The sequence below is a fragment of the Mustela nivalis genome (assembly GCF_964662115.1).
Source record: "Mustela nivalis genome assembly, chromosome: 8".
NCBI lineage: Eukaryota > Metazoa > Chordata > Mammalia > Carnivora > Mustelidae > Mustela > Mustela nivalis.
The window spans coordinates 138,000,155-138,069,469 of NC_139027.1; the positions used below are offsets into that span (position 1 = coordinate 138,000,155).

The 69,315-nt window shown below is 50.3% G+C and overlaps 3 protein-coding genes across 4 annotated transcripts; 2 read left to right on the top strand and 1 right to left on the bottom strand.

The window, feature by feature from the left end:
* The first annotated feature begins 1,489 nt into the window (after positions 1 to 1,489).
* On the top strand, positions 1,490 to 42,318 carry RTF2 (replication termination factor 2). Of its 2 annotated transcripts, none has more exons than XM_082742947.1 (9): positions 1,490 to 1,693; positions 6,916 to 7,010; positions 7,768 to 7,861; positions 10,281 to 10,420; positions 14,055 to 14,133; positions 37,363 to 37,476; positions 40,180 to 40,234; positions 40,547 to 40,642; positions 41,582 to 42,318. In XM_082742947.1, exons 1-9 carry the CDS (start codon positions 1,625 to 1,627, stop codon positions 41,758 to 41,760), a joined length of 921 nt encoding a protein of 306 aa, XP_082599073.1. In that variant the 5' UTR covers positions 1,490 to 1,624; the 3' UTR covers positions 41,761 to 42,318. The 2 variants fall into 2 exon arrangements, with proteins under 2 accessions (XP_082599073.1, XP_082599074.1); XM_082742948.1 differs by having other exon boundaries at positions 41,585 to 42,318.
* On the bottom strand, positions 16,831 to 36,607 carry LOC309870573 (beta-1,3-galactosyl-O-glycosyl-glycoprotein beta-1,6-N-acetylglucosaminyltransferase 7-like). Its single transcript, XM_082742936.1, has 4 exons — positions 31,876 to 36,607; positions 25,664 to 26,683; positions 24,414 to 24,509; positions 16,831 to 20,537 (listed from the first exon to the last, which is right to left on the bottom strand). The coding sequence occupies exons 2-4, from the start codon at positions 26,631 to 26,633 to the stop codon at positions 20,314 to 20,316; spliced, it is 1,290 nt and encodes a 429-aa protein (XP_082599062.1). The 5' UTR covers positions 26,634 to 26,683; positions 31,876 to 36,607; the 3' UTR covers positions 16,831 to 20,313.
* A 3,067-nt stretch (positions 42,319 to 45,385) lies between the features above and the next one.
* Positions 45,386 to 48,247, top strand: LOC309870578 (protein FAM209-like). Its single transcript, XM_082742950.1, has 2 exons — positions 45,386 to 45,704; positions 47,088 to 48,247. The coding sequence occupies exons 1-2, from the start codon at positions 45,456 to 45,458 to the stop codon at positions 47,346 to 47,348; spliced, it is 510 nt and encodes a 169-aa protein (XP_082599076.1). The 5' UTR covers positions 45,386 to 45,455; the 3' UTR covers positions 47,349 to 48,247.
* The last annotated feature ends 21,068 nt before the right edge of the window (positions 48,248 to 69,315 follow it).

Consider the following 69,315-nt stretch of genomic DNA (forward strand, 5'->3'; position numbering starts at 1 on the left):
GAAACAGTGCCTCCAAATCCCCCAGTAGAGTCATGGTTTAATAAAGAGTGGTTATTTTTATTTTAATTTCTCCAAATGAACTTGGTGAAGGGAAGATTAAGCCGCCAGAAAAGAGCACTGGTTGGAGAGTCTGTCTAAAGATCTTTGCATTTATGGTATTCTGTAACCTGATTTTCTGTCCTGGGGGACAGAGGGGAGAAAACTAATCTTGTAACCTAGTCTCAGCTCTCCCTCTTACTAGCTGTGGGACCTTGGCTAAGTCCCTTAATCATTCCTGGCTTTTATTTCCTAACTTGTAAACGGATTCTCATAGCACTTACACCAGATTTAGGGACTGCCAAAACTGGACTTGTCACCCTCCCTGAATGTGTCTGTACTTCCTCTTGGTTTACTGAGGATATTGTGTCAAAGGTTCCACTCACCGAGGACACAACGGGGACTAAAGTGTAGTCCCTACCATCACAGAGTTTACAATTCCTGTGAGCGGCTTAAAAAATAAATCATAAGGCAATGAGAGACGAACTGATTAAAGGGGTTATATTGTTTTAATTCTCATTCATTGCAGTAAAAGATAACGCAATGTTACAATCCGTGAAGTTTTTATATCACATATTTTCCTTCCCAACTGGGGAATATTTTCAGATTTTTTTTCCTCTTTTTTTTTTTTTTTTTTTAATGTCTCACTTTGGTCAACAAGGTGACACCCAATTATGTAGGTCCACCCTGCTCGCCGTGGTTAGACTTTCCCCAAATATTCCTAATAAAGAAGGAACCACTGGAACGATCGTGAAGAGGATAGACGCGGACAGTCGTGGATTTTAGCAGGGGTTTTGCAAGGATCTGTGCGCTCGTTGAGACGCAGCCCGTCTCCGGGGAAAGGCAGGTACACATGAGTGTGGCTTGTCCAGCGGCCTCTCTTCACTGTAGCGGATTATTAGTAAACAGACGCAGGAGGCTGCGAACCGCACACATGCACGTACAGACTCTTTGCAACTTTCCCGCATCGACCGTACGCACCGCACGTCGCAGCTCCGGGCCTCAGAGGGTCGCACGTCCCCACCCTCCGCTCCCACTCCACGGCACAGGACACCGCGGCGCTCCGTGCCAACTTCTCGTTTAACCCCCCGGGCGTCCTTCCGCTGCAGCGTAGCTGCATTAACAAAATGCAGCCCCTCCGGTCGCGGCGCTCCCGCCCCGGGACGCGCCAGACCCACAGTCAGACACGCTAGGGTGGGACGAGGCGTAAGGAGGGGGGTGACTTGCTCCCGAGTCCCCCCGTCCCCCCGCAGCGCGGCGAGCGGTCGCCGGGGCGCGGCAGAAACCCTGCCCCCACCGGAAGGAGGGAGGAACGGGCCGGGCGCGGAGATGGGGACGCTCCGCCAGCCCCTGAGCCGGCGAGGACCCGCTCGAGTCCAGGCAGCCCGAGCAGCCCCGCCTCGCCCAGCGCCTCGCGACGGTCTCCCTGGCAACTGGGGCTTGGCCACGGAGCCGCCCCGCCCCGCCGCGGCGCGGCCGGCGCGTTGCGTCATCCCAGCGCGCCGGAAGTGACTGCGGCGGTCGCCAGGGACCTCCCGGAAGTGGTCGCTGCGGAGTGGAGCTGCTGACTCTTGGCTCCTGGTTTGCGATGGGTTGCGACGGAGGAACAATCCCTAAAAGACACGAGCTGGTGAAGGGGCCGAAGAAGGTTGAGAAGGTCAGAGACGTGGGTCCGGTGGGGACCCGCGGTAGTGGGGTCCCCAGGGAATGGGGGTGGGGGCGGGGAGCTAGTGGGGTTCCTGACGCCGTGCTCCTTTATCTCACTTGGAGAATTCCGAATTAGCAACAGTATTAGGATCGGACTCTTACGGAGTGCTTGCCGTTGCCGTTCACTGGCGGCGGGCTTAGTATGGGGTAGCGCGTACAGTTCTCACGGCAGCCCCGTGGACACGTATTGTCACTATCCTCGCTTTTCAGACCTTGACATTGAGGGCCAGGAGGACAACATTGCAACGCTGGTAAGTGGCAGGGCCAGGATTTACAGCTTATCTGCGCCGTCAGTTACAGTGATACAAACGGCCGCTGTTCATTGAGCTTTGTACACACGTACCTCCACTTTCTCCGGGAATTCGTCCCAAAGGTTCTTTTATCCACATGTGATCAGGTCCTTCTCGTATCTTGCCACCCTGCACACTGCCTCCGTGGCTGATTAGTGTCAGCCACAGATAAAAATAAGCTCCCTGTGGCACAGTCCTGCCTTTCCCCTGGACAGCTAGCGCAATTCCTGGCCCAGTAAATACGGTGATTAAATGAATAAGTGGATAGTTTTGGTTTTTTGTTTTTAGATTTCTTTCTTTATTTATTTGATAGGCAGAGATCACGAGTAGGCAGAGAGGCACGTAGAGGGTGGCGGGGAAGCAGGCTCCCTGCTGAGCACAGAGCCCGATTCGATTCGGGGTTTGATCCCAGGACCCTGAAATCATGACCTGCGCCAAAGGCAGAGGCTTAACCCTCTGAGCCACCCAGGCGCCCCATGAGTGGATAATTCTTAATTCTCACAGGTAACTGAGAAGAACTGTATATGATAATTTTCATGCTATTAACAGCAAAATTGAGTCAGTAACATAACCAAAATCACAACGGATAGGTAATGAAGCCAGGAGTGCCAACCATTTTTTTAATTCAGGAATTCAAAGTTAGCATTGATAACTACTTTACTTTCTTAAGCCTTTATTTATTTTTTTTAAAAGATTTTATTTATTTATTTGACAGACAGAGATCACAAGTAGGCAGAGAGGCAGGCAGAGAGAGAGAGAGAGGGAGGGAAGCGGGCTTCCTGCGGAGCAGGGAGCCCGATGCGGGGCTCGATCCCAGGACCCTGAGATCATGACCCGAGCCAAAGGCAGCAGCCCAAACCACTGAGCCACCCAGGCGCCCCAAGCCTTTATTTTTTAAATAATCTCTGTGCCCATCATGGGGCTTGAACTCATGACCTCGAGATAAAGAGTCAAGTGGTCTACCAGTTAAGGCAGGTGCCCCGCATTAGTGATCACTTTTCCCCCCTAAGATTTATTTATTTATTTAAGAGAGAGAAAGCACAAGCAGGGGAGCAGGAGGGAGAGGGAGAGGGAGAAGCAGAATCCCCACTGAGCAAGCAGCCCAATATGTGGCTCCATCCCAAGATCCTGGGATCATGACCGAGCCAAAGGCAGACTGAGCTATTCAGGTGCCCCAGTAATTACTTTTTACTAACAGAGGGCATGTAAAGTAGCTAACAGTGTGGCACACGTGGATGCTGCACATACTCTCCAGCAGCTAGAAAATCTTTATAAAAGGTGGATCTCCTGTATCACTACTATATTTGAAATCCTCCAGCAGCTTTTTGTCATATTCAGAACAAAATCATACAAGGTCCTGTATGATCGGATGCCTTGCCTCTCCACCGCAGCTTCTACCCTCTCCGGGCCTTTGTTTCAGCTATACCGGCCTCTGTTTCTCAGCCAGGAGTGTAAGTTCCATGACCCGATAATGCTCTTCACTGTTGCCAACGTACATCTCGCTTCCGTCGCTGCTTTATAGTGCTTGTCGCTCTTCTCGTTTGTGTATTGTCTGTCTTTCTCGGACATGAATGGAGACTTTGTGTCTTACCTTTGTCCACCACACAGTAGACACCTGGTAAATGTGTTGAATTTGAGAATGAATGAAGTCTCAAGAGGATGGAGTGTGTCCTCTCATCACACCTACAGATGCGTAGTCAGTGGCAGGTCGTTAGCATTCATGAGAGCTTTTGCCAGAAAACTGTTCAGCTAGTTTTGTTAACTTGTGGCCAGGGCTGAAGAGGAGTAGCTTAAAGTGAAGCTTGGCAAGGTGTCAGAAGGGGATAGAAAAGAAGAAAGCATGATCTGAGACCACCAGAGTCCTCAGGCAGGATGGATTTTTGTTATCCTTACTTATTCTACAAATACTTCATTTAATGCTTATCACAGACACCATTCTAGGCCCTGGGGACACAGCAGCAAACAGAGTCAGCCTTTGCATTGCTTACCTTTCATATAGATATATAATTAATATTTTTGATCACTCATATGGTATGTGTGGTCTGGCCAAACCATTGCTGTAATGTAAGTCCTTGCCCTGAAAAGAAGAGAGACCCAGGTTTAAAAAAAAAAAAAAAAAGGGTTTCAGAAGTTTTGGGGGGTTATCAACCTGGGTAAGGATTAGTTTATCACTTTTCTCCCTGTCCGCAGCTCTTCCAGTTATTTTTTTAATCAGCAAAGGACTATGGGTAAAGCAGGAGAGGGATTCAGAAAGGAGATCTTGAACTTGTTGGATATGGGTTTTTTGACTCTGCAAAGGATGTAGTAAATTGACTTCACCGGTGACAGGTTTCTCTGGGGCTCCGCTACACTGTGAATTTTGATTAAAGTTACTTAAGGAGCCAAAGTATAGCCCTTGGGTCTGGGGTGTAGATAGAATAACAGTTGCCGTAGTGTGGGTTTTGTTTTTATTTTGTTCTATTTGAAATAATAGAAAAGCGGTAGAAAGTAGTGATTAAAAGCGTGGTTTCTGGGGTGCCTGGGTGGCACAGTCGGGTAAGGGTCTGATTCTTGGTTTTGGCTCAGGCCGTGATCTCAGAGTTACAGGATCCAGCCCTGCTTTGGCCTCCGCACTCAACACGGAGTCTACTTGAGACTCTTCCTGACCATGCCCCTCCCCCGTTCTCTCTCAAATAAATAAAATCTGAAAGGAAAGAAAAGAAAACCAACATAAAGACATGGTTTCTGGAGCCAGCCACATGGGTTCTTAGCTTCTTCATCTACTTGCTCTGCGACCTTGGACATGTAACCTAACCTCTTGGTACCTCCCATCTCCTCAGTAGCAGAGTAAAAAGTACTAAGTTTGGGGTTTTTATAAGGGCTAAAAGATTTAGTCACAGAAACTGCTGAACATAGCACTTGGTACACAGTAAACAAGCAGTTGTTACTGCAAAAAGTAAATTTAAGGGAATTTTTCTGTATTTTTTTCTCTTCCTACTTTCTCCCACTTGTGCCCTTCTATTATATTATTCAGATTTGGCATTTTAGGAGGGGAAAAGAGAGGGCTATGGACTATTATATAGGTAAAATATCATTTGAGGGCAATAGAAGTTCTTGTGTTTGGATTTTCAGAGTGTGGGTAAGGATTTGAGATACCCCGTAATGAACAAGTTAAATTGGTGATTTTTTAAAAAAAGATTTTATTTATTTTTTTGACAGAGATCACAAGTAGGCAGAGAGGCAGGCAGAGAGAGAGAGAGAGAGAGAGAGAGAGAGAAGGGGCTCCCCACTGAGCAGAGAGCCCGATGCAGGGCTCAATCCCAGGACCCTGGGACCATGACCTGACCCGAAGGCAACAGCTTAACCCACTGAGCCATCCAGGTGCCCCTAAATTGGTGATTTTTATAAAGAATTATATTAGTCTTTATGCTGAACTTAAAAAAAAAAAAACCTATATTATAAATTCTTAGGCTTTAAATTCAGCTAAAACTTTATAGCCTTTCCCATTGATAGAAATTAACCTGTATTGCTTATTTTTTCAGTATGACTTTTTTTTTTTTAAGATTTTATTTATTTATTTGACAAACAGAGATCACAAGTAGGCAGAGAGGCAGGCAGAGAGAGAGGAAGAAGCAGGCTCCCTGCTGAGCAGAGAACCGAATGCGGGGCTAGATCCCAGAACCCTGGGATCATGACCTGAGCTGAAGGCAGAGGCTTTAACCCACTGAGCCACCCAGGCGCCCCTGTATGACTTTTCTAACTTACTGTTAAGGTACAAATGCTAGGGGACGCCTGATTGGCTCAGTTGGAAGAGCATGTGACTTGATCTCAGGGTCATGAGTTCAAGCCCCACAGTAAGTGTAGAGATTACTAAAAAAAAAAAATAAACTTTAAAAAATAGATGCAGGGCGCCTGGGTGGCTCAGTGGGTTAAGCCGCTGCCTTCGGCTCAGGTCATGATCTCAGGGTCCTGGGATCGAGTCCCGCATCGGGCTCTCTGCTCGGCGGGGAGCCTGCTTCCCTCTCTCTCTCTGCCTGCCTCTCTGTCTACTTGTGATTTCTCTCTGTCAAATGAATAAATAAAATCTTTTTTTTTTTTTAAAGATTTTATTTTTATTTATTTATTTGACAGAGAGAAATCACAAGTAGATTGAGAGGCAGGCAGAGAGAGAGAGGGAAGCAGGCTCCCCGCCGAGCAGAGAGCCCGATGCGGGACTCGATCCCAGGACCCTGAGATCATGACCTGAGCCGAAGGCAGCGGCTTAACCACTGAGCCACCCAGGCGCCCCAATAAATAAAATCTTTAAAAAAAAAATAGATGCAAATACTCATATGTGGCTTAATGTGAACTCTTTTGTTGTACCTGTCCTGTTTAGTGGGAACTTTATTTGACACGGTATTAGTTACGTGGACTTTTTTTTTTTTTCTTAAGATTTTATTTATTTATTTGACACAGAGACACACAGTGAGAGAGGGGACACAAGCAGGGAGAATAGGAGAGGGAGAAGCAGGCTTCCTGCCAAGCAGGGAGCCCAATGCAGGGCTTGATCCCAGGACTCCAGGATCATGACCTGAGCCAAAGGCAGACGCCCAGTGACTAAGCCCCCCAGGCACCCAAGTTACTTGGACTTTTTAAGTTTCAGCTTCATGTATCACTATCTTTTTTTTTTTTTTTTAAGATTTTATTTATTTATTTATTTATTTATTTATTTTAAGATTTTATTTATTTAACCCACTGAGCCACCCAGGTGCCCCCATGTGTCACTATCTTTGATATAAAAGACAAAAGATCATCACATGTGGTATAACTGAATAAGCCTTTATATGTAGAACTGTGGCCCATATTATCTTTCAGAGGTAAAAGTTAATTGAAAGGGTTTTTTTTTTTTTTTTTCTTTTCTCAGGTTGACAAAGATGCTGAACTAGTGGCCCAATGGAACTATTGTACTCTAAGTCAAGAAATACTAAGGCGACCAATAGTTGCCTGTGAACTTGGCAGGTATGATTCCTTTTACTTACTTAAGATGAGTTTTTATTAACTAATTTTTAAGAGAATTTTAATGTGGAAAAAAAAATAAAAGATTCTTAAGGTGTAAATGCAGTGCTTGATTCTTGAAATGTGAATCATCTCAAACAAATTCTTGAAGCCTAGGTTATTATTCCCTGTCTCAGAACATATGTCTGCATATTTCTATTCAGTTTGGTTTATTTAATCTGTGATCTAAAAGTTCAGGGGCCAGTAAGAACTCATAGCATGAAGGAGCTATGTGGGGTAGTAGGGAATGGTGGGGACTGGAGGAAACTGGAGAGTTCATGTCCTTTGTGAAAGGGGAGCTGCTGCTCATTTCCAGCCAGATGTTGCAGTTCACGAATGTGGGCCTAGTAGATTCCAGAGCTTGGTTTTTCCCAGGAAAAGTGGAAAATGCACTTTTATATTAAACTTCCCGATTTTTAAGATCCTGTTCAGATCACATTCAGCCCTCAGACCGCCAGTTTGCAACCCTTGGTTTAAACTAGTTCTTTCTTTGTATACTCTGGAAATAGTTGAGACAGGATTTAATTTACTTTTTTTTTATTTTATTTTATTTTATTTTATTTTATTTTATTTTATTTTATTTTTAATTTACTTCTTTAATAATGCAGGGCATTCCTGTTATCAGATGTAAATGACTTTGGATTGTACTGAATTTCATCTTACTCCTTTGTGTGGAGGTTGATTGTTGCTAGAGTGTTCTGACTCCTCCTTACTGTTGCAGACTTTATAACAAAGATGCTGTCATTGAGTTTCTATTGGACAAATCTTCCGAAAAGGCTCTTGGGAAGGCAGCATCTCACATTAAAAGCATTAAGGTAAGACCAGTGATTCTGAAGTTCTCCAGGGGTCTCAGTGGCTAACGTTTATTTTAAAGAATTCATGTACATTATAGACTGAACTTAGAAGTTTGGAATTCTGCTCCCACCCAGCCACCTAATGAAAGTGTAATTTGGGGCAGGTCACTTAAAGCTCAAGCCAAGAGTTCCCACGCCTATCGTTCCTGCCTTATAAATCTGTTACAATTTAATACATACAAAAGAACTTTGAAAACTTTTAATGTGATGTACAAATATTTAGAGACATCACTTTTGTAGTTAAAACTCAGCTACTTGAAGTTTTGATTTGGAAGACACTAATAGAATTGGAGAATTTAACAGGTAGATCACTATTAAGTCAGTGTGGTATTTCCTGCTAATTAGATGTTCTGATTGGCAGTTAAAATTCTTTTATAAAAATGGAAAAAATTAAGATTTTTGGTAAAGGAAGTTGAGAGGACAAAATCTTACAAATCGGTCAATGGGAGAAAAATCCGGAAAGGGGTCAAGAATTTGAGAGGCACTGCTTTGGCAGACACTTCATCTCACAGGTGAGAGTACTCACTGTCCTTGACATCTTGAGGCCCCGTAGCTAATGAGGTGCCTAACCCAGAACCAGAGTCCCTGCTTCCCCATAAAAGGCTTTGGGTTTTTTCTCCTCTTTCTTTGTAAATTTTTATTATATTAGGCCTTTTGTTTGAATTCTTGGAGTGATTACAGGATATATGCTATTTATAGGCAAATCAGCAGTTCTGGAATGTAGGTAAAATAGTGCTTTAGAAATAACCATGCTGGGGCGCCTGGGTGGCTCAATTGGTTGGGCGGCTGCCTTTGGCTCAGGTCATGATCCTGGAGTCCCAGGATCGGGTCCCGCACTGGGCTCCCTGCTTGGTGGGGGGTCTGCTTCTCCCTCTGACCTCTCCCTTCTCATGCTCAGTCTCTCATTCTCTCTCAAATAAATAAATTAAATATTTTAAAAAAAGAAAGAAAGAACCATGCTGATTTTTATCATCTTTTATTTGGGAAAGAGAATTCATTCTTTAAAAATCCATTATAATGAGGGACGCCTGGGTGGCTCAGTTGGTTAAGCAGCTGCCTTCGGCTCAGGTCATGATCCCAGCGTCCTGGGATCGAGTCCCACATCGGGCTCCTTGCTTGGCAGGGAGCCTGCTTCTCCCTCTGCCTCTGCCTGTCACTCTGTCTCCTGTGCTCACTCTCGCTCCTCTCTCTCTTACAAATAAATAAATAAAAATCTTTTAAAAAAAAAAAAAAAAAAAAAAATCCATTATAATGATAATTATTTTTGAGATGATTATCTTATCTAAAAAAAGTGATCATCTTTGAAATTAATTTATACAGTTTTATATTTAAAATAATATTCAAGGTACATGATTGAATTTTGAATTTTTTTTTTTTTAAAGATTTTATTTATTTATTTGACAGAGAAATCACAAGTAGATGGAGAGGCAGGCAGAGAGAGAGAGGAAAGCAGGCTCTCTGCTCAGCAGAGAGCCCGATGCGGGACTCGATCCCAGGACTCTGAGATCATGACCTGAGCTGAAGGCAGCGGCTTAACCCACTGAGCCACCCAGGCGCCCCTGAATTTTGAATTTTAATGCAAAAAAAAAAAAAAAAAAAGACTTCCAAGAAATCAGAACTGTAATGGCAGAAGGATTCAAATAAAACAGTGCAAACATGCAAGGTAGTCATTACTGTCAGTTGGTAGCCCTCACATGCTCTTGAGTGGAGAACTGGATGAGACACAGGAAGCTGACTGTACGGACGGTACACGTGGTGGCTTTTCTTTCGGAGCACTCAGGTGCTGTCCGGAGTGCTGACATCAGGGTGGCACAGCTAAATGTCAAGAATGCCCAAGTGCTTTAGTGGTGCCATTGCATCAGTCCTTGTGAAGGCGAACTTCTAAAACCCCGAACAGCCAGCTCTTGGAATACAGTGTTATTCCCTGGCTAATGTTCTGTGCTGGACTCACTGGACGGTGGCCTCATAGATGTTATTGTCTGTTCAGTTATTAAATAAACCTGGGCCGCCCGGAATATGGAGCAGCCTCAGTGAGGATTGGCAGGGAAAGAAAATGTTGCTTTCTGGATAAAACCGATTCAAAGCTCTCTCTCAGTGGAGTCATTTTTCATGTCCAAAGTTACTTTTCCTTAAATAGCAAAATATTTGTAAAATAGAAGTTAACTAATTCACTTGCCAGTCGGTGAATTTTAGAAGTCTTGTTTTGATTTAATTTTTTTACCCATGTTATAGTTGACAGCAGAAGGAAAGGAGCTAGGAAGAAGAGGTTTGGAAGAGAAAGGTCTGGAAAAACAGTTTCTCGATCGATTTAGGTGGTTATTGAGGCTAAGAATGATCCGTTTATCACATGAATTCATAAACTATGGATGGTTTTTCACAGAATGTGACAGAACTGAGGCTTTCTGATAATCCTGCCTGGGAAGGGGACAAAGGAAACACAAAAGGTGACAAACACGATGACCTCCAGCGGGCACGTTTCATCTGCCCTGTTGTGGGCTTGGAGATGAATGGCCGGCACAGGTCAGTAAGGGCTGTGGGGCAGCTGGTGTGGAGTCTGGTTAGATAATGTTGCTATAGCCATGTAATCACACAGTCCTCTTGAAGGGGTCCTTTGGTTTGGGTGGCGCCTTAGAGGTAGTGGTGCTGCCATAAGACCTTGTTCATTCCCTAACAGCTGTTTATAATGTGGTGTCCCACCGAGACCCTTAACTTCGGTGTCTCTGCTTTCTGTACTTGAAAGTAGGAACACCTCAAGAGGGATTTTAAAAAGTTCTCACGGGACACTTAGAAGACTTGAGTTGGGTTATTTGGTCTTTTCTTATGGGAAGAAAGCAGAGGACAAATGTTGCCCATCAGACAACTCCCATTTCCTTATAATTGCTGAAAACTATGCAGTGGAAAACAGTCACCGAATATGTGGTCAGTCAGTCACCTAAAGACCTACCTGATGATTATAGCTTGCTCTGAATTTGTAGCAAACGAATCCTCTGACACCAGAAATCTGAGGTCGAGAGTTCTATAGCAGACATAAGAGATGTGTATATTTCTGTCTTAAAAATTATGAGTGTTGAATGGTTAATCGGTGCCTTTTTATAAGATGTCTCAGCCAGCCAAAGCTTTCAGCTCTTTTCCTACCATTTAGAAATACCTTTAATAACTGGTGGTCCCATCTGCCATCTGGAATCTTCCATTTAAGATATTACTTGTTGAAAGATAGTATTTTTTTTTTTTACTATTTTCATTCAGAAAACAGGTTGGGACTGAGGTAGGGGGAGAATCTCAAGTAAAAACTTTGAGCTATAAACAACCACATAGGATCTGGAGCATTCTGGCGCATTTTACACATCTGTTTAACAGACGTGTGTGGCAAACTGCATCCGAGAGTATGACCACCATGCCCTGAAATGGTGGAACCTGTGGCTTTGTAGATTTGGGGAGAAATAAAATTTTAGGGCCAAGGAGCTTTTAAAGATTATATTCTTTAGATAGTCTGACTTTATTAAGCCTCTCAAAGTTTACCATGTAGTGGTGATGGATATGTTAATTAGCTTGATAGTGATGACCATTTGATGGTGTGTACATATATCAAATCATCAAGCTGTACACCCTAAGTATAGACAGTTGTGTTTGTCAGTTGTACCTAAATAAAGCTGAAAGAAAGAAAAAGTAATGAATTAATTAAAAAGCTGAAGTTCTAGGGAAGCAGACAAACGTACCTCACCTCATCCCACTTATGTGTGTGGTTTCGTATGTGGTGTACAACACATTATTTCAAGGTTAAAGTTGTAACATCAAAGTGCCCACTTTAGGGTACCGGTTTCAGAGGTGTTCGGTACAACCATAGTGCCGCGCGGCCACCAGCCTCTGTCTCCTGGCATTTCCCTCCACTTCTCTCAGCCCACAGGAAAACTCTGTAGCCACGCAGCAGCCTCTCTGCATACCCCCAGCCCCAGCCCCAGCCCCTGGCCGCCGCTGGTCTGCTCTGTCTTCGTGGATTTGCCTATTTTGGAGATTTCCTATATGCAGAATCACTCAGCATTTGACCTTTTGTGTCTGGCTTCCCACTTCTTTTTAGGAAAACCATGGTTTACCCCAAAAGAGGAACTTAGCAGAAAGACTCAACTCTGGGGTCTTGAGCAGGGGTTACCTATAACCTATTGTTCTGATTATGGGTTCCCTAGTTTTTCCCCTTTTTTACTAGTCTCCTCTCTTCTCTCTTTCCAGTTAATTGAGCTTTGCCTGTTTTGGCTTTGCCCTCCTGCTATTAATAGGGCCTCCACAGTAGAAAATTGATTAGGGGGTGACTTCATACGTTTATTAAAAGCTTATATAATAAAGATTTAAATACAGAGAAAAATAGAAGTAAATGACTTAATGTAACGAAAACTTTGAGCATTTGTTTAAAGAAAAATAATTTTCTAAATTACTAATAATTAGTAAGCATCCATAAAAAAAGATTTTTTTTTTGCCCCAAACACAGTAAATGAATGTAGTACAATGTTACTAATTGGGTTTTTGTTAAGGTAATCTGTATCCACTATAATCCCTAGAGAATTGGAGAGACCTTTTTTTTTTTTTTTAAAGATTTTATTTATTTATCTGACAGAGCACAAATAGGCAGAGCGGCAAGCAGAGGAAGAGGGAGAAGCAGGCTCCCTGCTGAGCGGGGAGCCCTGTGGGACTCGATGCCAGGACCACCCAAGCTGAAGGCAGTCATTTAACTGACTGAGCTTCCCAGGCGCCCCTTGCAGAGATTCTGTTGTGGTGTTTTTAGAGGACTGGAGGAAGTAAACTGTGAACATGACTTTCCCTTTCCCCCAGTTTCCACCTCCCATGTCATGATCTTAGTTGTTTGGAGTTCCACGCCCCCCTAGACCTGCCCAGCACCAACACACATGCTCTGTACTTCCGTACACCCCTGCCATCAGAAATAGAAACAACTGTGTATTCTTTTCCAGTCGTGGGAACGTGTTATACGCATCTTGTAACCTATCTTGAAACTTTTCTTTCGTACTTCTCTAATGAGCGTGTTTCCATGGCCGTGCACACGGATTGACCCTGCTCCTTTAATAGCTGTGTGAGTGTTCGTAATTTATGTAACCATTCCTCTGTTAATGAACATCTAGGTGCTTTCCTTTCTCCTTGTAAGAGTGGCACTGTCCTGGGGCGCCTGGGTGGCTTAGTGGGTTGAGCCTCTGCCTTCGGCTCGGGTCATGATCTCAGGGTCCTGAAATCAGCCCCGCATCAGGCTTTCTGCTTGGTGGGGAGCCTCCTTCCCCCCTCTCTCTGCCTGCCTCTCGTCCTACTTGTGATCTCTCTTTCTCTGTCAAATAAAATAAAATCTTTTTAAAAAAAAAAAAAGAGTGGCACTGTCCTATACAACTTCCTAAATACATATTTATGCATTTGCACACTTGTGAGCATGTTTCTATAGGCGATGCTCCGAAAAGTGATTCTTTGCTCAATACTGACACATTGTCCTTCCAAGATGCACAGTGCTGTGCCCACCACCACCGGCAGATGCACCTGTTTCCAGCAGGGTAACTCAGTCTCTCTCACTACTGCTGGATACGTAAAATGTGGTACATCATTATTTTGCCGTGAATTTCTTTAATTAACAGTTGAGGTTAAGCATCTTTGATATGTTTTGACCATTTATATTTCTCCCATGAATCGCATGTTAATGCCTTTGCCCGTTTTTCTAATACATTGTTTATTTTTGCTTTTTGAGACCATGGTGAATATTCATAAAACACTGAATCTCACATATATTTAAAATAGTCTCTCCCAGTGTTCCTATTCTGTCTTGTGACTTTTTATGTTTGTGGGGGGTGGTTTGTTGTATTTTTTTTTTGTAGGAGAGACTTTATTCTAAAGGATTATTACAAGGGATCAGGAATGGGACTACGGCCTGTATTTCTGGTCTGTGTAGACCAGAATATATAAAGTATATATAAAAAGTATATAAAGTAGTATGTAAGTAAGTATATATGGGACATACTAATTTCTTTTTCCTTAATAGGATTAAATGTGACCATTTTTCTCTTTATAGTTTCTGGCCTATGTACAAACTGAACAAATGTTAACTGATAATCTGGGCAATCATTTTTAAATTATTATTGAAGTCATGCTCCATTTTGGATTATTTCTCCAGGTTCTGCTTCCTGCGGTGCTGTGGTTGTGTGTTTTCTGAGCGAGCCTTGAAAGAGATAAAAGCAGAAGTTTGTCACACAGTGAGTAGTTGACATACATCGTTTGTTCCGTCTTGGTAGCTCAGGAAATCAGATGGTTTAGGGTCCCTGCCTTCATGCGGCATTTCATCATCCTTCAGTTCTTTCCAAAATACAGATCTACTTCGTTGTTTCTCTGCTTGAAACGCTTGCATGGCTCATCCTGGCTGCGTGTGGATTCAGACCACCTTTTGTGACGTGTCCCTGACTGTCTGACCAACTCAGGCTGAGCTCAGGCCGCTGCCTGACCAGCTCCCATGCGTGCCTTTGTTCCCTCTGCTCTGACCTGCCCAGCCTGGGGAGGTCGCACCCCCTGTGAACCTTAGCTGCAGAGCGATGGCTTCCTCTGCGAACCCTTGCTGCCAAGCCTCCCTCCCCATTCCCTGAGCACCTTGTTATCCCGCTGATCTCATCAGAATGTCATTGGTAGTTACGTTGTGGTTTCCCCACTGGACTGGGACTGTTGTTTTTTTCCCTTTTTGTTTCCTGTAAGACTATTTATTTATTTAGAGTCGTTTTCATAGTGAAATTAAGAGGAAAGTAAGGGATTTCCTCTGTTCATTCTACCCCCTCCCCCCCACACATAGCCTCTCCCATTATCAGTGTCCCCCTCGTCGGGGGACTGATGAGCTTCCATCCGTCCACCATCGCCCCCGATCTCTGCAGGTTCTGTTGGTGGCATCTGTTCTGTGCGTCTGGACGGATGGGTGCTGACATGTATCCGCCATCACGGTGTCAGGCAGAGTATTGTCGCCGCCTTAACGGCCCTCTGTGCTCCGCCTGGATGTGTGTGAGAGCAGGGAGCAAGGTGTGTCCGTCTCGCACCCGCAGAGCGCGTCTGTGCGCACTCACACAGGGCAGCAGATACTTGATGTAGGAGCTGCCCTTGCAGCTCACGTGCCGGAAGTGCCAATGGCCCTGCTTTCCTGCTGTCGCTGGCGCAGACCAGACATCTGTGTCTCTGGTGTTCCTTTGGCCATGGGAAACTGTTTAGTTTCATGTTGTGGATGCCAGCAACTCATGATAGTGTTTTCACCCACGTTAACCCTGTGGCTTTCACCGGGCCACTTGCCCTGCTTCTCCCTGCTGGGAATGCTCTTTCATTCAGCGGCTTTCACTGAACACCTGTGAGGGGCCAGCCTCTGTCCGAAGCACGGTACAGTGGGCTAGCCTGGTGGATAAGATTGCTACAGACTGGGGCGCCTGGGTGGCTCAGTGGGTTAAGCCATTGCCTTCGGCTCAGGTCATGATCTCAGGGTCCTGGGATCAAGTCCTGCATGGGGCTCTCTGCTCGGCAGGGGGCCTGCTTCCCTTCCTCTCTCTCTGCCTGCCTCTCTGCCTGCTTGTGATCTCTCTCTGTCAAATAAATAAATAAAATCTTTGAAAAAAAAAAAAAGATTGCTACAGACTCTGCCTTCACGGGACTCCCAGTCCCGTTGGAAAGAGGGGCTCAGATTGCTGAGCACGGCAGTAGGGATCGTGACAGCTGTTGGGAAGGAAACAGAGGCTGATGTCCCCGAGGGAGAGGGGCTGCTGCAGTGGCAAGGGCTGCCGCTTTGCTCTTTATGGCAGGAGAGTAAAGCTAGTGTTCAGAGTAAATTTAAGTAAAATTAGAAATGACGGGCATGTTTACAGAAATACATCAAGACACTGATGGTACATCAGCCCCCGCTGAAGCCTGAAGCTATGGGACGGGTCGCAGGTGGTGGGGCAGGACCTGGCGCAGGACGCAGGACGTGGGTGGGGCTCTGGGAAGAGGGGGAGGCTGTTGAGAAGAGGAGGGAGAGGCGCTGCTGCCGCGTCAGAAGGAGAAAGCGGCCTGGGGATCCGGCAGAGCCGGAGGTGCAGTGCGAGGGGTCTGCGAGGGGTCGTCCACACATGGGCAGGGCGGGGCATACAGGCCAGGAGAGAGGCCTGGGAAGGAATTTGCACGGGGTGGTGGGAAGTTCGAGGCCAGTGCAAGGAGCAGGTCCAGCTGCGCGTGCATTGTGGCGCTGTCGATGCCTGTGGGAGCATAAATGTAGTCCTGTGCAGGGCACGCAGAGGGTGCCGGCCCACCAAGGGGAGGAACTGGGCAGCAGGTGTGCGTGGGGCTCCCAGGGGGAGGCCTCGTGGGCGCCGGCACGCGGCTGGCCTGGGGCTCCCTCGGGCAGGAGGGGAGCTCTGTACACACCGTGTTCAGGTGTGTGTGTTTTCCCATGTAGTATGGAAGGTGTTGTTTCTGTGTTGGACACAGTGCAAGTACCGGAAGTATGCTTGGGGAGGTGGGAAATGCTGAAATATATTAGAGAAGCCAAATCCACTAAATCCGTGGCTGCCAAACCAGGCCGCACGGTAGAATCTCCATAGCAGTGTCGGTTCCCATCCCCCGTTTTAGCCACTAAATCTGGATCTTCACAGTTGGGGAAGAACCCCGCGGAGTTCTGCTTTTATTAGAGTTCCCAGAACGATTCCAGTGGGCACTCAGGCCAGGGGGCAGGGGGGAGTGGCTGATCCAAAGCAGCCAGACCTTCTTTTCTTCTACCCGTAACGGAACCATCCCTCGGATGGCCCGAAGCTGCCCTTTGTATGGGCTGACCTCGCACAGCATCGGTGACCATGTTAACAAACTTGTAGCGAAACAGGACTGTCTGCGCAGAGCTTCACAGAGAAGTTGATTTTATGTCATGGAAATACAGCATTGCAAGGAAAGTCTGACACTTTTCTTGGTACTTGACAAGTTTTACTGAGTGCTAGTGAACTTTTAAACGTCAGCACCTTGGGTACTTCAAGGGAAGGGAAGGAAGCAGGTGGAAAGAGGAACTGAGGGCGTCAGGGGTTGCACAAGGGGGGCAGGGGCAGGTGAGAACCAAGAGCGCGGGCTCTTCCTCTCTCATGAGGGCGGCTGCCATGGCTGTCGAAACCTCTGACAGACAAGACAGGGCGCTGGCTACCCTCCAGGAATCCCGTGGGGAGAGAACTTTCGGGAAAATAAATCTGTTGCCAGAAGAGCAAGATAATGAGCACTTTCTCACTTCAGGATCCACATTAAAAAATTGCCTTCGCAGAGCCAGATGGAATACTGGTTTGCTCATACTGGCTTCCGCAACAAGGCGCCAGACACTGGGGAGCTCCTCAGAAGTTTACTCACAGTTCTTGAGGCGTGAAGTCTGAAATCACAGTATTGGCAGGGTTGGTTCCTTCTGAGGGCTGGGAGATGGCCATCTTCTCCCTGCGTGGCTTCATGTGGTTTTCTCTCTATGGAGGCGGCCTCTGTGTCCAGATTTCCCGTTTTTGTAAGGACAACCAGTCATCTGCTTAGGCCCACCCCAGTAACTGCATCTTAACTGCATCTATAGCGACCCGATTTCCAAGGAAGGTCCCGTTCTAAAATACTGAGGGCTAGGACTTTAGCTTTTTGTGGGGGACACATTCAGCGTATAACATTGTGCAATTTAGAAAACCATAGAGCGTGGGACAGTCCGTGGCCCCTTCAGTGGGGGTCGTTTGTCCGCATAACCAGAGAGCCTGGTACCGGTCAGCTTTGGGTCACACACCAGCGCTAGCTTGAGACTGTCTCTTCTCTGGGCTTCAGATTCTAATACATAAAGTGAAAGTTTATAGTAAATTCTTAGACAGCTTTCCTTTTAGATCCAGATTCCAAACAGTAACATTTTAAAATAATAAATTACAAATGTATATGCTGCTATCAAGAATCGAACTCCTGCTTCTCATTTAAAGTCTCTCAAGTGTAGGAGAACTAAGCGGATCAGTCAAGGTTGGCCAATTGCTCCGACCCACAGCCCTGACATTCCAGTGGCTAACGCAGGGACAGTTCCTGGATGGGCAGCTTTCTTTCACGGGAAACTCAGGGACTAGGGCTCCTGCTGCCTTACGGGTCAGACCTCCCCCGGGGTTTAGAGTACTCTGCTCTCAGCTGACTGATGGGAACAGGGCAGGGAGCATACAACGTGGGAGATTTTTTATGGCCCAGGACGGGAAGTGGGTCATCACTTCTGTTGTCCATCAGTTCCAAGGCCCCACCGAACTGCAGGGAAGCCTGGGGAAGGTGCGAGAGCCGATGCCCAGGAAGGAGCGAGCACCAGCCTTTTCTGCCGAAGCTGCCAAAAGGAAGAGTCATGTGCAGCTCCGGGAGCTGCAGCGCATTAGGAAAATGTCAGTGCAGGGAGCTGAAGCCACAGTATCGACGTCTAAAACAAGTATTTTTGTTTTTTTAAGTAACATCTACAATCTAGAGAAACGAGTGTCATAAGGATGACTCCTGAACTCAGGGACGTTTAGGGTGTATGTTTTCTCTACTTTTCACTCTAGTTCCATAAGCATTTGGGTTTGCAGTTCACTAGAAGAGATTCGGGGCTTTGAGATCACTCCGGCTGTGTGTTCTGAAACACACGGGTGTGCACACTTCATTTCCGTAAACAAGGTCCTAGGAGATGTAGTTGTTAGGTTTGTGTGTATTTGTTTTCACTATAAACAAGTCACTAGCCAAAAACTAACTGTATTCCCCACTGTCTTCTTTCCTTCTTGTAATAATGGAAACACATTAGAGTAATAATTAGAGTTTGCCAAATGAACTATGTGCTTTTCACTCAGAGAGTGATCTACGGTCCTGCCGTATTGGCATTATCTGGGACGTCCTTTGTTTTTCTCTTTAAGAAATGCAGACTCCTGGGTCCCTCTCCAGACCTGTGGAATCAAAACCTGCATTTTAACAAGATGCCCCCGCCCTAAGGATCTGTGTGCTCTATAACATTTGAGAATCCCTGATGTTGATGCTAGAGTGATCTAAATCCCTGATTGAGAGTTAGGTGTGACTTTCCACTGACTTCATTTATTTAGGCTTTGAAGTCATTGAGTAGGGTGTGTAGATATTTTAAAGTCAGAAGTGAAACAAAAATTTACATTCATGCTGGGTTTTGGGGTTTTTTTTAAGTAATCTGTAAGCCTAATATAGGGATTCAACTCACCACCTCAAGATCAAGAGTGGCATGTTCCACTGACCAAGCCAGCCAGGCACCGCTCTTCTGCTGTCTTTTCGTGGGGAGATGGAATGGAAAGGGGAGAGAATGTTAGAGAAAGGGGTATCTTCAGAAGGGGTCTGTGAATGCTGATTTTTTTTTTCATGCTCTGACCTTCTTCAGGCAATTTTAGCTTTCTTGCCATCATTATGATCGTTGGAAGTATTCAGCCTCAGGGAACTACATAACCTGCAACACAGGCAGCCTTGAACTTTTTCACGTTTTAGAGAAAACCAGTAGGAAAATTGAACAGTAGAGTCTGCATTAGAAGCAAGAAGGTTCTGCTCCCAAAAAGGGAAATTATCTCAAGATCTGATACATGTATCACCTTAAAGATACATTCTGTACTGGTATGTTTCAGACATTGTCTTTGCATACGATTTACTTTTGTTTTTACAAATGAACACAGGGAGAGTCTGACTCCACATAGAGTAAGGCTGGACTCTGGAGCCAGGCCGCCTGCTTAGGTCCAAATCCCAGCTCCTCCTGCTTAGCCGTGTGGTCCTGGAAAGTCCCACTGCTGCCCCGAAGCCCCCTGTGGTTGTGGCCATGGCTGTGTTCATCAGTATGGGAGAGCTCAGACGTAGCACGGAGCCATCGGGGTTGATGGTGCCATTAGCTCCGTGAGACTCCAGAGACATAGGGCAGCCCTTTTAAGAAAGTGTGTTTGAACTCGATTAGTTTCATTTTACCCAAAGGAAGTAGACGCTTCTGTGTTTTTGTAGGATTAGCAGAATGAAGGTGCGTGGCTTGCAGCCAGAGAGCACCATTGGAGACAAGCGAAGTCTCATTTCCAGTGGGTTCACTCTGCATTAGACCCTCATCCACAGCAGGTCTCTGAGATAACATGTTCCTGTCTGACTTGAGTCAGGATCTAGTGTCGCAGCCACTGTTTACGGGAGCAGTCAGCCCTCCATCTGGCGGGTCTGGGGCCCCCAGCAGTACCTTGAGTCACCTTTCCTCTCGTGATTTCTTCCTCAAAGCTGGGAAAGTGGCCTACGATTAATAGGAACGGCTTGTCAACAGTGTGTTGCTAAAGTCATCTGACGACTAGCTTGTATCAAGTCATCATTTCTCATTCTTCCTTCTTTGGCTGGAAGTTCTCTTACTACGAGTCAGGAGCAGGCGGTAGCAGTAAGAAAGCAAACACTCGGCAGCTCCCCGCTCAGCCGCTCGGTCTCCTGCTGAAGTGACTGTCCTGTGGGAAACGCCAGTGTGCCTCCACGGGGGCCTCTGCCTGTCGCAGCACCCGCAGCCGGTGCCACCGCTCCAGGCATGTCACCACCAGAGGGTCTGTTGAGTCGAATGTGCTGGCAAACAAAGAAGGCGACCGAGTGATCCACGGCAGGTCTCCCAGGCCATACACGCAGTTCTCGTGGACGTAGCGGCCTGCGGAGAGAAGCACAAAAACCCAGCTGCCCTTGTGTCCTCGTCAGGTCACATTCACACACAAAAAGGGACACTTTTCCAAGGTCATCTGTGAAGGCCCCTGCTTTGTAGGAGCTCAGACCGAGTGTGATTTCCCAGCTTGCTCTCATGGGGCTTCTGTGTAGGATTTTGAGTCCGTGGGGACAAGGATGTCACCGTTCTTTCTGTCTGGGATCTCTGGCACGTTTAACGGCTACATTAAGGGAATGCTGTGGAAGGCTCATTAGTCACAAACACACGAGGGAGGTTTAATAGTGCTCACTTGCCTGGCCCGCTCTAAATTCTGTGTTAGGTCCCTTGAACTTTGTTTTTCTTGGTTGTGGGTAGTTCACAAGAATTGCCTTGGTGGCCACAGGCCCTTGCTACAGGCCATTCTTGTTCTTGCTGAGTGAGTTTGTGATACAAATGGAAGAATTAAAATTGGAATGATAGAATCCAGTGCTCATTCCTTTGCGATGAACTCAGTAGCATGTTTCGTGGGCCTGATGCCGTGCTCAGTACTTCTCTGTCCCCCTCCCACCAGCACTGTGAAGTGGCTCCCGTTACCACCCTCGGTTCCCAGAGAAGCAGACGCCCAGTTTGTGTGTGAGGGGATGATCTACCCATTCTGGAGACTTTTCTCTCTGCCCAGCTCCGCCCAGCTTTCCTCTCCACACCAACTCGCCATCCTACGTCTGAAAACCTGTCTGCGAGAACGAGGGGAAAGGGGCAGAACTGCAGGCACAGAACCGCCCAGTGCTGTTTGTGAGGCTGGAGAAAGGCAGAGAGAACCTTCCCCTGGGAGCAGGCGTTTATCCAGGAAGAGGCCAAGCAGCTGGCGCACAGTGAGCGCTCTGGAAAAGGCACCTGTCGTCATGATTGAAATCTTTCTTACTGATAGACACTCCTGGTACAGTGTCGCAGAGTCGCCATAGAATGATACTTCACCATTTGAAAAGTCTGAATATGGGCGGCTGGGTGGCTCAGTCCTTAAGTGTCTGCCTTTGGCTCAGGTCATGATCCCAGGGTCCTGGGACCGAGCCCCGCATCAGGCTCCTCCTGCATTGCAGGAAGCCTGCTTCTCCCTCTCCCATGCCCCCTGCTTGTGTTCCCTCTCTCGCTGTCTCTCTCTCTCTCTCTGTGTCAAATAAATAAAATATTTTTAAAAAGAAAGAAAGAAAAGTCTGACTATGAAGAAAAGCAGTCTAAAATACTTAGGATAGAGTGAAAAAAAAAATGAGTAGCACCTTGATTGTGTTTGGATAATTCTGTCATTTGCATACACATGAGTTTGAGCCAGAAGGGTGCACAAGTGAATGGAAAGTCCTCAGTCGGGTTCCTGTTATTTTGGTGATTACAGATAAACTCCTTGTTGCTGATAGCAACAGGGTGACCATCCCTCTCGGTGTCCGCTCGTCCAGTAGAGGGGCACTAGGCAGCGGCACCTGGTTTGTGACCCGGCTCCACCACTTCCTGTGCCGCTTCCTGTGACATGGGGAGTGACCTCACTTCTCAAAGCCTGGGGTTCCTCCTCTGTAAAGTGTGACTACGATAGTTAACAACTGAGAGTCGTTGTGAGGATTGACTGCGGGCCCAGAGCCAGACCCCGGAAGGGGGCCGGGTCTGCCACACTCGCTGCTGATGCTCGGCCAAAGGCAGGGACCATATTACTGCTTTCCTTGTAGATGGTCTGTACGCCAGAGTGAGCAAGGGCGAGAACTTTCTGAAGTGTTTACTTTGGAGCAGTGCTGATTTTTGTTAAGATTCACAGTAATTGGGCACCTGGGTGGCTTGTGGGTTAAGCCTCTATCTTTGGCTCAGGTCATGATCTCAGGGTCCTGGGATCGAGCCCCGCATCAGGCTCTGTGCTCGGCGGGGAGCCTGCTTCCCTCTCTCTCTCTGCCTGCCTCTCTGCCTACTTGTGATCTCTGTCTGTCAAATAAAGAAAATATTTTAAAAAAAAAATTCATAATAATTGGGCTTTTTTGCCAACATTGACGTATTCAGGTCGTCACTCAGAGAATTCAAAATCATTATTATTGATAGCAACAGCCCTTCGTGACTTTTTTTTTTTTAAATATTTTATTTATTTATTTGACAGAGAAGGACAGTGAGAGAGGAAACACAAGCAGGGGGAGAGGGAGAGGCAGGCTCCCTGCTGAGCAGGAAGCCCAATGTGGGGTCCGATCTCAGGACCCTGGGATCATGCCTGAGCCGAAGGCAGGTGCTTAACGACCGAGCCACCCAGGTGCCCCTCCTTCATGACTTCTTATACTGTGAGTGAATCATGTTTTCCGGAAGCATTTGAGCCCCGAGCCGCACTCGAGCATTTATTGACCAGGCTTGTTTCCCCCACATCTGTGTAATGGCAGCAAGTGCCTGTTTTGTAAAGAAAGGTTGAAGTTGCTCCTTAGGTTCCTAATTGAATCCTGGTGAAAATATTTATTAAAAATATCTATGGGGCGCCTGGGTGGCTCAGTGGGTTAAGCCTCTGCCTTTGGCTCAGGTCATGATCTCTGGGTCCTGGGATTGAGTCCCGCATCATGCTCTCTGCTCAGTGGGGAGCCTGCTTCCACCCCTCTCTCTGCTTGTGCTCTCTCTCTGTCAAATCAGTAAATAATTTTAAAAAAATAAGTAAATAATTAAAATCTTAAAAAAAAGGGAAGGGAAAACAAATATTTTTTTAAAAATCTGGACAATTCTTCCAGCCCTTCTGACCTGGTTCCTGTCAGGAGGATGGCTGCATACACAGCAGCAGGAATTGCTTGTCTTCGAATTACTCTGGCGTTAGGTGTTAGATTTTCCATTTGTCTGCAACCTGTTTCTTTTAGGTCAGTATTTTAAACAGCTTGAAAATTGGGTGATCCGGGTTCTCTCTGGTCTATTGTAACTCATGCCCGAGGACCACAGCCAAATGCCCACTGAGAGGAGGTGGCTGCACCCGGCGGTAGCCCCCGCTGTGGCTGGGCAGCCCCCTGCAGACTCGAAAGGGAGGCCGGGTCCCCTGGGACAGGGCTGCTGTGCCCCGGCCGCCCGCACGCATATGTGCTCCGCTCTTGCGGCCTTCTCCGTCCCACGCGTCCGCGGCCCTATAAAGGTCAGACCCCTCGTGTGCCTTTCCGTGCGGGCTCCCAGAGGGTTTGCGTCTCTCCCTGTGGGACCTGTGTACGTGGCACTGTGACCGCTGGCCTCTGGCTTGTCCCCAAGGTCATGTGCTCCTCACGGGCAGCCGTCCGACCCTGGGCTCCAGGTGCCGGAGACCCTGCCGGCAGCCTGTGCTTTTCCAGCCTGTTCGCCACCGAGGGACACCGCCCTCCCCACCCGAGCCGTGCTGTTCTGTATTGTCCTGGTAACTAAAACCTCGGGGACACCAGATAAGAATTCACAGCTCCCCAGGAGAGTCTCCTCAGGACAAAAAGACCTTCCTTCAGCAAGAACCACTTAAGAACCCGGTCGGGACCTTCCCCCTGTGTTTGTTACTGATCGTCTGTTCTGGTGGAGAGCCCGGGAGACACACAGCATTTTGAAGTGAGTGTTGAGTTTGAATTCTAGGAGCAGGCGGAAGAAACCCACTAGCTTTTGTGCATTTTTATCTTAAACGTTTAAAGTTGCAACCCAGTTTTGGCTTCACTCTGTGAAAATGTGTCAACCCAAATACCTAGGATTTGTGCGCTTTTCTGTCTAGGTATTATAATTAAATAAGAAGTTTTAAAAAAATTGACCCCGTGGCGTGGGAAGCTCGCCCGTCCCATCCCCGTTGGGCGCACGATCGTCTGCGGCTCCCGACGGGACCCCGGTGGCAGCTGGACAGTGTCCATCAAATGGGAAGGCCGGCTTTTGGTTTGGTTCGATTTTTACCTTTACATCCGTCGTGAACACGTCCCTCCTCGTGTCTCCACTTCACAGCGCGAACACCTCCTTCCCAGCCGGCGTCTGGGGTGGCTCCCGGGGCATCTGGGGGGCAAGCAGAACAGGCATGGCCCGGTGCGCGTGGGCAGCACCTTGGCCCTTCCCCTTGCTCCCTGGGCAGGAGTCCAGGGGAGAGGCAGGGTGCAGGGCAAGTCCAGCCTCGCCACAAGGGCTCGGCTCTCTGCTGTCGTCCGACGAGGGGCTAAGGCTCTGGGGGCAGTGGGGGCCCCACGCTGGCCTGGTGTTCCGGCGCTTGTGCTCCGCTCTCACCCCTTCCTGCAGCCCCGAAGTCGCTGACCGCGCACCGCGTGCCCTGGGCCTGGTGATCTTGGGTTTCTTGGGAGGGTGTCTTCCCGGTGACAGCCCTCTGAGGGGATTCAGAAGTAGGATTTTCACTGGCTTTGAGAGATTATGATAAGATCCTAATAAGATTATAATAAGATCCTAAAATGGTTTCTGTTGGATTGGGCACTTGCACTGTCATCGGGACCGATGAGCTTAGCTGTTGGAGCCTGAAGCCACATCCCCTACAGGAGCCGGTCAGCTTTATGCAGAGAGAAAGTCAGTCACCTAAGGAAGACCATCAGCCCTCCCTCTGCCTCTCAGGGAACCTATCTGAGGTATCCTGTCTGCCACCCCCAAAATTACTACTTTTAATATTTTCTTTTTTTTTAAGACTTTATTTATTTATTTGAGAAAATGAGACAGCATGAGAGGGGAGAGGTCAGAGGAAGAAACAGACTCCCCACTGGGCAGGGAGCCTGATGTTGGACTTAATCCTGGGACCCCAGGATCATAATCTGAGGCAAAGTCAGTTGCTTAACCAGCTGAGCCCCCCAGGCCCCCCAGTATTTTCTATTCTTACAGAGCCCCTAGCATTACGTCTGGCACTTAGTAGGTACGCAGGAGTATTTAACGACTAAATGAAGAAGCTTCTGAAGATTCTTGCTCAGGTGCTGGTCGGACTTCTTTCTAGAAAGGGAACAGGAACAGCTGGGCTGGTGTGGGAACATGGCACGCTCTCAGCAAACTTGGGACCCCTAAAACCAAAGCGCTTCCCATACTCAAGTGGAAGGTCTTGCAAAATGCAGAGCTATTTACCAAGCCATAGAAAACAGTGAAATAGAGTTTTCACTCAAGAGTAAACTTCTGTCATTGCCTCTGATTTGAACAGACGCCACGTGCCGGATTGTTCTTACCTCTCAGTCGGTTTAGAGTCACCCAGTAATGTCGTTCCGGGCTCTGGATGTCTTTGGACCAACGAAGCATGTCCTTCGCACGGGCGTCAGTCAGGACAAACTCTACAAACTTCCTGGTCAGCACGTAGTCAGCACTTCCAAAATAAATTGTTAAATTATGGGGCGGTTCGTGCTTGAATCTTTTATTTGGAGATACGTAGATATTTCCTTCAGGGGTGGATTCAGGATGACTTTCACTTGTCTGGGATTTCACGTTCGGTGGTTGGACTACTCCAGGAGTGATGTTTTTGTCATTCCATTTGCTTCTGATGTAGTGTATGATTTCTTTGTTGGTCTTGATTGGAAAATCCTGCCCGCGAAGGTTAATGACATAGTTCCATTGGAATTTGGAACGGACCAGGTCTTTCATACAGTTAATATCTGCCTGGAGTCTTGAAAAGCCAGTGTGGGCCACTCTTACTCTCTTTGATGAAATAAAAATATTTTCAAAACAGTTCACTAGGGTTTGCACCGCAGTCTTGTACTTCTTCGGAGCCTTTTCATCAACATGAATACAGTAAACGTTTTGAGGCACATAAATCGCTCTGAGAAGCTGTGCAAACATCGCCAGCTCGTTGTGAATTGTTATAATATATGCCAGAGAGAAATTGCCCTCTTCTGCAGACAAGGGTCTGGTTATGAAACGCAACTCCTGGGAAATCCTAGAGCAATTTCCTGATGTGCGTAAATGCGCAAGAATTTGAGAACCATGAGGGTTTTTACAAAATCTTGCGATTTGGAGGGCGGCCCCTTTCCCTTCAAGTAAAGCTGAACACAGTTCATCCGGATAAAAGCCACATTCCACTACTGCCGGATAGGTGGGTTCCTCCTCTGCTTCCTCAGGGGTCGGGTTCCGTAAATAAAGAAAAACGCAGACGCATACGGCCGCGCACACGAGGAGCCCGGGCTTTGTGGCTCGCAGCTGGCTCATGTCTCCGGCCTTGTCAGCACCATGCTTTAAAGGGATTTCCTTTAAGCTTCCTACGAGAACAAGAGGGAGAATTTAGGGTGTGCAGCTCTCCCCTAACCTGCAGCATGACTGAAGCGCACACATTTAAGTTGTATAAGGCACTAGTTCTTCTATACGTCCGCACCCGCAGAACCCTCCCCACGATCCCCTGGCAGGCATCCCCTCAGCCTGAAAGTTCCCTCGGGCCCCGTAGACTCCATCCTCCTTCCGCCGTGTCTCTGGGCAGTTTCAGATGCTCTGTCTGTCACTGGATTTGCTGGCATGTTCTGTAACTTCATATAAATGGAGTCCTACACTGTGTGCTTTTTGCCTGGCTTGTTTCACTTCGGATACTCATTCTGAGATTTTGTCCACATCACTGCGTTTATCACTGTCCCGATTCCATCACATGGGCATGCCACAGTTTATCTGTTCATCTGCTGTGGACATTGAAAATGTTTCCAGTTTTCGGATGTTACTGGACACTATAAGCATTCATGCACAAGTCTTTGGCCCTTTGTTTTTGTTTATTTCAGTAGCTTTATTGAAAGGTACAGCCCTTAGCACCAAAACATGATGGTAGGTGGTTGGGTGACCGCTACTGACTCAGAATTAACACTTACGTATTCAAATGATTGAAATATGTATCAGCCTTCGGGAAAACTGAAAAGCGATCCACAAATCATGTTTACCAAAGTATGCGATATACTGTGGGTCTGCGGTTTATTTTCCCATAACGTTATGTCAGAATTGGGCACAGCCATCCCGGATGGCCTCGGGCTGCCCACTGCACACAGTAGCCGCTAGAGGTCTCCTTATGTTACAGCAGAAAATCCTGATGACGGCTTCAGCGAGCGCATAGTCATGATGTTTCAGATCTACTTAAGACTTTGTTTTGGAATAGATGTAGATAGACACTGTCATGTTCTGCACTATTCACAGTTCATTTTATGCTGTTACTCTGTATCATGTTATAACTCCTTCCAGTAAAGGAAGCAACATATGGAGAGAAGTTTTGTGATCACAGAATTCGACTTGTTGACGTGAGTTTATGATTATTTTTAGAGAAGAATTCGTGATTAAAAACATGGCATCTTTATCTGATAAAAATTAATTGATAAGGAGTTGCCTTTCTGGAACCTTACAGAAATGCATGAATAGGTTTAGTAGCAGGAGCAAAGGGGACCAGAGAAGCATTTTGATTCATTATTAATGCATGGAGATGTCATCACCTTTGAAATTTAGGAAGAAAACTGATCAGGTAAAACATCTACGTGATAGTAATTACTTTTTTCTTGTTTATAAATCCTGACTCCTGGTTTCCATAAGAAGTTGTATCGTTGCCCGTTTAAAAAGCCCATTTGCTTTTGAGTAGTGTTCTAACTCACTCTGACATTAGTCCCTTTGCCCTTCTGCATCATTATTACAGATGCCATACAGACGAAGCATGGACTAGGCAGCCTTTGAGCTCTTTTTGTGTTCTTATACTATGAGCCAATAAAGGTTGTAAATGCTGATTACAGGTTGTGAATTTTAAAAATGTATTTATTTTCCTTTCATAGTTTCTTTTCATTCATCCCGCTTCAAAAATAAAAAGCGGTCACTGCCCAAATAAACCAAGTTACAGTGTTTTTTGCCAGGTCAGTAAACGCTTGTGGATAGCCCCAAACATGAAATCTAATGGCATAATTTTAAAGACATTTTTATAAATTCTGTAATACTTTTTATAAACACAAAAACTCGCTAGAATGAACACACTTCCTGTCTGGTCTGTAAAATAAACAAAACCTAGAAATTCAGCAGGAAGGAAATACCTTCCTGAAATTATAATAAATCTAGCTACTTTTATAGATGTTGGCTCCAGGGCACCCACATACTGTAGATTGTGGCACTGTGTGACAGCTGCAGTGGGGGGAGGTGGTTTGGGGGCTTGTGCTCTTCGGGGTGGTTTCTAGGCTTGGGGTCAAAGTAAAAGGTTCTGGTTTCGTGGTAGAACTGTTATGAGCCCCGCTTCGCTGACAGGTCACACCCCATGGAAACTGTGGCTCGGCCCCAGGGAATTGGCTCTTTTCAGTAGTTCGTAATAATTAAATGAGGACAAGTCCCATGTGCAATCCGTTGTCCTTCCGGGCCATCCCGGAGCTAAGTGTTTTCGGTCCCTTCTGCAGCCCCGGGCGTGTGAGCGGGGCTGCGTCCACCTGCTGCCTCTCTCCCCCCACCCCGGGTCTGGCCACGCAGAGCTCAGGCCTGTGCAGCTGCAGCTTCCCGCCCGGGTGGCCTCTGCGCTGCAGAAGCCACTGTGCCCTGCGGTGCCCGGGGCCGGGGCCGGGGCCGCGGGGTGGGGCTTCGTTGTCCTTGCTTCACTGCAGGCTCTTCCTGGCAGGCCCGCCCGCCCCAGGAGTGGGGCTCTTGCCTGGCTTTCACAGGCCAGTGACACCCCAGCCCCCTGCGGGCGTGTCATCCCCGGGCCAGGCTGCCAGCCCGTCCTCTTTAAATGGGTGGCGTGCCCCACCTTCGGTTTTGGTGTTTTTCAAGTGAGAGGGATCGGCAGATCACGTAGAAGGGCAGGGAGACTGATTTTTGGACCCTTTTTTCCCGTCTGCAAAAACTGTATTTAAAATATTTATCTTAAAGGCCTTAGAAAGGGGCAGCTGGGTGGCTCAGTCAGTTGAGCATCTGCCTTTCGCCCAGGTCATGATCCTGGGGTCCTGGGATTGAGCCCCCTGTGGGACTTCCCTGCTCAGTGGGGAGTCTGCTTCTCTCTCTGTAATGCCCCCCCCACATGCATGCACGCGCTTGCTCTCTATCACTTTCAAACACATAAAATCTTAAAAAATAGTAATAATAATAAAGGCTTTAGTAAGATTGGCAGCGGGGCGCCTGGGTCAAAGCCTCTGCCTTCGGCTCAGGTCATGATCCCAGGGTCCTGGGATTGAGTCCCACATGGGGCTCTCCGCTCAGTGCAGAGCCTGCTTCCTCCTCTCTCTCTGCCTGCCTCTCTGCCTACTTGTAATCTCTGTCTGTCAAATAAATATAAAATCTTAAAAAAAAAAAAAAGACTGGTAGTTATCCTTGTGTTTTATGGAGCAGATATGAAGGTTGTTTGTTCCGACTAGACCCATTTTTTACTATTCCAGTATCTTCTTTCCTCATGTGTTATTGGAGTCACACATGGTTCCTGGAACTATGTATTATTTTGTGTGTAAGTGAGAGCATTCGAAGTCTCTTTTTATTTTATTGTCAGTTACTGAAATTACCTCTCCAGAGTCTTACATTCTCTAATAATCTATTAGTGCCTGCATCCCTGCAGCTTTTGGGAGACAGAGTCAGGGAATGTGTTCAGTGCACAGATAGCTTCTAAACAATGAGTCATGTTTTGAAGATCATACATTCAGTTGACCGAAGACATGACATACAAGAGATAGTCAAGAATCTCTTTCGGTAGAAATAACTACCAAAGTTGTGATTAAGGATGGGGTTTAATTTTTTCCTTTTTTATAGCGTTAGAATCTATATCATAGCAGAAATGATTTTTAGTTAATAGTTCTCAAAATGGGCTTGTTTTGCTTTTTATGTTTTTGCCCGAGCATATAATATTATCAGGGAGTTACTTCAAAACGCATTACTCCCCTAATTACTAGACCGAGTATGGTTTTCTTCTTTTCTTTATCCAGCCACAGGGCCGCCCCCCTTCACCCACCCCCCGCCCCGCCCCCCACGACAAGCCTTAACAGCCAGAAACACAAGTGGGCAGCATGGGTTCGGTACGGGGTGTTCCCAGTAGAACACTTTCTTTAAGGCAGTCATTTTTCGTTTGTGAGGATGGGATGAATTGTAACGACTTTTCAGGGGAGTTGACAATATCCTGTATAAGCTAACTCTTTTTGATGACTCTCTTGTACTTAGTTTTTGGTAATATCTGTAAGTAAACAGATAATAAATGGGCATCTTTAAAGAGGAACTTAAAATATTTTGCCACATATTCTAGAATATTATTGTTTCGGACCTTTAACATTAGCTTGCCCAGATTAAACATCGTAGTCTCCATTTGCCGGACCGAAGATGGGGGATAAGGTAGTACCTGCCCCATAGGAATGCCAGGACAGGAGTCCGGGAGCAGGTGGGTGTGAGTTTCCTGCTGAGCCTCGCCAGGGATGGACTCTCCGCTTGAGCAGGAGTGGGGTGCTTAGTGTTGACCCCCAAGACTGAATGTCGACGGTGTCATTTACTGTAGGTTTGTTCTAAAAAAAGTCACTTCAGCCGCAGCAATGAAAATTTGATGCCTGTTATTTTTGTGGTCTCTGGGCTCAGAACGATACCCATAAGTTAAAAACATTTGGTTTTCTTGAACTCTTTCTGTTCAAAACGTGACACTAGTTTTGAGTTCAAATGCTGTCCCAACTGTCCAGCAAAACAGATGTCTTAGTCACAGTAGGTATACAATTCTCAGCTCCAATATGAAGAGGAAAACTTCGTTTTAGGATATCCTACAAAAAAAAAACCCACAACAAAAATAGCATGTGTATGATTGGCACAAAGTGAGGACTGAGGACATGGCCTTGATGCCGGCTTAGTTGTTATCTGCTATGTGAGGAAGGAGCAGCTGGCGGCATTTTAAATTTGAAAATCTAATCACCTGGATGCCTGTGTGGCTCAGTCAGCTAAGCATCTGCCTTCGGCTCAGGTTATGATCCCAGGGTCCTGGGATCGATCCCTGCATCAGGCTCTGCTCTGAGGGGATCCTGCTTCTCCCTCTCCCTCTGCCTGCTGCCCCTCGTGCTTGTGCTTTCTCTCTGTCAAATAAATAAAAATCTCTTTTTTTTTTTTAAAGATTTTGTTTATTTATTTATTTGACAGACAGAGATCACAAGTAGGCAGAGAGGCAGGCAGAGAGAGAGGAGGAAGCAGGCTCTCTGCCTAGCAGAGAGCCCGATGTGGGGCTCGATCCCAGGACTCTGGAATCATGACCTGAGCTGAAGGCAGAGGCTTTAACCCACTGAGCCACCCAGGCGCCCCAATAAATAAAAATCTTTAAAAAAAAAATCTAATCTCAAACTTGAAAACATTCTACTTTTATTTTCTTTGGCTGAAACAAAGACCTGAGGGCTGGTTTTGAGAGAAAAAGATGCCTGCTACATCTGCATTGAAAAATATTACTCATCTTCCAATATTCTGTTTTAGAACTAAAGGAGGCAAAGAAAAACTTTTATTTTCATAATTGTACCTGCTCAGCCTCTGCCGTTCATGAGCCGGGCGTACTTAGTGAAGCACTTTCCAGAAGCTGCTCCTCAGATTCCGAGGGGTGGAATGCTGCCGCGTCCGTGCCTGGTCTGGCTTTTTTCTCCCATCGGTGCTTCTCTTCCCGTGGCTTCCGCTCAGATCGCATGAACGGAGTTGTTTGGCCGGTTTTGTTACCCTTTCATCCCTGGAGGATTTTATTCTTGTTGGCTCTGACCTGAGGTTTGAAAAATAGCATCTGCTTCTCTGAGGGTTTCTCCCGGACCAGGTCACCGCCTTCCGAACACGACGAGCGACGGCGGCCTGGCCCAGGCGGAGGGTGGCAGAGTGGTCTGGCGTTCTGAAGCCTGGACAGGATCCTGGCAGTCGAGGGGCAAATTCTATGAACGCTTTTAAAAGTCAGAGGCCAGATGTGGTTATCTGAGCCTTTTTCATTAAAGGGGAAAATAATCAAAGTCCTTTAAAAATCTTTTTTTTTGTTGTCGCTTCCTCAGTAGCATTCAGCATAATCCAAGCGTTTCAGTGTGGCTCTCCAGAGGGCCTGAGTTCAGGGACGCAGGGCAGCTGTGCCCGGCCCGCTGCCTGGGGGCTCCGCCGGGGGCAGGCGGGGCCCGGGCACGGGCTGAGGGAGCCTCTGCGCCGCCGGTGCGGCTCTTCCCCTCTGCTGTTCTGCGCGGCCGGATGCCTGTGCTCTTCCCTTTCCCTTCTCTGGCTTCAGAGCGTCCCTCACTTGCTGTCTCTCAGGCTCCCGCACACAGATCTGAAAAGAGCGGAGCCAAGAGGCGGGGGTCACACACCTCCTCTTGAAGGTGTCCAGGCACTGAGCTTGACATTTAGTCAGGGGGGTCCTGATTTGCTTCACCTGGTCGCAGGTGATTCGCGGTGCCTGTCGCTCTTCTGCAGAACAGGTGTCGCTGTTGCCATAGGAAAACTGCGTAATTGGGCCGATGAGGTCGAGTCTCTCTAAGCTCATGGGGCCGCAGCGTGGCTGTGTGTGGCAGGTGTACTTTTTATACGGAAACAGATTCGTGCCGCCTTTCAGTGGTGATGAGACCTTGTATGTGTTTGTAGGGAGATCTTCAGAGGCTGGGAGGTGAGGTTTTCGGACAAAAAATCGGAAAAGGAAAGGCTGCCGACCACTGGTGCAGTCTTGCACTGCTGTGTCCCCCGTACCTTGAGTGCTTGTCGGAAAGGTCAGCCTGTGGGTGCTCGGGAACTGGGCGCTTCGCAGTGGCCCGTTCCGAGGGGATAGGACCGGTGCTGGACTTCACCTGGGACCTCACATCCTGAACCTGCGGAGGGGAGGGGAGAGAGTCTCTAAGCAAAAAGCAGCGGAAGAAACAACTGAGAACACAGTGGCTTGCATACAGCTTTACGCTTCTGTAGCTCGAAGGGAAATACAGCCTAAGACCAGACACACGGGAGGAATTATTGTGATAAGTGGACCAAAGGTCAACAGGCCTAATGTATCAGCTTCTTACACAGATTGGTTCAAGTAAAAATTTTTTGGATGAAGATCCTAATACATAGGGGCGCCTGGGCGGCTCAGTGGGTTCAGCATCTGCCTTTGGCGCACGCAGGTCATGATCTCAGTGTCCTGGGATCAAGCCCCGAGTGGGGCTCCCGGCTCCGCAGAAGCTGCTTCTCCCCCTCCTCCCATGCTCGCTCTCTGTCTCTCTCACATAAAGTCTTTAAAAAACATCCTAATAGGGGGCACCTGGGTGGCTCAGTGGGTTAAAGCCTCTGCCTTCGGCTCAGGTCATGGTCCCAGGGTCCTGGGATCGAGCCCCGCATCAGGCTCCCTGCTCAGCGGGGAGCCTGCTTCCTCCTCTCTCTCTGCCTGCTTCTCTGCCTACTTGTGATTTCTGTCTGTCAAATAAATAAATAAAATCTTTAAAAAATAAAAATAAAAATCATCCTAATAAGTAAAGTGGACCTACAGCATATACACGGAATGCACGAGGGGCAGTAGGAATGCGGTGGGGATTTTTGTTTCTTAATCAAAGCCAAAAAGGAACTATCTTCTTTTACCTTTCAGAGCAGTGTAAGTGTTTTTGTTCCTTTAAATTATGTGGTGTGATGGGAAGTCTTACATGTGTAGGGAGTGTAAAGTTCATATGACTTTTCATGAGAACTATTTGGCTTTAAAATTTTATTCCCTTTCATCCTGGTTTGAGGTATTTCTTTGGGTCGTCTTTTCATTTATGCATAGAGCGATTATTTCCTGGTGCCCAGTGTGTGCAGGACTCGGCCCCAGCTGAGGCAGATAACGACCAATCCGCCGCTCTCGGGGCCTCCGGTGTGACAGAGGGAAGCACTACTTTAAAAGTCAGTACCCGCGTACGGACACACGTCCATTGACTGCGTGTCACAAAGTATTATGTAGGAAACAGACTTCAGTGATGGAGAATAAACGAGTCCCACAAGTGGGGTTTTGGGGTCTGAGATGTATGCGTTTGGGTGTTCATTGCAAAGATTATTTGTAAGGACGGTGATGGAGAAACCACTTTTGCATTTGTGCAGGTTACAGACCTGCAGGCAGAAGAGCAGAGGAGCAGATTACCATAATTCTACCCGTTCTCTCGGCTGGCTTGTTTCTCCCTAATGCTTAAAAAAAAAAAAGTTAATATCTAGAGATCATGGATATATAATTTCTTTTTCTTTTAGCTTAATAAGCACTTTCTACATTGTCAAACTCTAAAATAACTATCTGCCTGCCCTTTTTAAGAATGTGTTGTGATTTATTTTCCCCATCTTGGGGGCGTCTAAGTTATAAGTGATAAAAGGAGGCTAATTTAAAATAAATACCTGATCTCAGCTGTGCGGTGACAGTACACCTAGAAAAATGCATTTGCAGGAAAATATGGGTGTTTTTTGCTTATGATGTGAGTTACTTTATAAGCAGAGAGTGTCCGTCCCTTCGGGTCAGCCGTGTCTCGGCTGCAGCCTTCCCCTCACTTGCAGAAGTAGCCCTCCCTCTCCCTTCGGTCCCGAGAGGAGAGCCCTAGGCTGGCAGCAGGCACTGTGGATGGAAAGCTGCTTCCTGCTCTGGCTTCACTTGCTCCCAAGGAATGGGCCACTCATGCAAGCTCCTGGAGGCAGAAGCCTGCCAGGGTCAGGCACCCCCAGCAGGACGGGGCCTGCTGCCAGTAGGAACTCATGTGCCTGGGCTCTGAAGGGCAGCCCTGTTCAGGCCCCAGCAATTAAGGCCTCGAGAGCGTGGGTTTAGTATTAATGGATCTTTTGAATTTGGGGGAGAAAGCAAGATATCTCAATTTTTAGTACGAAAGGTGTTCCTTTTTACGGTTAGTGGCTAATTCAACTTTAAAACTCGATCTCTGGGCACAACACACCACCACTGTAGGTAGAGTGGGGTCCCCAGTCCGATCTAGACAGCGAGGGAGGGAGGCTGCTGACTGCCGACACTCCAGGAAGGGGTGCGGAGAACTGGGGGAAATCAGCCCCGGAAACCCCGGTGGGGAAGAAAGGGGGGCGGGCTGATGGGACAAAGGGGGCTCCTTTCTGCCTCTTGCTCGTGTGCTCGGGAGGCTTCTTGACGCCACTGCCCCAGCCCCGCTGGGCCGGATCCGCCGCGTGATTCTGTTCCTGTGGATCCCTTTTCACTCCCTTCTCAAGAACGCGATCCCCAAGGGAAGGCTCTACCCAAATCTCTCCCAGCGTGGGGCTTCCCTGGGGGCCACCTCCTGCAGAGCCTGGAGGCCTCCCTGCAGTGATGGCGACAAACAAGCTCCTTTTCTTCCAAGGCAGTCCCAGTGAGGTGCTAACAGCCCCTTCTCTTGTTCCTAGGACCTCCCTGTGGCCCTCATCTCGGGCTGTGTGGGCCAGAGGGTGGGGGTGGGGGTTCTCTTCAGCTGGGACATCTTACCAGGTCCCTCCTGGGAAAGGAGGTGTCTTAGGTCTGTGCAGTGGGTTTTGGGGGTGAGAACCACAGTAAATAACCAAGCTAAGGCAGCCCCTGGGGGGCCAGCCCGTGTCCAGTGGCTCTCCTGTGTGTGGGGAGGTGCTGGGAAGAACTTGGCAGCTTTTAAGAAGAGCACTTCTGTGTCTTGTGCTGAGAATGTGTTGTAGAAAAGAGATTCTGGGTACAGGAGGTCTGTGGCTGTTCCTCTTCTGGGCAGGATAGGCTTTCGAGGCCTCCCTGGGGTCAGCACGTCATCGTGTTCACGGCTCACACTTATCCCAGCAGGCTGGTCGGGCTGCGTGGCCGATGGTAAGGGACAGACCTGGGCAGTGTCAGCAGAAATCGTGCGCTCTCCCTCCGTGAAAGGGCACAGAGACCCACTTTGTCCTCAAGACACATGCAGCCATGTGTGTGTGAGATTTCTCCCAGGGAAGCTAGTTAGAAACACAGAGATGTGTCCTGGAGACGGTGTGCATCAGGACGGGCCGCGCTCCTCCAGGAAAGCACAACCCGCAGCTGTAGCCCCTCGGGTTGACTGTCGGGTACCCAGCCCCGAGCTGCGCTCCCTTAGCGGTCGCCCTGAATTCTCACCTCTCCCAGCCCGGCTGGGACTTCCGTTTACTTCCCATTTCACAGATGCGGTAACTGAGGCCCAGAGAATGCACGGGTGTGTCCGGGCCTTGGGACCCACAGGAGGAGGAAGAGCCCAGAACAGAACAGATGCTGGCCCCAATCCTTCCCTCAGCGGGGTGGGCTCCCCAGGCGGGCCTTTGAAAATGCAGGACCCCCACCCTGCGCCCACCCCCATGGGAACGAGAGTGGGCAGCGGCCCAGGAGAGAGCTGAAGGGCAGCCCCTGCCTCCACACAGGTCCTTCCGCTGTCCTGCTGGGATGGAGCCCAGGTCCCCCCACAGGCAGCGTCTGCATCACCTGAGAACGCGGGAGAAATGCGGGCGAGGGGGCCCCACCCCGGAGCTCCTGAACCGGACACCGGCCAAGGGTCCTCTCGCTCCCGGAGACCCTGGTGCCAGGTCAGGCTGGCGAACGTCTGCTGTCTGGGACGGAGGCTCTGCCCGGGGCCAGTGGGGTGCGGCGGGCACAGCATGGCCTCTCGGGGAGTGATGCTCCCGAGGCGGACCGGCAGCAAGTGCTGACAGATAGGCGGGTCCCTGGCGCAGACGTGCCCTGCGTGCCCAGCAGCTGCCAGCGGCTGTGAACGGGGCCCTTCTCCCGCCGCCTGGAGGTCGGGGCCGCGGGGCACACCTGGGTGGAAAGAAGCCCGATGCCGTAAGGAAATGGTGGGCCCCCTTTGGGTTCGCAGCCACCAGTGTGGGGCTGGCCTCACAGAGCGCCTCTCGGGCCTGCCATGCTGCCTGCGTACACAGAACTGGCCAGAGCAGGCCTCACACTCAAGCCGGCTCAGCCGAGACCCGGGCAGGAAGTTCTCGAGGGTTCGCAGAGCTGTGGTTGGGCTCGGGGAGCATCTGGGGGGTGTAGCTGAGCGGCCCTCCGCGTGCTCATGGAGTCTGTCCTGTGTCCTGCCCGCTCCAGTGCGGGGCCGCCTTCCAGGAGGACGACGTCGTCGTGCTCAACGGCACCAAGGAGGACGTGGAAACGCTGAAGGGGAGGATGGAGCAGAGGCGGCTGAGGGCGAAGCTGGAGAAGGTAAGGAGCCTGGGGTCCGTGGCCGGCCCTGGAGTCTTCAGCTGCCGCCTGCTGCCTCTGCTGTGGGGCCGCGGCAGACCCCGGGTCTGCGCCGCGGGGCTGGCTTTTGGACGCGAGGTGATGGAGGCGCTTGTATGGCCGTGACCGGCCTGGGCTCACTGGGGGGGGCACGACGGTTCTGCCCTTTCACTCAGTGACGTGGGGCTGGTGACAGCACCTGCGTGGGGCAGGGTGCTCAGGAGGGTCACCAAGATCAGGCCCGGTTGCAGCCCGTCGGGGAGGGGGTGCGGCCGCCACCCCCACTGTACTGTGCCGGCTTTAAGAGTGTGGGTGTGTAAGACTCGGACAGCAGGAGTGGACAGCACATCCGGAGAGCCTATCCGTCCAGGTCTGAATGTCCTGCGAATCCCCTAGAGATCTGGGGGGCCTGGGAGCCTGCGACCCCCACCCACTGCTGAGGCGCCTCAGGTAGTGTGGGGCTGAGCAGCCTTCCCACGCCTGGGGGCCGCCTCCGGCCTTCCTGAGCCCTGCCCGGCCTCTAGTTGTGAGGGCTGCCTCTGCTCTTTGAAGGGAGACCAGTGCTGAGGACCCACAGCCATGACTGATGCTCTGTGTGGACACAGACATGGTGGAAAGGCTTTGTTCTGTGGTCCTGGGCCTAGGATCCTGTTCTGTAAGCAGTGGATTCATTGCCTCCTGACATGGCCCAAGGACCAGGCTTGAAACAGTTTATTAGCTAAGAATTCCTTCTACGTGCCATCCGTTGCGAGCAGCAAATTTTTTATTTCTTAAATATTTACAAATGATCCCTGTGATTTTTGTGAACAGCCAAGTTTTTCATTCTTCAAAGAAAACAAATTAGGGCACCTGTCTGGCTCAGTCCAGAGAGCTCGGAACGCTAGATCTCCAGGCTGTGAATTCTAGCCCCACGATGGGTGTAGAGATTGTTAAAAGAGAATAATTTTTTTAAATAATCACAATTTTAAATTATAAAATTAAAAATACAAAAGAAGTTAGCTTCAGGGCAAATGTGGGAGAAATTTTGTGATCAGAACTAAGTCAGAGGAATGTTTTGAAGCACTAGGAAATGTGTTTCCGTGTCCTGAGGACGATAAAGTAGTGGGGAAAATTGCCTGCCTCTGTGGGCATCCATGTGTCAGTGATGTAATCATCAAAGATTTCTCGGAGTTGTGTTTTTCTGATCATCACAGAGGAAAGAACAGGACCCTACACCCCCCGGAATGTAAGTGCACTCATTCTGTTGGTTTGGTGTGATTTTGTTACCGTATGAGCAAAAACGAAAAAAGCTTGAGAGAGTTTTGACAGTTACCACAAAGGACCTGCTGGTTCTTCCTTGCTGTCATTGATCAAGCTCAGTGTTTAAAAAGCGCGAAAGGGGAAGAAGAAAAGTGTTTCCAAGGCTCCTGGCATTTGTGTCGTCATTAACGGAGCCGCTGCGGGGAGCGGGCTCCAGTCCCAGAGTTCCCGCTGCGGTGTTGAAAGCCCAGGGGGGCCAGCACACCCCTCTCCGCAGCTTCTGGGAATGCCTCTTAGATACTGCTACCAGGATACCAAAATATTTCCCAAATACACTCTCAGCCGAGGACAGGACATGGCATTTCTTCTGACTTCTTACTGCTCTTGCTTTTATAAGCCTCAGCTGTGAATGAAAGGCTCCAAAACCCCGTTGTGTTACCTTGAGGTCTGAGTATCAGCCTCACGGATTTGAATGTCGGCCTTGCATGTGTGAAGCAAACGGGAAGTTTCTACACTGTGTAGAAGCATTACAAGTCATTCTGCCTGTCTGTATTACAAGTTCAAGGTGTGCTCCCCCAGCTTCTAGTGACCGCAGCCTTTGGTCATAATTAGGCCGTGTGTCGTTAGCGCCACCTTTTGGATACTTAGGAAAGTGCATGTTAAAGTAAATTGAATAAACATCCTTCTGTCCCTGCTCTGAATCCATTCTGACACAGCTGTGTGATTTTAGAATGGTTAGTTTCGTTTCTTAAATTTTTGCTGACCAATTTCATTATTCTGAGTGACAGAATTCTAGTGCCTAGAAGTCTTAACGGGAGTAATCCAGAGTTTAGGAGGATGGGCTCAAGTGTCCTTTAGCATAGTGTCAGGTCTTTGTTCTCAGGAATCTCTGCACCCAGCGTGGGGCTCAAACCCATAACCCCATGATCAACAGCGGCACGCTCTTAGACTGAGTCGGCCAAGTGTCCCTGGCCTCAAGTCTCTGTGGTGAGATAAACAAGTTTCAGAGCAGCTCGACCGCTCTGAACGCGAGAGGCTGGCGTGGGTGAGGCTCGGTGCGTCTTAGACGGGCCGGCCTGCGGCGCCCGTCCGTAACCTCGCGGCTCGTGGACTCGCTCTTCCGTGTGCGGTAGTCACCGCTGATGCAGGCACCACTGAAATCTGGCGCCTTCATTTAAGATTTTTGAGAATGTGGCTTTGGGAATATAAGTAGAGAACCACCAAGATCTCTTCAGCTGTATTCCTGAGGGAGCAGAAGCACGAAACTGGAAACATATGCCAAGGGTCGCGGTTCAGGACTCGTGCGGTCAGAGTCAGCTCCAGAACGAGCACCTCCCTCACACGGACCGCATCGGCCTGTCGGTGGGCTCCGGGGCGGCGGTGGCAGCCGCGCTTCCGCCAAAGTAGAGTTCAAGCACATCTCGGGTTTGCTCTTTCTCTTCACAGAAAGCAAAGAAACCCAAGGCGGCAGAGTCTGTCTCAAAGCCAGGTGTCAGTGAAGGTAAGACACTAAAAGAGGGCCGTATTTCTGCAAAAATAAGTCTGTGGAGCTATTTCTTTCAAAAATCATGCTTTGGGGGCGCCTGGGCGGCTCAGTGGACTAAAGCCTCTGCCTTCGGCTCAGGTCATGATCCCAGGGTCCTGGGATGGAGCCCCGCATCGGGCTCTCTGCTCAGTGGGAAGACTGCTTCCTCCTCTTTCTGCCTGCCTCTCTGCCTACTTGTGATGTCTGTCAAATAAAAAATCTTTAAAAAAAAAATTTCATGCTTTTGCTTTGTTTTTGTCTGCCTTACTTTTTTAATTTTTTAAACAGAATTTCCAGGGCCATCAAAAATTAAGACAGGGAAGCCTGAAGAAGCCAGCCTTGATTCTAGAGAGAAGAAAGCCGGCTCAGCTCCCCGGAGTGCAGGTGGGTCCTGCTGAGACAGCAGGGGCTGGTGGGAGGGCTGCCGACCCAGGAGCTGAGGTCCCAGTTCCTCCGGCGCGAATCTGAAAGCTCGAGCTGATCCTAAGTCATGTTTCTGGTAGTCCCTGAGCTCTCTGGGAGCCTGAGACAGCCGCTCTACCCCAAAACCTGGTTGAAGGAGTCTGGCCACCGATGCTACTTGTTTTTCTGTTGAGTCCGCCTCTGGTGCCAGGCTACCCGGGCTGCCAGGGAGCCGGACTCAGACGTACCATGAAACTGGTTAGTGGCCCGAGGCTCGGGGCATGGGCGGGAACGTCCCTGATAAAGCTGGGGCTTCACGTGCACCACACGTTGGCACTCCACCAGCCTTCCCTTGACCTGCTTCTCGCCAAGTGTCAGAGGGCCATTTGACGCATAGCCCAGAAGTCAGTGCGTTTCTCCTCTCCACCTTTATCTTAAAGGAAAGATAGACTTTACAAGAAGGAAACAGAGATTTATTGTTAGGCAAGAGGTGGTGTAATCCTGTGTTGTGAGTGGCACCCGCCACGGCTAACGGGTTCCAGCCTCACCCTGCACCGCGTGGCCACTGGCCTGGGGGTAGGTGACCGGGCGTCCTGGAACTTGCGCACCTGCCACTGTGAGGCAGGCTGGTGGCACTTCTCCTGAGGGCGATCTGATCTGCAGCTTTCCCAGGGCTGGCACCAGAGTGCAGAGGACAGCGAACAGTCACTGGTGTGGTTTTCAGTGATAAGACTTTGGTGCAGGAGCCTCATCTGTTTCTAGGAGTCGGCAGTTGAGATGATGTACTTTCTTCCATTTCCCGCAAGAAAGGAAGAGGGGGATTCCTGAGATTAACAGACGTTTTTTCTCCCTTTTTAAGAACGCGATACGTGGAGTGAGGTGTAGGCCCAACCTTAACGTATTTGGCTTTTCATTCTTCAGCAGCAAACGGGAGCTCTTCTGGAAAAGTCGGGAAGCTTCTGGGTGGACCCCCAAAGCGGTCCATTGCCGACAGCGAAGAGTCGGAAGCTTACAAGTCCCTTTTCACGACTCACAGCTCCGCCAAGCGCTCCAAGGAGGAGTCCGCCCACTGGGTCACCCACACGTCCTACTGCTTCTGAAGCACAGGCTGCACCCTGTGCCACACGGGCCCGTTTGGTTTCCACCAGGGCAGGTGGCCGGGGCATGCCCGTGCCGTCCTCTGCGGGCTCTCCGTTTGCGCCGAGCTATAAAGTCGTCCTCCCAACCCCCAGAGCTGGCGTGGTCTCCCCTGCTTGTGCCGCGCGTGGGTTCCCGTGGTGACGTGCTGGGCCCTGCCCGCCCCTTCCTGCAGGCTCGTGCCCTCCCCGCGGCCTGGCAAGAGGTCTTCGCTGTACCTTTTATGGCTGAAATAAAGACTCCAGATTCCTTGGGGGGTGGGGGTGGCCCATTTTGCCTAAAATTCTAGTGATTTTGCTGCCGGTAGTGAAACAGACCAGATGGAATTGGACTTTAGAACATGAGCTTTCCGTGCACCCCGCCGGCGCGTCCGTTGGCGGAGTGTCCGCAGCGGAGCTGTTGCCTTCCTGGTTGCGTCTCGAAGGAGTTTCCTTTATTTTTATCACTTTCAAGTTGAAAGCCTTTTAGTTGGGCACCTGAGGGTTTGATATAAAAATAAAGCAAGTCTGCCTTTTCTCTCATCTGTCTGTATTTTCTCTCCCATGTTTAAGAAAATGACAGCCTCTCCATTGATGGCGATCAGTTCCCTTTTCTCGCAGAAGATGAAGGCAATTGTAAAATCGGGGTGTCCTACTGGTCCGTCCGGTGTGGGGGACGGACGTCAGGCATGGAAACGTCCCGTGGGACTGATTCAGAGCTGGGAACACCCCACGTCAGCCCGGCTTTCTGGGGACAGTCGCACGGTGGACGGGCCTGGCCGGTTGCCATCAGCACGCGGGAGACGGAGCCCGGGAGAAAGGCCAGAGGCCTGGGCGGGAGGACTGTGTCCCCATGTCCTCTGTCTCCGGGAATGGAAGCTCGGCCCTGAGGTGTCTCTGTTACGAACAGAGAATCATTTTAATCAGAATTCAATTCCCATCAGTGGATTTTTGTGGGGGACGTTTCCAGAACAAAACTGAATTGCCCATTTTCTTTTCCTCACCCATTTCCTATATAGCCCAGTAAAACCATTTCCGAATTGTTGCATTTTTCTTTATATTAACAGCCATTATTTCTGCCAACTTGAATTTACCTCATTTTAGCCTTCATCTTATTCTGTGGGGATTAGTTTGTCTCCAGTTATTCCCCGTTACCCAGTCACAGTGTCCCCAGCATGAAAACTGGAGCAGCTCAGGCTGCCTGCTTCCCCTCAAAGTCCCCTCCAAGCTCTGAGTGTCCCCAGCCCTGCCCTTCCGCCCCAGCCTCTGCCGCACTCAGCAGCCACCCCTGCGGCTCCCCGCAGCCCCACGAGCACCGCAGCCCCGGGGCAGAGCTTGCCGTGGGGACTGCTTCCAGCCTCTCGTGTCCGGCAAGGCGTGGAGTCCACAGAGGCCCGAGGAGCAGCACTTCTTCTGGAGGCGGGGACCGGTCTGTGTCGCTCCGGGCCTGGCAGGGTGCCAGGGACACAGGAGGAGGAGCGCAGAGCGGTCACGGCTCAGAACTGCCGCTATGTTGAGTGACGCCTCAATGGGCCTCCTCTCCTGGGACTCGCCCACCACAGAGAGGGGCCGGTGACCACCACACATCTCGCAGCATTGCACACACGGTCATAGCTCGTGTCCGGTCACAGGACTCCACGCCGTCTCTCCCGTCTCTCCCGCAAAGACTTGCCAAGTGGGTCGGTCAGCGGAAGCGGGGGCGAGGCTTCCACGGAGGGTGTCGAGGAGCGCCCGCAAGCTCCCGCCGCCCCTGCCCACCCCGCAGGGCCCGAGCCGCTCCGCCAGGCCAGAGGAACCCAGGAGGGCCAGAGCTCCGAACACAGGCTGTTTCAGTCTTTGATTTCCAAGAAACCTAACGAAAGCCTCCCCACCATAAACGGAGATTTCCACTCAACACCGTGACCCTGTTCTTGGATTTGGACCCAGAGAGCACTTTGGCTCAAAGATCTTGGCTTCGTACCTGCTTTTCCACTTGTCCTCATTCTCTTGAAAAGTGCTTTAGACTTTTGAACACAGTATAAACCTGTCGTGGAATCTATGTCAACATTTCTGAATAACAAAAATCAGGTGAGGACGCGATTTCCCCAGCGTTCCCACGGAGTGGGGTCACCCATGGACGCGAAGTCTGTGCGCCCTTCACTGCATCGCACCGTAACTGCCACATTTTAGAGCACCGTTGGGGGAGGTGACTTAAATCATAGGGTCCACACAGACACGGGGCCACCCCAAAATATCCTGCAGCCGTAGCTCAGCAACAGGGGTAACTCTCCAACAGCCACATGAGTCTGCTTGGGAGGTCAGGACCGAGCCTCAATTCCAAGAATGAGTCCCCAAGGGTCACCGATGCACCCCCCCCCCACTCTAGCAGGTGGCCCGAGACACCAGCCATCTGCTTCCCAAAGGAGCAGCTACAAAGTAGCCCCTTGGGAGGGCTTCTTTAACTGCCTACTTTCTAGTCAGACCTTTGGATTTGCATTCCTGCCAGCCCCCCGCAGACCACCTCCTGCAGGAAGGCCCCCACCTTTCCATGAGCTGTGCACACGCAGGAGACGTCTCCCCCTGTGGTTTCAAGTCGTCCTACGAAACCTTGCTCTATGCTCAGCACAGTGTGAGGCACAAGGAGGACTCCCAGTGGATCCTTAATGATAGCAGAACGGTTCATTCCCGGGACCGAGTCTGTGAATCAGAGGACACAGGGAAACACGCAAGCCGCCTCGTATTCCATTTAACGAGATTCTTTTGGTTTCTCACCATTTTAAAAACTGATGGTTTTGAACACACCGGCCAGTGAGCCCTGGCTTTCCTCCCGGCATCGGCTTTGGTCGTCCTACAGGCTGGGTCCTTCTCCCTCTGGGTCCTCACGCCACGCAGATGCCAGCACTTCGTCGTCACCCCTCAAACTACCCGAGTGTCTTTTTGGGAAAGCCTCCCTGCACAACCTAACCTAGAGTTGACCCTTTGTTCTAGTCTCCTAAAGCACTCTGTTTTAATCACAATTTTAATGAAGCAATTGATACCCTGAATTGACGCAGGCACCGCACACTCAGGGACCATCAGTGAGTGGAGGTGGGAGGCGAGAGGGAGTGGTGGGGACTGAGGCGCGCGCGGCCACCCAGAGGGCCTGTTGGACTCCGGCAGAGAACAGCCCAGTGTGATCAGATCACCCCTATTTTCAAAGGAAGCCAAAAACCATAGTTTTAAAAGTGGAGTCCCTCCCAACATCTAAAAATTGGCAAGTCATCATGTTTAGGAACAACGCAGGCAAGACCACACACCCCAGCGGCTCCCAGTCTGTGGCCTCTGGCGTCACCTCTCCTCCACTCGGCTCTCGGTCCGACAGTGACATGTGCTGGGGGACCTGCTCACCATCATGTCTGGATTCAACAAGCGAGAAACAGAACTAGGTGAGGGCCTGTCCCGGGAGTCAGAAAGAATGTTCTGGTAAGGAGCTGGCGTCCCACGGTGCCCATCCTCCCGCTCTCACTGTCCACCTGACGTTTCTCCCCCTCCCTTTAAGCCTTGCTCCCGGACAACCACCCCTGGGAGCCTCCTCCTCTGACCGGAAGTCATCACAATGGGCTCTGTGACATCACCAATGGCCGGGCCCCAGGCACCCAGTCTCCAGGTGCGCAGGCAAACAGACCCACCATGAGCAACTTCGTCCCCCATCACGGCTCACCATGCGGACGCTAACATGGTTCTTGTTCTTGCCTCTGTGCCTCTGCTGCGGCTACGCCTTTGTGTTTTCTCCTGTGCGAGAGAAAGTCAAAGAACCCCAGGGGAAGGTGCCTTGCGGAGGGCACTTTCGGATCAGGCAGAATCTCCCAGAGCACGCCCCCGGCTGGCTTGGGAGCAAATGGCTCTGGCTCTTTTTCGTAGTTGTGCTGTATGGGATACTGAAGTTTCGAGGAGATAGTGAGAAGATTAAGGTAAGGACCGCCCCATTTCCTCCCCCGCTTCTGTCTCAGATGGGTCAGGCTCGGAGGGACTCGTGAGCTAGTCCTTATAGGCGGGGCCTCTCAGTAGAACAAAGTAGGCTGTGAGGCACCTGCCTGGTGGTCCTGCAACACGCGGGCACATTCATTTCCTGGTGTGTCCTTAGGGAAGACGATGGTCCCCAGACCCTCAGGGGTCAGGGCTAATGGTTGAAGATGACCTTCCACTTATTGACTGATTAAAAGCTTGGCTTGATATTTATCCTATTTTTTTTTTTTTTAAGATTTTTATTTGACAGCTATATAGAGAGAGAGCACAAGTAGGCAGAGAGGCAGGCAGAGGCAGAGGGAGAGGGAGAAGCAGGCTCTCCGCTGAGCAGGGAACCCAATGTGGGACTTGATTCTAGGACCCTGGGATCCTGACCCGAGCTGAAGGCAGCCGCTTAACCAACTGAGCCACCAGGTGCCCTGCTATTTATCCTAATAAATGAGATTTTTTCTAATGAAGGAGAGATTTAAGAACTTGGTGTGTCTCATGTCAACATTATTCGCAGACAGATTCACTGCCCCTGATTCTTAACTTCCCTTAAAGAAATTCTTTATTTCCTCTTATTGTTGTTTTTTAAAATTCTTTATTTTTTACAAGTTGCCAAACTGATGGAAATGGTATCATTATTCCAGGTAAGGAAAAAGACCTGTCGTGAAGGGATAAAAGTGTAAAGAAGTAGCAGCTCCTCAAAGTGACTGAACAGTCCTCAGATGGGAAAAGGGAGAGAAATGTGGCATGTTTTTTGCTAGACAGCCCAACACTTCATGACCCTGTGTCCAAACTGAGAGAGCAGGGGTTGGCAAGCCTTTTCTGGAAAGGACTGGAGAGTAGCTATTTTCAGCTTTGCAACACGTACAGTCTCTTGCACGGACCCAACGCTGCCATTTTAGCCTGAAAGCAACCTTACGTAATGCACAAAAAAATGAGCAAAGCTGTGTTCCAATAAAACTTTATTTACAGGGCACCTGGGTGGCTCAGTGGGTTAAGCCGCTGCCTTCGGCTCAGGTCATGATCTCAGGGTCCTGGGATCGAGTCCCACATCGGGCTCTCTGCTCAGCAGGGAGCCTGCTTCCCCCTCTCACTCTGCCTGCCTCTCTGCATACTTGTGATCTCTCTCTGTCAAATAAATAAATAAAATCCTTAAAAAAAAAAAAAAACTTTATTTACAAAAACAATTGGTGGGCCAGACTGGGCCATAGTTTGCCAATCCCTGGGCTAGAGTGCAGTGTGAGAACCATCTTTTCTTAGGGTAGCCCGACTCTTGGAATTGTGTCAAAACCAACAAAGGCAACCATATTATTCATCCTGAGTATCTTTCTTGACAGGAGCAGAATCCTTCTGCCCTTCGAGGCTGTTCATTACGCTCTCCACTAAGGAAAAATCAAAATGCTTCCCCCAACAAAGACTATGCGTTCAATACCTTAACCCAACTGGAGATGGACCTTGTGAAATTTGTGTCCAAGGTGCGGAATCTGAAAGTAGCCATGGCAACCGGCACTGGCCTCAAGGTTCAGAACTTGGAGGTACCTGCAGACCCACACAATAATATCACCATCTATGAAATATGGGGCGAAGAAGACTCGGAATGAGTGGACTTGTGTGTCAGAGTAGGAGAGACAAAGTTGAGTGTTGTCAAACCATATGCAAACCAATAAAACTATTCTGAAGAAAGAATTCTCCAAGTTGGCACCTTTTTTTTTCTTTTTTTTTTTTCTCCTTTTTTAAAATGGAAGAAAAAAAAAAATAAATGGGAGGCCAGTAACCACAGCAGTTACTCTTTTGTTTTTGCCTTCACCAGCCCCCGCGCAGTGAGTGGTGAGGAGAGCAGAGAGCAACATGGTAGCAGAGGCAGCCTGCTCAGTGGTGACGCCCCGGCCCTGGGGGGCGATTAGGCTTAGAAAATTTGGAATAAGATGTAGATACCATATTCATAGTAGTTACCTTTCTAGTAGTGGTTTGTGCAAAAGATGGAACCAATTTTTATCTTTATAATTTATTACAAAGGCCAACTTTAATTATAGGTTTAAAAGGAAATGATCGAATTAAGAGGGTGTGTATGCATGTGCGTGTGTGCTTAGGTCAGGGAATGCTGGATTCTAGAAACATTTGATTTTCTTCTCACCAGAAAAGTCTTTTTTATTCATTCTGTCTTGTGCATGAGATGTATTGACTTTTTTTTCTACCAGATGTGTAGTTGGATTAAGAAATAGAGAATAGATCTGTATTTTCAATGGAATTTAGATACGGATGAGCTAACCAGGGCTTCCCAAGGTAGTCAATAAGAATGTTTATAACCGGGCGCCTGGGTGGCTCAGTGAGTTACGCCTCTGCCTTCGGCTTGGGTCGTGATCTCGGGGTCCTGGGATTGAGTCCCACATTGAGCTCTCTGCTCAGTGGGGGGCCTGCTTCCCCCCCTCTCTCTCTGCCTGCCTCTCTGCCTACTTGTGATTTCTCTCTCTGTGTCTAATAAATAAAATTAAAAAGAAAATGTTTATAGTGCATTTTTAAACTGGGACATTTTGGCATGTTAGTGCGGCTGATGGGAACTACACTCACCCTTAAATGAGCTTTACTGACCCCCAGTCTAGGTCAGCGGGCAGCCCAGCAGACACACAGGTGCGAGCCTGGAGAAGACAGGAAGGTCCCTGTACCTACTTGAGTCCATCTTGTGTGTGGCTGGCAGAGGAGTCCAGAATCTCCATCCGTGATTTCCTGTCTGGACAAAGTCTTCAGGCTCTGTCCCATGCGTGTGGAGGAGTCAGACCTCAGACCAAAGCCGCCGACCCTTTCTCCCCGTCTTGTCGCTCCTGAACACTTGACTCTTGGTCTTGACTTAACAGGATGGGGGAAATGGCAGCAGTTGAGTTGTGCCTTCAGTATTCTGTGTAGTTCAAGCAAATGGGACTGCGTGAATTGTCTTCCGAGCACACTCGGAGGCACTGGATGTTGCGGCTGTAATCTCTTGATCTCAACATGGTGTAGATGTTAGATGAATGGAGATCATCTAAAAGGCCAGGAGGCAACAAACCCCGGCTGACGGGCCCAAGCCAGCCTGCTGCCCATTTCTATTCACACCACCCACGAGCTAATAATGGCTTTTCTATTTTTAAGTGGTTGAGAAAAGAGGAGTAATATTCCATGACATGGAAGTGACACGAAACTCAGACTTCAGTGTCCATAACGTTCATTGGCACCGGGCCGCTCCCGTTCACGTCCAGACGGCCTGTGGGGGCAGGCTTGAGTCACTGCCACACAAACCCGACGGCCCACAGAGCTGAAAACAGGGACTGCCTGCCCTTTAGGGGAAGTCTGCCAACTCCTAGTTTATGCTAATCTTATTTACATTCTAACAAGCAGGGAGAGCGGTCCAGGGAATCAGATCTATTCAGCTGTAAATGTCACAAACCTCCCACGTTTGTCTGCTAGGCGAACATGGAATTTTATAAAATCACAGTTTTTGGAGTCCCGTCCTGGTCACAAGCAATGAAAGACGGGTTTGGGGGGTGGGGGAGCAGGGGGGCGACGTGTAAGAAAATGCAGAGAACCTCACAATTTCCTTAGAGCAAGGTGACCGAGGCTATACATTAGAACAGAATCTGTGTGTGTGGATGCAGCACCTTCTATTCAATCGTGTCCCCGAGTCTCGGCCTAGCCTCCTGCAGGGCTCTGCAGACCAGTTTGGCCTGGAGAACAGTGTTTTCTGAACCCAGTCAATCGCATGCAATGTTTTCCTGCAAAAAATGCATTCGATTCTCTATCTAGAGCTTAAACGACTGAAATCTGCTGTTCTAGCAGAAATTCAATTCCTCCTGTCACCACACTCCCTGGTTTCAGAAGAGCAGTTGACAGGCCAAGGGTAACCGCTGGCTCTCTGTGCTCACCTGGGGGGCTCGGAGGAGGGGGAGCGGGGCGGGGAGGGGGGGAGGGCGCACCCAGTGGTTTGCTCCCTCCAGGCCAGAGGGAGGAGGAAGACCCAGTCTCACAGGACGGAGGGTGATCCAGGAGTGGCCGCGCTCACATCAGCCGCTGGTTAGAAGCAAATCCCTCGGGGGTGCGGGGGCGTTACACCCAGTGTGAGCGCCCGGACTGGGGCCCAAGCCAGACCCCGCGGCACAGAAGGAGGCTGCTCCGCAGGAGGGTACAGGGACTAACGAAGTGGGAGGCCCGTCGGTGCCCTCCTTGGCACGGTCATCTGCAGGGCCTTTGTCCTGTATCTGGGCACGGGTGGGGGGGCAGAAACCTGGGGTCCCCGGGGGGCACCCAGCCCCGTGTAACCAATCTCTCTCTCAAATGACTGCAACAGAGCGGTCACTGCCGTGATCACAGCCCTAGCTGACCCTTGGATTTCAGCCCCGACGCCCTGACGCGTACTCCAGCCCACAGAAGCTGGGAGATAAGGAATGCAGGTTGCTTTAAGCCACTCCGTTTGTGCTCATTTCTTGACGGAAGTAGAAAACAGTAACGCGGCACGTGTGTGCGCGCACACACACACACACACACACACACAAACCTGCCAGGTCTCTCCACGTGCCGCTTCCCGGGCCTGCGGGACCTTCCCGCGGACCCAGGCACCAGCCTCTGAACCCGAGAAGTGGGACCAAAGGATTAAGAACAGCGGATCAGGAACGTGGGTATCCGGGGGCCCAGGTGGCTCCGCTGCCTTCAGCTCAGGTCGTGATCCCGGGTTCCTGGGATGGGCCCTACACCGGGCTCCCTGCTGGGCGGGGATCTCCTTTGCCCTCTCCTGCCACTCACTCACTCACTCACTCACTCACATAAATAAAGTCTTTTAAAAGGGTGGGGGCGGGGCATAACAGTGGAGGAAAACAAAAGCAGGGACCCGGCACTGGGACGGTGTGTGTGGAGGGTTCTGGGCCATTTTGCCCCCCGTGGAGACCGGCACACCTGCCCCCACAACCAAGAGACAGGTCTGCGGTGGCCTGGTGACCTCTGCCCGCTGCCCCTCGCGTGGGCTCCGGAATCGCCCCCATCACCCAGCCGGGCACCCGCGCGTCTGTTTCCATCTCGCAGATGCCATCGTTTGGAGGGTGTCGGTGAGTGCGGGGGCGTCCCGCATACGTGCCCTTTGAGGCTGGCTTCTCCCCTCTGCACCGCGCCCTGTGTTCCCTGCGAGCGGGTCTCTGCGCTGGCGCTCCAGGCACATCTCTGCATCCGCGTGCCGAGGGACACTTTGGTCATTTGCGGACTCCGGCTCTCACCAACAGGTCTGCTACAGAGGATCGCGCTGTAGGTGTTCCTGTGGGCGTGCGTTTTTATTTCTGGGGGATTTCTGCCCAGATTTATGCCAGGTCGTGTGGGGAAGGGTATGTTTTGGCCCCCAGTAAAATGCGAATGACTTTGGATGCGTGGCCAACATTTTACAATGAGATTCCACATTATATTCTGGTGAGGACGACGCAGTAAATCAAAAAGTCTGATGAAGGACGCCTGGGTGGCTCAGTTGGTTGGGCAGCTGCCTTCGGCTCAGGTCATGATCCCAGCGTCCTGGGATCGAGTCCCACATCGGGCTCCTTGCTCAGCAAGGGAGCCTGCTTCTCCCTCTGCCTCTGCCTGCCATTCTGTCTGCCTGTGCTCGCTCTCCCCGCCCCCCTCTGATAAATTAAAAAAAAAAAGTCTGATGAAACACACACAAACCCAACAGGAGTTGTAGCAGGCCAGGACGCATCCCCCCTGGGCCGTCCCAACAGACCCCCAGGAGCGTCCCACGGACCACTGAGCCCTGTCACCCAGTTCCTCCCAGCTCTGCCTTACCAAGCCCGCTTCTGCCTCAGGGCCTTTGCACATGGCCTTTCTCCCTATGGTCAGTCTTTCCACCAGATGCCACAGCGCTAGTTACCACGCTTGTCATTCTCACCTTTGCCCAGAGGGTCCCCGGCTCAGCGGGGCCTTCACTGACCACCCGGTGATCTCCCTCATCCACTTCCGTTTGTTTTCTTTGCAATACCATCACTGTGTGACATTGTGCTTTTTATCGAGCTGTTTCTTCCTGGTCCCCTAGAACGTGAGCTCCATGAGGTACAGGTGTGGTGTCGGCTGTGGTGACTGCAGCGTCCTCGGTGTCGGGAATAGAGCGGGCATGGGATAGGAACTCCACCCAGATCTCGGAATGCCTACTTGGAACTCATTCCAGATTTAGAGAAAACAAGAGCTCAGAGAGTTCTCCGACGCCCCTCCCCCAGCGTCCCCGAATGCTGGCCGCTCAGGTAACCGGGCTAGAATCGTGACAACCCAAAGCTGTAGCATGGGGGCAACGCTGTGCACGGACTAATGTGGGTTTCACTTCATTCCTCTCTGTCCCAGGATCCCAGCCAGCAGCCCCCGGTGCACGCGGCCATCCCGTTGAGTGGAACAGTCCCCAGGCTCGCCTGTGATGGCCTTGGCAGTGGAGAAGATAGCGATCAGCTGTTCTGGGCAGTGTCCCTCCGTCGGGGTTGAACGACGCTTGTTTCCTCACGATGGGGATGAGGTTATGCCTCCTCGGCAAGAGCACCAGAGACTTGGTGTGGTGTCCCGGTGCCTGCCCCCCTGCACTGTTCATACTGACTGACCTTCATCGTTTGGGTAGAGAGGCACCAGCTGCTGCCTCACTGCGAGCTAGAAACACCTTCGAGGGTGCTCTGAGTCTCCACCAGTCGGCCCCTCAAGCTTTCACCCACTGCTGCGAGCACCCATCCGCGGTCTTTTCTGCAATAATTACATCGGCATTTGCCGGATGGTGATTTTGGTGTCCCTCTTTCCTTCTTCATTTATTAATTGGGAGACGACTGTAAGGGACTCCTGTCCTTTCTCCCCCGTTTATTTAATTATTTATTGCCACCAGTATAGACACATAGATATTTTATTTTCTTGTATTAAAATCCAGTATTTAAAAAAATATTTTATTTATCCATTTGAGAGAGAGAGAAGCGTGAGTGGGACGGAGGGCAGGGGAGGAGAGAGGGAGAAGCTGTCTCCCCGCTGGGCAGGGAACCTGATGCGGGACCCGATCCCAGGACCCCGGGATCATGACCTGAGCGGGAGGCAGATGCTTAACAGACTGAGCCACCCAGACGCTCCCAGATCCAATATTGTTATTTATTTTCTTGCTCACATTTGCTAGTTCTCTCCGGTGGGATCCTGTGTACTTTGAATGAGCCCCATCCTCTTCTGAGCAATTTCTTACTTTCCGGCAACTCCAGACCTTCCGGGACCATCCTGTCCAGTCCCTGCCTCAGAGTCAACCACGGCTCCAAAGAGCTCTCGTTCCTTGCACTGGAGAATGGCGCTTGGCAACCAGGCGCAGGCAGCTAGCGGCGCTGGTCTGCACGGGGCTGTCCCAGCTCTCGGCCCGCTCGCGTGCCTTAGCTGTCCCCCACCCCAGTCTCTCTTTCTGTATCAGTGACTGTGACTTAGCTCTGATTCCAGCCTAGCATCTGGGTTCATTCTAGCCATCCCCCTGCCCCGTGGGTATAACTCCTTCCTCCTACAGGGACAAACCCAGCCCTCGAGATCTGTATTTACAGAATTGTTCAATTCTAGGACACACATAAGGTAGTTCAAGATTTGGGCTCCGACCCCACAAGGAACACATTTATGAACCAGAAAGCAGCCTGGCAGCATCCTGTCAACATGCTTCTTCCAGGGGCACCTGGGTGGCTCAGTGGGTTTAAGTCTCTGCCTTCAGCTCAGGTCATGATCTCAGGTTTCTGGGATTGAGCCCTGCATCGGGCTCTCTGCTTCTCCCTCTCTCTCTGCCCTTCTCTTTGTGATCTTTCTCTCTGTCAAATAAATAAAATCTTAAAAAAAAAAAAAAGATGCCTTTTTCCCAGAGTTCCTTAGGCGATCTTCATTCTTGCCCGCTCTTCTGTGGGCTAGTGAGTCCACAGGTGTGTGTTAGATCCATTCCATTTTGGTTTCCCCCACATCCCGGCTGGTTTTACTTGCTTCATTGTATGTGAAGGTACCTGATGTGTCACAGTGGTTCTGAGAGTCAAAGATGTAGGACAAGATATTTCCAGAGAACTGCTGCTCGGTCCCTGTCCCTGTCCCTGTCCCGGGCACACGGACCCCATTCCCTCTTCCCCGCCTCTTTCCCAAGGGATAGGAATGAGACTCTCTGGGTTCTGTTTTATCCTTCCTGTGTTTCTCTTACACAAATGAACGGACACGTGTGTTTTCCTAGAACCCCTCTTTCTCACATGAAGGGTGGCTTGCTGTCAGTATTCTTTGGGGCTTTGCTTTGCATTTCTTTTTTCTTTCTTTCTTTTTTTTTTTTTTTTTTTTGCTTAAGAGCGGGTCCTGGATACGGCTCCTCATTGGCTCAAAGAGAATTTCCTCATTCTTTTACCCGCCTGCAGAGAACTCCATTGTGTGGACAGAGCAAAACTGAGAGGAGTTTGCTTCACTGTTCCGTGTGGGCATTCAAGTGGTTTCCAGTTGTTTGAAACGACAAGTAATGGCACAATGAATAATCTTGTACGTGAGTGTTTTTGTGTGGTTGGGGGGGTATCGTCGGGAGATGCCTACACATGGGATTGCTGGGTAGAAAGGTAGTGCACATACAGCTTTCTTGCCAAATTTCCCTCAGAGGGGCGGTGCCAGTGTGCGTCCCGGCCAGAGATGCACATACAGAGATTTGTAAGCAAATGTGGGCAAATAACCCTGAAAGGCTCTCGGGGGGCGCGGGGCGGCCTGCAGTTCCAGAGACGGCCACGAGGTGGCAGAAGACGCCCACCGCAGAGACTGAGCCCCTCGTTGCCAAGATTTTGTTTTCTAGGGCCCTTGGGACAGGAATGGGGCAGGCGAAGTAGGAGTAGTCGTCATGCTTTTATTAGCAACAGCAACTAGCATTCACAGTACTGGTTTATATCAGAATGCCATAATTTTATTAACAATTGACATTTACTGTATGATTATTTACTCACTCAAGGATTTATTTGTTCTGTGCACTCTTGTAGGCTCTGGGGACGAGAAAGGGGAGAACAGCCCAGACAAATACCCTGCCTGGGGGAGAGAGGCCTTAAACACTCACAGAGAATTCCAATATGTAGCCTGTCAGGTGCACACAGGTACTCTGGAAACAGATAAGCAGGGGAAGGGGTATGTGTGAAGGTGTGGCGTTAGGGGGGCTGGCGAGGGGGGCTGGTGATTGGCGAGGGGGGCTGGTTAGTTTACAGTCAAGCAGGAGGTCAGAGAAGGGTTCACTGAGGAGTAAACCATGAGGACAACCTAGTAGGAGAGTGTGCAGGACAGACGTGATGGCAAGTGCAAAGGCCCTGAGGCAGGGGCATGGCTGGCATGGTGGAGGGGCCCTCAATGTACTTGGGGTTGGGTGAGTGAGAAGATGATGTAAGAGACAAGGAGAGTGGGGGATGCCAGTCGTGGAGGCCTCACAGACCATCCACGGGACTTTGGACTTTTCCTCTGTAAGAGATGGGAGCCATGGGAGAGAAGATCAGATCCCTAGAAGCCCGGACAGAGGGCCCCCCCTCCCTGCTCTCTGAACCTGCAATTCATCCCTCACCAGAGAGCTATGGGCCTCCCCATCCCGGGGCACCTACGGGAGAAGAACCTGGTCTCTTCTCAGGGGACTCTCATAGCTGGGGGGGTGGGCAGCAGCAGGGACAGCAGTTGGGGCAATTTCAGGACTCAGAGAGGTTAGGATCCTGCTGCTGGGAAAACCTGTGAGCAGCTCCCCCGGAGAAACAAGGCATCTTCCCGGGAGCCCTTCTGGTCTTCCAGCTACTTAACAATCCTGTCTGCTCTGGAAAGCGGATAACAGGTAAAGCACTCGTGTTCACAAACACACAGAAGCATCGGATCGGGTGGGATGTGGTTTCATGCTGTCTGTGGTTGAGTCCCCGCTGTGCGCCCCTGCTCGGTCCTTCCAGGGGTCCCTCCAACAGGCTGGAGCGTCCGACTGATCCCCTGCCAACCTCATGAGCTGGAGAAACTCTAATGCACACTCGTCTGCCATCGTGAGAGCCAGGGTTGTGCCCACCACAGTCCCCTCCCCGAGCTCCGGGGATGGCGGGATGGCGGGTGCGGGAACCCACACACCTCCAGGGTCTGGCTCTGGGAGGTGAACTGGATTCACCTCCATGGGGGGGGCGGGACCCCCTCCTGCTTCCCTTGTCCTTCCTCACTCAGCACTGCAGTCCCTGCTCACCCTCCAGGGCTGAGGTCTCCGTGAGACCGAGAGGCCCCGCCAAGTGCTGGCGCTCAGGAAACAGCCCTGCCCTTGGTGGGCAAGGGGGTTGGGGCTTGGGAAGACCTCGGAAGGCTGAGGAGGGACTCCCACGGTCTGGAACTTGGGGGAGCACGGGGCTGCTCGCTGCCCTCCTTGGCTGTGGATTTAGACAGCAGAGGGACACGTCTGGATCTCTTGCCTCTTGTTTGGACCCACACCGCCCGTACACACTTCGCCCCACTCCAACATCCCTTTCTCGTCCGGACATCCAGCCGGTTGTCTTTCATCTAACACGTGAGCACCGGTCCGCATGAGCTCGGTGGCGGTGTGTTGGCGTGGACGCGGAGAGACTGGACCCTTGTGCACCTGCCAGCGAGAACGTGGAGGTTCCTCAAACACTTAGAAACACAATTACTGCGGGATCCAGCTACTCCTCTTCTGGGTAGAAACCCACTAGAATCCCAAGCAGGATCTCGAAGAGACGTCTGCCCCGCGATGCTCCGAGCGGCGGGTTTCACGACAGCCAGGACACGGCAGCAGCCAAGGGTCTGCCGGCGGATGGGTGGGCAGACGCTGTGGTCGATGGGCACGCAGGTACATCTGTCTCCGAAGGCCAGCACCGTGTGGCGTGGATCCTGGGAGCGCAGAGGTGGTCGAATCCTGCCATCGGATTGGAGGCCGCAGACAATTAGGGGAGAGAGACGCGGCAACAAACACGGGGAGAAACGAACACGGCGGTGGGTCAGGAGTCGGTAAATGCTGGGAAGAAAAACGCACCAGAGGGGAGGCATCCTGAGCCAGGCCGTGAAGGCAGACCTTCAGGGGAACACCTTGGACCGTGGGAGGCGAGAGCACGGGGAAGAGCCTCTGGGCAGGCGGAATAGCAAGTGCAAAGGCCCTGAAGTTCTCCTAGAGAGCCACCCCTGCCTCCGCAGGACCCTTCGTCCTTCTTCAGACCTGCACTCCGCTGTAACTGTTTCCCCGAGAAGACCATCAGGACATGCCTCGCACATACGCTGCTTTAGCATAAAGATGATTTCCAGCTGCAGGCACTTGAGGCAGAAACAGTTCTCACCCTCTCCTTCTCTGCCTAAAAGCAGGACATAAGTTTCCGGATGAGGAAGGTGTTTCCTCCTCCCTCATACCAGGAAAAGAGGGGTGACTCTTGCCACCAAAGATGGAAGTTGAAACCGGGACCAGTTTGCATAAAGAGACCTTAACACGTGGTCCATCAGCTCGGTCCGTGCGAGCCACTTTCCCACCACTCACCCCTTGAGCCCTAAACCCTCTTTCTTTTGCTAAAATGGTATCTAAGCCTTGATTCTAACTGTTCCTTTGAATTTCCCTTCTTTTCTGTGAACTCCTATGCCCATAAGTATTAAGAAAAATTGTCTTTTCCCCTGTTATTCTGCCTTTTGTGGTTTAATTGACAACCCCCCAGTTACCCAACCTAAGAGGGTAAAGGGAAAGCTTATCCTCTCCGACATTTCAGTTCTCCGTCCTCAATGTATCTGGGCTCTTACTAGTCTAGAGTTCGGATGCACCATGATTTAACCATTTCCTACCTGAGGGAGGTCTAGATTCTTCCCAGTGTTCTGTTATTACGAAGGCATATGGTATGTTTTTCTCCAGCGTGGGCAGGACTCGGTGATCGTCGCTTCAAACAGCACAACCACCATCTGCCGGCGTTTGGGTGGCTTCCACAGTCAGCAAACAGAGCCACCACAGCCAGGCCAGGCACGGAAAACAAAAAGCCTGAAATGCCTGACACCTCACTGATCTTAGAATTCCCAAGTCCCCGTTATATGATGACTCATCCCACTGAATTTCAAAGCTGTTTAATGGGCCATCTGTTCATCAGAATACGAAAGACTGTGCCTAGCGACCTGGCACAGAAACCCAGAGGAAGCAATAGAGGTTCTCCGCCGCGCAGGGTCAGTCCACCCGATGTCCGCTGTCAGCTCCTTGAGGACGGAGGTGCGGTTGAATAAAAAAACTGCCTTTCATCTGGGCCTACTTTTCTGTAAGGTATTTCCTTTTTTTTTTTTTTTTCTGATCCTGAAAGCAAAGCAACCCAAAATGCAAGTAGCCAAAGAGAAACAGATCAAGTAAACTTGACCAAAATCAAAAACTTTTGAGCTTCAAAGGAAATAAGAAAGCAAGAGGAGAACTCACAGAACAGAACACATCTGTAAGCCCGGTATCAGACCAGGGTCTCGAATTAAGAATATATGAAGGCAGACACCTGGGTGGCTCATCTGGTGAAGCATCTGCCTTTGGCCCAGGTCCTGGGCTGGAGCCCCAGGTCGGCCTCCCTGCTCCGCGGGGAGCCTGCTTCTCCCTCTGCCTCCTGCTCTCCCTGCTTGTGCTCTCTCTCTCTCTCTCTCTCTCTCTGACAAATAAATAAATAAAATCTTAAATATATCTATATTAAGGGGCACCTGGGTGGCTCAGGCAGGCAAGCGTCAGACTCTTGATTTCAGCTCAGATCATGGTCTCAGGGTCCTGGGATCGAGCCCCGCGTCGGTCTCTCTGCTCAGCGGGGAGCCTGCTTCCCTCTCTCTCTCTGCCGGCCTCTCTGCCTACTTGTGATCTCTGTCTGTCAAATAAATAAGTAAAATATTTTTAAAAAACGGGAAAAGCACATAAATAGACATGTCTTCACAGATGATGTACGAATAAGTACATGAAAAAGACACTCGGCACCATGAAGCCATCGAGTGCAAATCAAAGCCACAACGACGTGCCATGCGTACTCACCAGGATGGTTAGGATATATATATATTTTTAGACTTTATTTGAGATAAAGCGAGCAAGCGAGAGAGAGAGCATGAGTCAGGGGGAGAAGCAGAGGGAGGGAGAGGGAGAAGCAGGCTCCCCGCGGAGCAGGAGCCCGACATGGGGCTGGATCCCAACACCCCGAGATCATGACCTGAGCCGAAGGCAGATGCTTCACCCACTGAGCCACCCAGGCGCCCAACAGTTAGGATTTAAAAGGACAGACAGAAAAAAACAAAAAACAAAAAAGGACAGACAGTCACAAGTGTTGGAGTCCTCACACAATACTAGTGGAAACGTAAAATTCTGCAGTTCCTTTTGAAAAAAGTCTGGCATTTCTTCAAAGTGTTAAATATACAGTCACCATATGATCCAGCAATTCCACTCCTAGATGTTTGTTGGAGAAAGATGAAAGCGTGTGTCCACACAAAAACTTGTACATGGATGTTCACAGCACTGTTATTCATAATAGCCAAAATGCAGAAATAGCTCAAACTTGTCCATTTCAACTGACACACGGACGAATAAAACGTGCTCTATCCATGCAATGGGACATTACTCAGCCGTAAAAAGGAATGCAGGCTGACCTATGCTAGCAAATGGAAAGACCTTGAAAACCTTATGCTAAGTGACAGAAGCCAGGCACAAAAGACTGCCTACAATATATATGATCCCTCAGATTCTAAAGGGAAAATTTCTCTTCTACCCTCTTAGGTGCTCGCCATGGGGACCTGTGAATTAAACTAAGAAAAGATCACTCAACAGGAGAAAAGAACATGTGATTTTTATGAATATTCATGTGCACAGGAGTTCCCAGAAAAAAAAAAAAAAGTGAAACTGAAGGAGTGGAAAAGTCACCCGGGTGGCTCAGTCAGTTAAGCGTCAGACTCTTGGTCTCAGCTCAGGTCTTGATCTCAAGGCTGTGAGTTCAAGCCCCACATTGGGCTCCACACTGGGTATCTAACCTACTTAGAATAAAAAATAAATTTAAAAAAGAAGCGATAGACTCACTAGGTCATATGCTACTTTAACAAAGGACAGAGGGTCTGAGCTTCATCTTCCACTGAAATGGAGGTGATGGGGGGGGGGGGGGGAACTTCCCTGTACCTTGCACCTGTTTTCATATCTTCACCTGCCCCCAAAGCATGTTGGCTCTGTGCTCATGGTCTCAAGAGGTGACCAGCCCCAGCGCCCTGGTGTTTCCACTCCCTGGCTTGTCTGAGGGGCTCTGGGCCCTGGGGAGAAGCTGGGTGACCTCCAAGGAGAAGCTTCACAAGCTCCCAGAGGGAGATTTCTAAGCCAGCAGCCCAAGGCTGTGAAGTCAGGACGCAGCAATGCGGACGGCGGAGGGCCACACGCTCTCCCTTCAGGTTCCAACGACAATGTAAAAAAACAAAAACAACAAAGAGGCTCATTCCTTTCAGGCAGGACTGGCTGTGTCATTCGAGGGCCTGGTGCAAAATAAAAAACTTGGGGCCTCACATCCAAAAATCGTGACACTCAAGACAACTCCAGAAAAGCAAGGAATCAAGTGGGGGGCCTTTCTGAGCCCAGGGTCCTGTCCTTTGGGCAATCAGCTAGGTCCTGGTGTTCTTCTGCATGCCTAATTAGCACATTCCCTCCTGTTGTCGACAAGCATGGGCGAGCAGGACCGTGTGGGGGCCGAGGCCAGAAGTCACTGGAAATGAGCGGCAGGTGAAGAAGCTGGGAGATGGGATTGCCTTCTCCTGGGCACGCACCCTCTGCTGCCACCCTCCCGGTCCCCGGTCCCTGCCCTGGGTGCGGGGTGGGAGGGTTCTCAGAGAAGGGCCAAGGCTGGAGAGACAGCCACTGTCCAACGAGAGGCTCCGGACCCTCCCCTGCCCTCACCGTGGACAGAAGGTGATGGGCACATAGCTCTCGGCTCCAGGCCGGCTTCTGGGAGGCACAAGCCTCTGTCCCAGGATAGACAGGACGTGGCCCATTTGCTGTGTTGGGGGTGAGGATGGACAGTGGTTAAGGACATGGGAGTTGGCATTTGGAAGTCCTACCTTCCTAGACCCAGTGCTGCCTCTCCTCAGCTGTGCTCCCTTAAACAATTTCCTTAACCTCTCTGAATCTCATTTGTAAAATGAGGTTTGCTGTGGGGGCCGAGGGGGTGGAACAGGGTCATTACCAAGATTCAGTAGCAGAGCACCATGAAATCCTGACTATGATGTCTTCCCTCGCCTGTAATATTACTTTATTGCTCCAGGAAAAAAAAAAAATGTGCTTTGGACAACCCGGAGAAACAATGTCTCTTGAAGAAAGGGTTAAAATATTTGCATCTTAGGAGATGTGTCATGTGTTTTTCTGCCTTTGGACCGAGTAGACTGCACATCTTTTTACAGTTTTTGGTGACGCAGGGTAATGGGGTTCAGCATCCTTCCCCTGGAGCCCAGAGCTTGCCTGTCATTAGAAATCAAACAATGGTTGGGGCACCTGGGTGGCTCAGAGGGTTAAAGCCTCTGCCTTCAGCTCGGGTCATGATCCCAGGGTCCTGGGATCGAGCCCCACATTGGGCTCTTTGCTCAGTGGGGAGCCTGCTTCCTCCTCTCTCTGCCTGCCTGCCGCTCTGCCTACTTGTGATTTCGGTCTATCAAATAAATAAAATCTTAAAAAAAAAAAAAAGAAATCAAACAGTGGTCTTCATTCAGCAAACCAGTGTTACGCATTTGCCCCAACACTTGGTCTCCTGAGACGTGTGCGAGGCCGTGAGAGGGGTGCCTGGGAGCACCGGCGGCAGCCACTCGGAGAAACCAGGGCGTGGCTCCAAGTGGCCGCACCACTAGCACGCGGCTGTTTCTGGTCTGCGGCGGGGTACGCCCACAGAAGCCCCAGGCTCGGGGGCCCGTCAGGGGCTTATGATGGCGAGGCTGACCGAAGGGCGGCAGGTGCACATCTGGAGCGGGTGAGCGAGGCTTTGAACCAGAGGCTGATTCTGGGTTCCGGGGGCTTTCCACGGAGGGTGCCGATTTAGCCAATACAAATCCAAGATGGTCTTGGGTTTGTCTTGGGAACACGATGTGAAAGCCGAAGCCGTGGGGATCAGGGTCAGGTAAGAGGGGCCGGATCCTGGAGGACCCAAGGGAGACAGGCCCGCAGCCCAGACGCAGCCAGGGGTGTGGGCCGGCATCCCAGAGGGAGTGAGCCCCATCCAGCGTCTGTCGGCCCCAGCTCTAGGCTTTTTTCCCTGAAGGAGCACCTGCCGGGACTCCCTGGCTTGGGGGTTAGTGGCTGTGAGACTGGTGACTTCCCTTCCAATTCCACCTTCCCATCCCAGTAATGACGAGCGTAGGGACTCTTCAAGGAAGCAGCTTCTCCCGTCTTCCTTCCCTCACCTGGCTCCTAATCCAGCCGATAGAGTCCAAGAGCCACACACTTCTCCTGTAACGGGTGAGGAACTGTAAATATTTGGGGCCCTGGGGGCCATATGGTCTCTGTCACAACCACTCAAGGTGCCGGTGCAGGGACAGCAGGCGCACTATTTACGTACTGCCTGCGGCAGCTTCCGAGACCATATGGACCGCAGAGCCGAAAATTTCTCTCTGGCACTTGACAGAGTTTACCAGCCTTGCCATGCACTAGGAATATCTTTCAAGTCAGTAACTATCTTTCCTTAACTTTTTTAAAACTCTTTTATTTTATAGAGATGGAGCAAGGCAGAGGGAGAGGGAGAGGGAGAATCTTGAGGCAGTTTCCACGCCCAGGGAGGAGCCCGGTGCAGGGTTCCATCCCACAGCCCTGAGATCATGACTTGAGCCAAAACCGAGTCGGGTGCTCAACCAGCTGAGCCACCCAGGCGCCACCCCCACCTTTGCTATCCTTTTTTAAAAGATTGATTGATTGGTTGGTTGGTTGATTTGACAGAGAGATCACAAGTGGGGGGGGGAGCAGGCTCCCTGCTGAGCAGAGAGCTGGATGCGGGGCTCGATCCCAGGACCCTGGGATCATGACCTGAGCCAAAGGCAGAGGCTTAACCCACTGAGGCACCCAGGTGCCACCCCTGCCACTATCCTTTTTAACGACTACATTTTGCTGCCCTTCCACTAGGGTTTCAAAAGCTGCTATACCGAGGACATTCATTTCCCTGGCAAATGTTCTAGAAACCTGGTTTGCCATGGGAAGATGCCCTCTGAGTTTGAGAAGCAGTAAATAAATGTCCTCAAAGCCTCTCCCCGCCTAGCCGTGGTCTCTAAGCTCTGACAGGCCGAAAGGGGGCATTTTCTGAGTCACTTCTCATGACCCATGGATACGATCACCTGGATCTTTCTGCCAATCTGCAGACCCATAGTTGGGTCCCCTGCTGAGGAAGCCCACTGACGCTGTCCTCAGAGTCCAGGACAGTCCCTCTGTTCCTTGCAACTGGGTCCCCTTCACATCAAGCAGTATACAAGGAGCTCCTTGAAATCTTTCTTCTCTTAATTAAACGTTGCCTTATTCGGAACAAAGGATTCCTTGCTTGTTCGGGTCCACTGTCCATCATGCTGGGCTGGGGGTCATCACGCTGGGCTGGGAGGGTCTTCCTGCTGGATCAACAGAGAGGATTTAAGGCAGAGGCTTGAACCCGTTCTTCTAGTTCCAGGGCACTCTCCAGATTCTTCTGTGGGTTTAATTTCCTAAGGCAGAAACTTACCTGGATTTATGAATGACGTGGCGCTCTTTGTTGCGCTAGATCCCTCGGGAGCCCCTGAAGAAGACAATTGTTTGGAAAGTGTTGCCTCTTATGCTTTTCCTTTTTAAATCTTTTCTTTTATATAAAAGAGGAATTATAGTCTTTGCACCCTCTAACCTTGGGCTTCTGCCAAGTTTCCTTAGTAGCATTTTCACTTGAAATATTTGAGCCTTTCTCCTCCTGAGCCAGGAGGGTGTTTCTTGTACCAAGAGTGGAGTTTGAAAAGCCAAAACTCTCAAGCCCGCGTTTATGGTGTCCGATACCCCAAATGTACACGTCGCCTCCCAACCCACTTATAGAGAAACTGGAAAAGCCACAAAGACATAGACGCAATCATTTTGCTCATTTTTCAAATTGATTAGGATCGCTTTAAAAAAAAATGTTGGACTTGGAAGTTTATGTGAAATTTGTCTGAAGTTCTATTTTTTGTTATTATGAAACGACACGCGGTCATTAGAGAATTGAGACATCTTAGACTGGGAAGATAAACTGACTTTCGCCACCAGCCCACACTCAAGGAGGCGCACACCGACACTGCAGGACCGTCACAGGCACTGTGGGGTGTCTAGTCAACATCTGTTCTCTTCGTTCTTCCTCAGGAACCCCTGGTTTTGTCCTGCCATCCACTCCAGACAAGTATTTTGAGATTAATTTGTCATGGTCGCGTTTTCCTCCCCGCAGGCATCTCGGGCCGGAGTCTGGGACGTAATTATGGGTGACGAGGGAAGAAGACGGGTATCTGCTGCGGGACGCCTGGGGAAGGTTCCCTTCCTCCTCTGTGAGCCGCCCAGAAGGAGACGCCCTTCTGCTTTTCTTTCTGGGGACAAGACAGGACACTTGGAACCACGATGACGCAATGAAGCAGACGTGGGGGTGAAGGTCGAGCCCGGAGAGCTGGAAGCCCAGCAGAAGTCCCTCTTACGGGACAGAAGATGCTCCCACATGTTAAGACGGTTGGAGTCGGGATTCGGTTTCCGTCGTGAAAAGCATCAGAACTGAGTGGTGTGTGTGTGTGTGTGTGCGCGCCCACAAGTGGGTATCCTGTTGTAGACGCCGCCGACCACATCGGATGAAGATGGGCCGATTTTGTGGTCGCTGCAAGCCCCCCCACCCCCAGGAGAGGAGCCCGAGGAGGAGATTCCTGGAAAGGGGAGTGGAGGGAGCTGGAGGCTGTACCGGCGGCTTCTCGGGAGGGAAGCGAGAAACAGGCCAGTTCTGGACGCTGTTGAAAAGACGGGCCATTTGGCAACTTTCTTAACGACGGAAGCAGATCCAGCTGGAGCGAAGCGGGACAGGAACGGACTCTGACGAGCTGGCGGTCACTCCTAGGAGAAGACAGGGCTGTTGTGTCATTTTTATGGTTGCCGTGTGGCCTCATCGGCCACCTGCTCCCAGCAGTTTCTCTTCTGTTGGAAACGTTGTGTCTGGTTGTCAGCGAGGCCCATTTCACTTTCACTGGTTGTGAGAGAAATATATATATCCCGAGTAAAAGGATGCCCCCCCCCACTGTCATCCGTTCTCCATGCAACATGACATTCAAAGACAGTCTCCCAGAGTCATTAAAAACAGCTGACATACTCAGGGCACCTGGGTGGTGCAGTGGGGTAAAGCCTCTGCCTTCGGCTCAGGTCACGATCCCAGGGTCCTGGGATCAAGCCCCGCATTGGGCTCTCTGCTCAGCAAGTAGCCTGCTCCCCCCCCTCTCTCTGTTTCCCTCTCTGCCTACTTGTGATCTCTGTTAGTCAAATAAATAAATATGTTTTTTTAAAAAAGAGGCAAAGGCAAATTAAAAGTTGGCTTCATTCGTATTAACCCAGCTTTGGCAAAACTCGAAGGCAGGCTGTTCATAAATAGAGCCGTATCTCTTGGCTTGGAGGTGAAGATGGGGCGACAGGGTAGCCTTGTGTCTCCTGCCAACCGCCAGTCCACTTCCACCCGGCCGCCGGCAAGAGACGACACAGCGAGGGTGAGATCTTGAAGGTTAGAATGCTGGGGTCAGAGCTGTCCTGGCCCTTCAGTAAATCGTACTCGGTGTCTTAGAATTTGGCCCGATCAGATTCGTGTCTTCCTCCCTGAAGGATAGGAGGCAGGAACTACAAGGTATCTCGTGGAAAAATCCCAGGGGAGGGCTCCAAAGCGTCATGGGGAGCAGACAAGCAGAGGGAGCCCCAGTAGGCCCACCTGCCTGGAGAGTTTGTGGCACATAAACGGCTCTCGCGAATACCTCCGTACTCATTTCGAGATGCTACGACATCATAAATACATATTTGGTCTCTGCCCCTGTCACACTAAAGGCCAGTGATTTACTCGGTCCTGCCTAAGGAATGACACTTCTGCAAAAAGTCCCGAACCACAGGCTTCGGGAGCTTCCAGGTTGGTGAACCTTGCGGCGGTGCGGGGGCGCGGGGGTGCGGAGAGGACCGGGAGCGCTGGCCCTTTCCCCCACACTCTGCTCTAGACATCGTTGCTACCTGGCTGCCCCGGAGTGGCATCCTTCCTAAGAAACTAGTCGTCCAGCGACCACACTTATTTCCCTGAGTTCTGTGAGCCTTCTGGCAAATGACTGAACCCCAAGGGCAGGTCACGGGAACCCTAATTTACAGCCAGGGGGTCCGAGGTTCTGGACGTCCGGCATCTGAAGTGGGGGACAGACGTACAGGTTGAGCCCTTACCCTGGGGGGCGCAGGGGCGGGGGGGGGGGGGTCTGCTCTAACGCTGGGAATTAGCGTCACAATGGAATTCACTGGCGGGCACCCCACTGATGTCAGGGAGTTGGAGAATTGGTTGGGAGCCCCTCCCCCATATGTCTGGTGGGAGCATAGTAATAGGAAAGAAACACGGTTTCCTCCTTTGGGATGCTCTTCAATTTCCCTCCTTTAAATGTATTAAAGATTTTATTTTATTTTGAAAATTTTAGAAGATTTTATTTTATTTATTTGACAGACAGAGATCACAAGCAGGCAGAGAGGCAGGCGGAGAGAGAGGTGGAAGCAGGCTCCCCACTGAGCGGAGAGCGGAAGCTGGGCTTGATCCCAGAACATGACCCGAGCCAAAGGCAGAGGCTTAACCCACTGAGCCACCCAGGCACCCCTAAAGCCTTTATTTTAATATAAGAAAAAAATCTTTCCAAGAGCCTTGCAGTAAGGACCGGAAGTAGGGGTGGAAACCCAGAGAGCAAAGAATGAAATTCTACTGATTGAGGCAAACTTCAATCATCTCTGGTTCTCATTTTATTCACATGTGGCTAAAAAGACAGATTTGGTTGTCTGGTGAAATTGCCAGAGTGATGACCTAGAAATGTGGCTAAGACCTCTTTTGGGTTTCTTTTTTTCTTTAGGGGAAGTTAAGTATTGTTCACAGAGTATCCACAGATAGCTCTCGCTTTGATCCCAAATGATTTTAATTAAAATAATCATAACAGGGGTCACCTGGCTGGCTCCGTGGGGAAAGCAGACCACGCTTGACCTGAGGGTCGTGAGTTCAAGCCCCATGTTGCGTGTAAAGATCACCTAAAATAAAATAAAATAACCATGACGGCAAAAGTGGACGGACAGTTCCTGAAATTCTACAGCTAAGAGAAGGAGGGCGAGGAGTGTAGAAACTGCTCTCAAACCAGTGTCTGGGGAAGCTCACCCCTTCCAGCTAGATGGTATGCTCATCTGGACAACCTTGATCTTGGGGTGCTGATGGAGATGGGGAGGTGGAGAGATGACCACAAAGCGCAGCGACCAGACACTAGATCGCGCGTAGGTTTTCCCCGGACTCGGTAAATAGGAACTCATTTAAACCTCAGTGTGAGGTGGGTCCTCCCAAGCTCGCTCAGAGCTCGCAGTTAACAGGATTCCCACGACCCCGAAACCACGATGCCTCCTGCCCCCCCCCTTCCGAGAGGCCCAGCTTCTGGATTGGCGGTTCACTGGCTGGGCAAGCCTGCGTGTTTTCCTTCTTTGAGCCTGGGTTCCCCATCTGCAGAACAAGGGTCCTTCCAGAGCTGTGGGGATCCCCACCGAGCCCCTGACTTGGGCGCTCTGCGGAGGGCAATTGTGACAGCTGTGACCGACTGACGGCCTTGTGCCAACATTCCCCTGCCTGCAAGCTTCTCCCCTTCAAGCTCCCTGACATTCAGGAATCTTCCTCTTTTGCTCCTCTGTCTTCCTTCCCACCTCCCTTCTGCCTTCCCTTTCTTTTCCTTTAAATACCCTAAGCCTCTTCCTAAGAACCTCGCTAAGCAGGCTGGTGGTTCCTTTGGCACTGCGGGATTAAGGGAGGATTAAGGCCCTTTGTCCATTACTCATCTCCTCTCTGCAGAGACAAGACCTGAAGGATTGGTAAAGCATTCCCCTGGTAACCGCTTTCTCCGGGCCTTGCTTGGCTTGCCTCCGGCTGGGTGGAGCTCCCCCTGCGTGCAGCCTGCGCCAGGAAGGGAGCCCAGGGCTGCCAGCGTCCGGGTGGGTGAGCCAGGCATCTGCACTGGGCTGGGTCTCCACTCGAGGGCCAAGTCTCTTCCCCTCTAGGGCCAGTTGCTTCAGACGTCGAGACAAGCCACATCACGCCTCGAGACTGGCTCCTCACTTCCAGCACCCAAGGGTGCGGTCCTGTGGTCATCACAGCCCGGCCGCCCTTTGTGTTCCCTTGCCTTGTCTGTCCTGCTTTACAAAGGAAACGCACAACCTGCTCTTACCTAAGGCCCGGCCACGGTGCCCGGCTCCCACCCTTCCCCCCCCCTCCAGGACTGCAAGTCTTTAATTTTCTCTCCACCTCCTGACTCATCCCCCCTCCCCCCTCCCCTGCATCTCATCAGCTACAGAGCTGCTCCCCGGTTGCAGAGAGCAGAAAGCCTCTGAGCTCCGGGTATCCCACAGGCCTCCAGCCTCTTCTCCGCCTTCTTTCGGAAACCAGCTTCTCTAAGCCTGCGTTTCCTCGACTCGCATGCATTCTCCTGCCCACTCGGCCCCCCAGACTTGCTCCTGCCGGGGCCACCGGCGCCCAGGTTCCACTAGACAAGGGACACTTTCAAGTCCTCTGTCATGGGGCTTCTTAGGGGCCTTTGACCCAGCAGAGCACTCTCTCCTTCCGGCCACAACCTCCCTGCTTCCCTTCTGCCCTGTTCACGGTTTCCCGGCCTCCCTGCAAGCTGCTGTCTCAGTGTGGGGTTCTCAGAGCTGGCTCCTTGTGGCTTTCCCATGCTCTAGGGGCTTGGGGGTCCCACGCACGTCCCTCCTGTCCTGCTGCCCCTCACAAGGGACAGCCCACTGACACCCCCCAGTGAACATCTCTTGGGCATTGCATATCTCACGTATCCAGAACAAAGCTCTTCTTCCCCAGGCTTCCTCACCTGTGGGACTAGACGGCCCCCCAGCCCGGAGGCCCGAGCTGTCATTCCCGGTTCCTTCATTCCCTGCCCCTGCAACCCTCCCAGTCCACCTCCAGCTGTCATTCTGCTCCACGGATGTCCCTCAGGTCCACGCTCCCCACCCCCCACATGCTACCCTAGGTCAGGCCACCAGCAACTCCTACCTGTCTCGATCTCCTAAGTGATCGCCAGCCCTGACTGCTCTCGCTGCTGCCGCGGCTGAGATCTTTTCTAGAATGAAAATTGAATCATCAGGTCAGTCCCTGCTTAAAAACCACTTCATGGTGCTTCTGCTCATTGCTGTTAGGGTGAAGTCTGACCTCCTTAAGCCTTGACACAACCCTTCAGAGCCTGGCCCCTCCCTGCTGCTCTCACCTCCCCTGCCAGGCTGCCCTCCAGGTCCCAGATCCAGGGACAGGTGCCCACATTCCGGAATGTTCCTTCCCCTCCAGGCCTTTGTACTCGCTACTCCTTTCTTGGGTACGTCCCTCTCCTACCCAAGTCCCTACTTCTGGTTAGCTCCTCTTTATCCCTCTGTCCTTG

Bases quoted from the DNA above. Each gene is read 5' to 3' on its own strand.
- RTF2 (XM_082742947.1), top strand. From the start codon at position 1,625: ATGGGTTGCGACGGAGGAACAATCCCTAAAAGACACGAGCTGGTGAAG. The intron at 1,694-6,915 runs GTCAGAGACGTG...TTCTTTTCTCAG, and splicing joins GGCCGAAGAAGGTTGAGAAG to GTTGACAAAGATGCTGAACT. The intron at 40,235-40,546 runs GTAAGACACTAA...TTTTTTAAACAG, and splicing joins AAAGCCAGGTGTCAGTGAAG to AATTTCCAGGGCCATCAAAA.
- LOC309870573 (XM_082742936.1), bottom strand. From the start codon at position 26,633: ATGAGCCAGCTGCGAGCCACAAAGCCCGGGCTCCTCGTGTGCGCGGCC. The intron at 24,510-25,663 runs GTAAGAACAATC...CTTGCCCCCCAG, and splicing joins GACTCTAAACCGACTGAGAG to ATGCCCCGGGAGCCACCCCA. The intron at 20,538-24,413 runs GTAAAAATCGAA...TTCTCTCCGCAG, and splicing joins TGTTCACGACGGATGTAAAG to GCCGCTACGTCCACGAGAAC.
- LOC309870578 (XM_082742950.1), top strand. From the start codon at position 45,456: ATGCGGACGCTAACATGGTTCTTGTTCTTGCCTCTGTGCCTCTGCTGC. The intron at 45,705-47,087 runs GTAAGGACCGCC...TCTTGACAGGAG, and splicing joins GAGATAGTGAGAAGATTAAG to CAGAATCCTTCTGCCCTTCG.